This window comes from Paroedura picta, chromosome 2 (assembly GCF_049243985.1).
Source record: "Paroedura picta isolate Pp20150507F chromosome 2, Ppicta_v3.0, whole genome shotgun sequence".
NCBI lineage: Eukaryota > Metazoa > Chordata > Lepidosauria > Squamata > Gekkonidae > Paroedura > Paroedura picta.
The window spans coordinates 23468518-23540606 of record NC_135370.1 but is presented as its reverse complement, the minus strand read 5'-3'; the positions used below and the strand labels follow the sequence as shown (position 1 = coordinate 23540606).

The 72089-nt window shown below is 45.8% G+C and overlaps 1 protein-coding gene across 1 annotated transcript; it reads right to left on the bottom strand.

Annotated features, from left to right (window-relative positions):
- Positions 1-23317: 23317 nt before the first annotated feature.
- On the bottom strand, positions 23318-56806 carry WDR75 (WD repeat domain 75). Its single transcript, XM_077319447.1, has 21 exons — positions 56658-56806; positions 55209-55338; positions 52996-53061; positions 52571-52670; positions 48935-49059; positions 46840-46910; positions 45118-45234; positions 43825-43913; positions 42487-42645; positions 40603-40662; positions 40393-40508; positions 38250-38425; positions 35266-35429; positions 32259-32439; positions 28962-29056; positions 28152-28247; positions 27631-27800; positions 26946-27005; positions 26017-26157; positions 24358-24449; positions 23318-23714 (listed from the first exon to the last, which is right to left on the bottom strand). The coding sequence occupies exons 1-21, from the start codon at positions 56741-56743 to the stop codon at positions 23504-23506; spliced, it is 2505 nt and encodes an 834-aa protein (XP_077175562.1). The 5' UTR covers positions 56744-56806; the 3' UTR covers positions 23318-23503.
- Positions 56807-72089: the final 15283 nt, after the last annotated feature.

Here is a 72089-nt window from a genome sequence, read left to right as displayed (position 1 = left end):
GGTGGGTTGGCCAGTGGCCTGGGAACGGCTTTGGCCAATTAGCCGATTCTGCCCTTTCAGCACTCGGTTTTGCTGTGTGTGCATTTCGCCTCCTCTCAGCAGGAAACCAAATCATGAGTCTTGCAGTTTGTGGATGCCAGCTTGGGCACCCGTATTTCTAGAAAGCCGGCAGCTTCTTCACTTTCCTCGGTCAGCATTGTCTCCTCATGGAACAGCTTAAATCCAGGGGCATATTTAAGGCCAACAAAGTTACATTCAACGTATATGGTATATGGTTTTGTGTAAAGGTATCTGAAGACGTGGACATGCATACCAAAGCTTATATCTTGAAGAAGAAGAAGAAGAAGAAGAAAGAAGAGTTGGTTCTTATATGCCGCTTTTCTCTACCCAAAGGAGTCTCAAAGCGGCTTACAGTCTCCTTCCCTTTCCTCTCCCCACAACAGACACCCTGTGAGGTGGGTGAGGCTGATAGAGCCCTGATAGTACTGAAAAAGAAGAGTTGGTTCTTATATGCTGCTTTTCTCTACCCGAAGGAGTCTCAAAGCAATTTATAGTCCCCTTCCCGTTCCTCTCCCGACAACAGACACCCTGTGAGGGAGGCGAGGCTTGGAGAGCCCTGATATTACTGCTCGGTCAGAACAGATTTATCAGTGCTGAAGGTCACCCAGCCGAAGGTCACCCAGCTGGCTGCATATGGGGTAGTGCAGAATCAAACCCAGCTCGCCAGCTTAGAAGTCCACACTCGTAACCACTGCAACAAACTGAATAAATCTTTGTTGGTCTTAAAGGTACCTCTGGACTCAAATTTTGTTCTGTTGTTTCAGACCAACATGGCTACCCACCTGAAGATAAAGGAGGACCAACGGTGTTCATGAATACTAGGGATTATATAGTAACTAGTATCCAAGCCTGCTGTAATCAAAATACAGCTGTGCTCCCTTGTCGGCAGTTGCTCCCTTGTCGGCAGGGCGGGAATCGGCCGGGCCAATTAGCAGGCGCTTTGCGCCTGCTGATTGGCCCCGCGATGGTCTGTACGGAGGAAGGGGCCAATCGGCACCCTTCCTCATCCCGGACAGAGCCCGCCCTAACTCCTCCCACAAAGCCCTTACGGCTTTATTTAGTCTGCGGCTTCTGTGCCGCCGCGGGCAGGGGTTAAGATGGTTGAAAAACAATAAACTTACCAGGAATTGAATTATGATCCATCATCCATCGATGATCAATTGTAATTCTCTAGATTTATTTGTAGATCTGTTAGTGAAACGTATAGTATGGGATATATAGACAATAAAATCCAGAGGTTTTTTTTAATAATGGTTTTCCACATGTACCACTGTTATAGACAATATTTGCGCTTAAAATGCAACTCCACTAATGTGACTATGGAGAAGCTCCACAAGAGCTATCAAACAGACTTTTGGATATGGGATATCCAGCAGCATTGTTTCAAAACTCCAGGATTGGAGCAGAAGGACTTCCTACAAATGATCTATTGAAAAAGAGATCTAAGGAAGTATTGGATTGTGTGATTTGTGTTTGGAATGCAATTGGCATGCTGAGAGGATTGGTAAAATAATATGTTTTTTTAAAAAAAATGGCATATTTTTTCTTCAATTCCTGGCTGCAGTGTTCCCCCTTTAATTAGTTTTAGGCACACAAAGAATTTGAAACAAGTACTAGTGCATGCAGATCTCGATCTTTGGAATCTAACATGCCGCAAGTCATTTTTGGTGTGGTAAAAATAATAAAGTCTGCCAACTTGCCATTCAGATAGATGTTGTGAGTGTGAATGGAGTTGATATTAAGTTGAAACACTTTAGCGACTGCAATAGTAAGCAAGTAGCATACTTGATTTTTGGTCTATGTGGAAAAGCATAAATAAGCATTAGCATGCGCGATTTTGGAGCATTGCTCTAGAATTAAAAACTGTATTCAGGAGGCACCTGACTTAAAATTTGTGGTTATAAGGATATGGGAGCCTGCTCCTTTTAATATAGAAGACATACAAAGGAAACTTTTACAATATGAGTCTAGACAACTTTTTCAATTAAGAACCTTTGCAATTTTTGAACTAAACAACTGAATTGTTATATACGAGAACTCTGCCCCTTCAAGAATCTGTAGAGTGACTGTAAATGAGAGAAAAAATGAAGAGATTTAGGGCCATTCCACACCGGGATCCATGTTGCAAATTGTTTGCGGAACGAAGAATCGCCATTTTAAATAGTGGAATTCGTCGTTATGCATACCTGCCTTTGTAGTGGAATCCAGTTGCGTTTCTATCGTTTCCCACAGGTTTCCGGTCTCGGCAAAAATCGCTAGCCAGGAAGTGCTATTGCCGAGCTTGTCCCGCCCCTGGCCGTCAAGCAGCCAATGGGCGGCCGTTATCATGCTCCCAAACAGCCCCTTTCCCTTTAAGGAAGGTTTAAAAAAAAACACACACACCCGTTGCAACGAATCTGCGTTGATTCGTTGCAACGGAGAGACCCATCCAGCTAGCAGGTGGTATTTGAGTTGCCGTTTCATCGTTGCCACGCTCCCCCCCCAGTAAACCCCCCATCGCAGGTGCGATTTTCGGCCAAAAACAGTGTGAAAAATAAAGGGAAAATAAACCAGCAAACGGGCTTCTGTGTTGCTTGTGCTTGGTGACTTTAAACAGAGGGACTGCAGCCGGGGAAGCCTCACTGGGTAAACGAAGGCTTGCCGGTGCGTTGATCTCCGCTCGCCCTGAGAAAAAAATGGCGATCGCTTCGCCGGAAGATCAGAGGAGAGAGCCAGGGGGAGGAACTTTGCAGAAACCACAACAATGGTAACGTACAGAACTTTCCCGCTAGTGTTGCAGATTGGTTGCAGGAGTGTAGCTCTTTCCGGAGGGTGAATCCACTTTTGGGGATTTCCCTGAAAGCACTACAACGAAGCGCTTTTTGCGGATCGGTTTCAGGAGTGTTGCAGATTGTCAACGACGTTGTGCATAACGGCAAAACTGTAGCGAATTCAATTAGTAACCATTGTGCTATTTTGGACGAATGCGGAATGGCCCTTAATTAGATTGCACACATTTCCATGATTCAGAGAAATGGCCAGAGAAATAATACTATGGTTGACAAAGTACTATCAATGTTTCCATTGGAGTGTTTGTCTGTGTGTGTGTGTGTGTGTGTGTGTGTATGTATGGCACTTCCCAGCATGGCTGGCTTGGTGTGGTTTTCAACATTTTGCTGGTGGAACAACTCTGCCTTGCAGGCCCTCAGAAACTGTCCGGAGCCTTATCTGGAACCCTGTCTGTCTCATTAAGCTTTGTTATCAAACTGTCTTATCAAGACATTCCAAAGTCTGTACAACGGTCCAAGCATTACTGCAGTTAATATTGATTGTCTTCTTAAGCCAACATGGCATTTAGCTGGCAAAGATGATTTATTGTAAGGTGTACCAGCACTAGACAAATGTTTTGGAAGTATTAATTGCGCTTCATTGTAAGCTGAGCATGTTGCCAATTTGCTAGGCACTGTGCCAGCGAAAGACAAATGCACTGGAGGTTAACAACCCTATGCTCACTCACCCATAACTGCCTGTCTCTCCCTAGTCCAGCCTTTTTCAACCTTATGACCCTGGAGGAGCTCCTGAAGTATTTGTACAGGCTTTGACATCAGCTGGCCATGCCTCCCTGCAAGGCCCCCCAGGAGTGACCTGTCACCAGAAGTGACATCACCACCTGTGTTAAGAGGCAGGATCAAGGAGAAAAAGGGGGGGAGAGACAGGATGTTGTTTTAAGGTGGGAATAGGCATGCAGGCTCCGCCCCCTCCCAGGAACAGAAACCACGAGAGAACTCATGCTCGGGAGAAGGAGAGGGGGTGGAATGGAAGCGGCCAGTTTCCTAGCTTATGGCTGAGTCCATTAAGGCAGGACAGGAAAGTCCATGGACCCTCTTTGGAACATAGCGTAGTGGTTAGGAGTATGGACTTCCAATTTGGCTAGCCAGGTTTGATTCCCTGCTCCTCCTCCACATGCAACCTGCTGGGTGACCTTGGGCTCACCACAGCACTGTTAAAGCTGTTCTGATGAAGCAGTAATATCAGGGCTCTCTCAGCCTCATCTACCACACAGGGCGTTTGTTGTGGGGAGAGGAAAGGGAAGGTGACTGTAAGCCACTTTGAGACTCCTTCAGGTAGAGAAAAAGCAGCATATAAGAACTAACTCTCCTTCTTTCTCCTGCAGACCCCTGGTTTAGAATCGCTGTCCTAGTCATTCACAGCACCTGCCTGAGCACACTTACATAATTAAGAGTGTCAGATTAGTATCTGTGAGGCCTGGATTTGAATCCCCACTCTTGCAATGGAAGCTTGCCTTGATACCTTGGGCCAGTCACTTGCCCTCAGCCTAGCCTACCTCACAAAGTTGTTGTGGGCATAAAGCAGAGGAGAGGAGAATGATGTAAGCCACTTTGGGTCTTCACTGGGGAGAAAGGCAGAGTATAAATTAATTTAGTCAATAAATTTTCTGAGTTAATATGTCTCTCCCTTCTGCCTTTTGACTGCTCATGGAGGCATCTGTCAGCCCTGAAATTGAATTAAGAACCAAAAGGTTCAAAAATTCCAAATCCAAGGGTCAGTAATGCTATTTCTTAATATATAAAGAACGCATGATCCAATATAAGAAAATGCATGTACTTATTACTTATTTTTAAAAATACAATTATGTCCAGTATAGACCTAGCGTGACCCTGACCATTTGCATTTTGGCCAAGCAACCTTCTTCAGTGATCAAGTAGAGTGATTACACAATGGTTCTGGACACTGCAATATCAATACAGTGGTTTCTAAAACATGGACCAAGTTAAAACTGTTATAAACATTATCTATCACAAAAAGGCAGAGATACAGTTTCAGAAACCTCATATACATAAACTTCTGTCTTGGCTGAATACAAGTGTTTGGGACAAAATTCTGATACTGTACCTTCTTTTCCTGATCCAAAGAAATATAGCATGAAGAGCCAATATTATTATAGTGATGTGTGGGTGGGGGGGAGCAATGTGGTCAGTGGTGGTTGTCCCAAGGAGGAGTCGTTGGTCTCAGCAGCTGCCCCACCTTGCCAGCCTCTGCTGGCCCTGGACCCAAACATTCCTTATGATTATGATTGAGGCGGGCATGGATTTCAGTGTGATAAGTGATAGGGCAGGAAAGCAGTAACCAGCAGACTTTATTTGTGTGGGTGAGAGAGAGATGGGATCTTTTACCCATTTGCTTTTTCATGGTTACCCACCTGGCATAACTTTTAAAACATAATGTCCATCCTCATGTGGAATTTGTTAACCATCCATGTGTTTGCATTGGTACTTATAAATAGTATTACAGAAAGGTTTTGCCTTTCAACTGGAGTCCAGGAGAAACATACCCTTGTCTAAATTTCAGCCACGAGAGCAGTTCTGAAATTTCAAAAAACACACATCTGAAGAGGAAAAAAACCTGAGTCAACCTTTTCTCTGCTGTTTCAGACCTAGACGGCTAACCATCTGAATCACACATCTAAAATGTCATTCATCTTTGAGGTGAAGGTAGGTTGGCTGGATGGAAGGAAATCAGGGCTCTTATCCCTTTTTAAAAAATGGATGGAAGAAGAATCCAGTTTGCCAAGCAGAACTTTTTTTTAAGTTTCACTTGCTGAAAATTGAGCCTATCAAACCATTAAAAAGCCGGAAGCCTTTCACACCTTGGTATCTGACCCCCTTATACCAGGGATCCGAAACATTTTTGATCCTGTGGTCACCTTTAGAATTCTGAGACAAGGTGGCGAGTGGAAGCACTTACAAAATGGCCATGATGGGGGGTGGAGCCAACCACAAAATGGCTACCATGGGAGGTGGACCCACACACAAAAGAAGACTAATCTGACACTCTTAATTATGTAAGTGTGCTCAGGAAGGTGCTGTGAATGACCAGGACAGGAATTCCTTGGCAGAGTCTGCACTTACTTTGTTTATTCCATTGTCAATCCTGTTGAATTCAGATCGCTTTGAAGTCGGGTTTCCCTCCCCCCCCCATTGAAACAGGATAGTGTTCTGCACGTGGTTAGGGTAGTTCAGAGGGGGGGGGAGCCAAGCCCTTTTCTTTCTTTTCTTGAATGGGGGGGGGGAGAAGCCAAGCAGGGAGCCTCTTTCTTTTCTTGGAGGGGTGGGTGGGAGAGGATTGAAAAAGGCAGAGAAGGCGAGAAAAAAATCCAGGACCGACAGAAGTTGAGAGAAATTAGGGGCTTCTCCTTTAAGGCTAGTTTGTCACATGACCTCCTGTGGCCAATCACGGGTCCTCTACCATGGAGGAGAGCCCAGATTCAAAATAGACTTTAAATATTGAGCATTAAAAGCACTCTAAGATATCGCACAATAAAGGTAGGGTCACACCGGATCAATCCTTCTTGCTGCAGAAGGAAATTTTAAATCGCCCCAAATCCAAACGGAAATCGCATTCTGTGTAGAGGGCAGGGACTGAATCGATCTGGGGTTGGAATAAAAGCTCCGTGCAGTTTACACCCTTGTTTCCCTTTCACCCTCTCCCACCAAGAGGAAAAGAATGCAGTGAGCTGTCATGTCGGCAAGGCATTTCCACTGAAACCAAGGGAGCACTAGGCTTGGTTTACGAGGATACCAATCAAGCTTAATGGGTAATCATTGGAGTAGCCATGGAAACCAAAAGACAACCTTCCCAAGCCCTGTCTATGCCGGAAAAGAGATTTTTGCATGCTTCATACACTCAACAGGCATACACTCAACAGGGAGGAAACTCTGCCCCTGAAAAAGTCCACAAACATGCACAGATGGGTAAGGCCTGTATGTGGTCATGTGTTGTCATCGGAGTCGTGCCCATTGGAGCCTGGTTTGCAACCCATGAACTACCTAATTTTGTGGGTTCGTGGAGACCCGTGGGTTGGCTCGTGTCCATCTCTAGTGAACAGTACTCCCCTCCCCCATTGATTCGAAAGAAACAAATATAGGTACTTTCTTGAATCAAGATGGCGGTGGTGAGGAGATAACACAGCAGGTGATGCTCTCGGGGAAGTATTTTATCTTTTATTCGGGCAGTTAATGATTTACTCCTTTACTTCTCTTTCATGCTACTGTGATGGTCTTCTGGGAGTCTTAATTGGTGTGCGGTACTTGAGGGAATCTGCCAGCACATAAAAATCAGCAGACAGCTTGTGATTTCGCCTCCATCCCGCCCAGCTGTGGAACATAGCAACATCCCGACTCTCGTTAATTAGAACTCACAGACAAGAAGTTTCATCTTCAAGCCTTGTTTTGGTATACCTGAAACTAGGCACAATTATTGGGACATTGCATTTTGTTGTGGCTGCTTAGTAAAGTCGTCATTAAAATGATAAAGATGGGTGGAAACAAACGAAGAAGAAATGGCGACACCAAGGAGGAAGAGTTATTGCCAGCCAGTAAACAAAAGAAGATTGATGATTATTTTCCAAATAAAGACTCCCACCTTTGCAAAATACCAATATCAAATCACTATGCAGCTATGGCAGAGAGCCAGGAAAGCAATAGCAGGCAAGAGTCAGAAAGGGAAAAGGATAAATTAAACACGGAAGTAAGTGAACTAACCTATAAAGACAGCAGACTTAATGAGAGCAAAGTTTATTTACTAATAAAGTTTGTAGACCTGACAGCTAACACAGTTAGTACTTTCTTCAGGGCCTAGCCTAGGAGACAGTATTTTAGAAATCCAAGTGATTAAATTAGTTTTGTGGGGACTTTCCAGAATGACGGATTGCTGAGATAACCATGAGGTTTCACCATCTGTGTTGCCTGGTTGAGGAAAATACAGCTCCCGGAACAAAAGCCTTTTAATCCATGGGTGCTTTCCCCTTGCTTTCACTGTGCATGTCTGTTGTGCTTTCTTTGTCATTCTGCATTGTTTTTCCTCCCTTCAACACTCAGTTTGCTTTATGGTTCCAGTTTGCTTTAAGGATACGACTCACTTTATTAACATTATTGAACCATTGCAGGTGCTTGAACATGCGATTTTGGTAACTGTGGATGTGAATTCCTTATATAATAATATTCCTTTGGATGAGGCTAGCAACACAGTGGAGAAACATTTGGACTCCTGCTAGGTTAAGAATTCACATTCTCATTTTTTAAATAAAATCTTTTGTACTTGATTTTGGTGAATAATTATTTTGAGTTTCAAGAATTATTTTGGCAGATTCATAGAATTTCTATGGGTTCAGCCACAGCTCCCATGGTTGCCAATTTGTTCATGTTAAGAATCATAGAATCATAGAGTTGGAAGGGGCCATACAGGCCATCTAAGTCCAACCCCCTGCTCAACGCAGGATCAACCCTAAGCATCCTAAAGCATCCAAGAAAAGTGTGTATCCAACCTTTGCTTGAAGACTGCTAAATCTGGAAGTGGCTATATAACTCATTAATCCATTTAGTGTTTTTATTGTTTTTTTAATGTGCATCTTCTGGATGATATTTTTAAGTGTACATGGACAAAATATTTTGCACAACTTTGAGGAGTGAATTAACAGTTGGCACACCACAATTAAATTTTCTGTTCATTCCAATGAGGAGAAATTATCATTTTAGATACTATAGTGACTCTTAATAACCAGAGAAAGTTAAGGGAATTATTATACCAAAAGCCTACTGACAGAAATACTTGGTCGCACTATTCCAGTTTTTATCTCCTCCATCTTAAAGACAACCTCCCTCACAGCCAATTTCTCCAACATAAAAGGATTAATGCATCAGCAGAGAACTGCAAGGAGGCGAGCGATTACTTGGCAGGCTTGTTGAAAGAAAGGGGCTATCCAGATTCAATTATGGGTAGGGCACTCAATAGGGCTGCCTTGGTCAGAAGGGAGTATCTGTTAAAATATCATGAAAGGAAGTCCTTGGACACAACATGTTCATTTGAGCTCTCTCGCAATGCCAAATGTATAAAGAATATTATTTTTAAACATTGACATCCGGTGGTGGATATACAGGATTTCCAGGGAGGACCGCTATTTGATTGGAGAAGCCATAATATTAAGGAACTGGTGAATCTGAGGAGGAATGTCATAGAGAGATCTTTAAGGAATTTGCCTAGTGATAATTTTCAGTGCAGCTCATGTGCAATTTGTAGATTCATGTTACCTATTAAGACATTTGTCAAACCGGGAAATGGCTATATAATTAAGGTGAATGCATTCATAAATTAAGGTGAATTCATTCATAAATAGTAAATACTATTTACTGTGTAATCTCCCCTTGCCAAATGTTGTGCATTGGAATCTTGTCCAGACCGCTCAAGATCAGAATAATGGAACATCAATCCTGCCTCCACCATGATGGGGGGGATGCTCCATTGATTAATTATTTCACACTAAAGAATCACAGACCAGGGGAACTTCATTTTTTTGGTTTTGGACAATTAATGGTTGCTCCCCATCAACATATCAATGTTTCACATTGGCTGCTTCAGAGGGAGAGTTTTTACATCTTTGTTTTGGGAGCTCTACACCCAGGTGGTTTAAACACGTCATGCAATTTGACTTGATTTTTTAGGATGCTGCCCCTTTAAGCGGCTTTTTGTGGAATGTACCTGCCATTTATGGCTTACAGTGTTAAACTGGGTCTCATTGGGATGTTGGCTAGGATTGGCTAGGATCCTGGCAAAACTGTTGTTCAAGATCCTCACTACCATAGAAGAGCCTATTGCCGAGGTATACTACAAGGTTGAATAATAAAGGTAATAATAATGTGATTTAGAATTTAGGTATTAAGAACTATGGGGACTATTGTGTATATGCACATTATGACTGATGGTTTATTGTTTTTTATAGACATTCTGAAATATTGGAGTAACAAGAAGAAGAAGAAGTGTTGGTTCTTATATGCCTCTTTTCCCTACCCGAAGGAGGCTCAAAGCAGCTTATAGTCGCCTTCCCATTCCTCTCCTCGCAACAGACACCCTTTGAGGGAGGGGAGGCTGAGAGAGCCCTGATATTACTGAAGATGAAGAGTTGGTTCTTATATGCCACTTTTCTCTACCCGAAGGAGGCTCAAAGCAGCTTACAATTGCCTTCCCATTCCTCTCCCCACATCAGACACTCTGTGAGGTGGGTGAGGCTGAGAGAGCCCTGATATTCCTGCTCTGTCAGAACAGTTTTATCAGTGCCATGGCAAGCCCAAGGTCACCCAGCTGGTTGCATGTGGGGGAGCGCAGAATCGAACCCGGCATGCCAGATTAGAAGTCCGCACTCCTAACCACTACACCAAACTGGCTCTCCAGGTGTGATTGTTTGAAAAGCTCACAGAGAGGTGGGATTTCATTGATTTATATGTCTTTATTTTGATTGAGATTGCATGGCATGCGTGACGTTCATGAATAATGTCGTATGTTGATTATTATACGGGGGCAGGCCACTGAAGAAAAGCGTTGGCTTTGAAAAGGGGGGTGATTACCTAGATCCCTCTCTGGCTTGACCAAAAGGGATTTGGAATTAATAACCTGACTATGATTGGAACTACTGGCTATTGAGAGCCTTTTTATTTGGTTTGGTTGGTTTCTTCTTGGATTGGAACCTACTGCGCAGCTGCGATAAGTCAATTGCGTAATTTTAAAAAAAAGCTTTGGGCACCGCCTCCCACACGTCACAAGTGACATTGCACCCCAATTTAGAAAAGTGCATATTTCAAATTGTAGCTGCAGAATAAATACACCAGAGGAAAAAGAATGGTCCATAAGGTGGGCACAAAATCTGGAGTCAAGCTTACTGCTCTGAAAACCTGTAGGAAGAAGGGCAGGTGTGATGGGCCAAAGAGTGCCTGCCTTCAGGGCTGACCATGACTCCCAGGTCAACCTAAACGAGGACAAAGATACCCTACAGTCAAAGAGAGAATGCTTTCTGGGAGTGTCCATGAGAAGGCTCGTCGTCGTGATTAGATAATTGCTCAAGACGATTGAGTTTTGCAACGTCATGCATACTTTCCTGGAAGACATTCCCCTTGAAAAGAATAGAGTGAGTTCATATTGCCTGTATGGGTGTAGGTGGAAGTGTTGTCAATTCGCCTCTAACTCTTGCTGACCGCACAGTTCATGGAGCGTCTTCACTTTTCCTGTGTGTTGAACACCCGTCTCATGCAGACAAAACAAAGCGCCTTTTAGTCACACCCCAAGGGTCAAATCCAGAGAAGCTTAAGCAAAACTCTGTGGCGTATTCACATACACACAGAAAATGTTTAAAACATGAAGCAAAACTTGTCGGACGGGATGGACGAGAAAGACAACAGACTCAAAACTGAGCCGAAATTTGGAACGTCATCAAATGATGGGTAATCCTGAGGTAAACTTCTGACCAGAACATGCCCAGTCTTGAATTTGTAGTAAGGTGTCCCTTTGCTCTGTCCCGGAGAGCACAAACTCACCCAACCTCCTCAGAAACTAAGTACGGTTAAGTGTTTGGATGGGAGACCACCAGGGAAGTCTAGGTTCTCTGAACGTCCCTCGCCTTGGAAAACCCTACGGGGTTGGCCATAAATCGGCCCTGACTTAGCGGTATTTTCCACAGTCACCAAAGGGTTACTTTAGCACCAACCCTGGGGATAAATAGCTTTACAAATTCCTCAGAGTTCCAGTCAGAATGTTTTAGTACAAACTATATCATTACATAGTATTTAGAGATTACTGTGTGTACACATGCTGAGCTCCCCGCTGGTTTACAGAGCTCTTTCTTCATACAAAGTTATACATTGATAAAACACAATCTAGTTTAAAACATGACTTTTGGCTTTTGTAAGTATTAAAGGGGATTAGTGGCGTACAAATTCCAACTGGAATATTTTAAGACTGCCGTGCCGAAATCTCTTTGCCCGTTGCCTCAGGATATGGCGGCGGGGCAGACTTATTTGAGGGGAAAATTCAGAGCCATTTCGAATGACTATTTATAAAGCAACTCGGCAATGCTAAATGAAAAGGGCTCCATTTAAAGCCCTTGATTTATTAAGATTAAGAGAAGGAAAGGGAGGCTAAGAAACAATGGTGCAGGGGGATACATCATATAGCAGAAGCGGCCAAACTGTGGCTCTCCAGATGTCCATGGACTACAAATACCATGAGTCCCTGCCACAGCGAAAAGTCCCTGGACTGCGAAAAGGTAGAATTCATGACGTGCTTAGCACGCTTGAATTTGTGGTTGAGAATGATCAAGAAGATAAAAATTAGAGGGGAGAAAAGCTTTTAAATGGAAAACAGATGATGAGTCATAATGAACGGAGACTTAGAATTCCAGAGATTAAAGGATGCCTGAGAAAAATGCTAAACTCAAGGAGAAATGTACCCAGTTGTAGAAATACAATGGCCTAGACTAGTCCAAGTTCACCAGATATGGGAAACTAAACAGGAGCGCCCCTGAGGAAGTTGCTACGCAGAGGCAGGCAATGGCAAACAGCCTTTGAAGGTCTCTTGCCTTGACCTGGATGTCCCAAGGTAGACAGAAGGTCAGAGGCCGGCAATAGCCTCTGAATAGCCACTGGATCATCCCCATCGCTCTCCTCTGAATCTTCCCCATTTTGTCCATGTCCTTTTTGAAGCGAGGCCCTCAGAGCTGCACACAGGACTCCAGGTGGGGTCTGACTAATGCAGTATGCAGCAGGACTGGGACATCTTGTGATTTTGATGTGATGCCTCTGTTGATACAGCCCAAGACTGCATTTGTCTTCTTTACTGCCACATCACACTGCCTGCTCAATTAGCTTGCAGTCCACAAGTATCCCAAGATCACACACACTGCTACCCAGGAATGCATCTCCCGTCCAGCATGCAAGCTTCTCATTTTAGTGACCAGGATGCAGAACTCTGCACTTCTCCTTATTGAATGGCATCTTGTTTTCATTTGCCCACTTGAAGGTGTGAACCTTCAGCCAAAGTATGCCGCAGTACACTTTGGTTGGCTCCTACAGGACACTTCCTGGACACTGGAAGTGCTTAGCTTGACCAGGGCCTGCTTTTGAAACATCAGAGGCCTCAAATAATTTTATCTGGCCTTCTGGTTCACAGAACTGACTAAGGTCCATAGTGTCCTGAGTATATATAATATCACTTTATGTAAAGGAGCTAACTGTATATAACAAGTCTTGTATTCCTTGTATTTGGAGAGCTGCAGGAAAAAAGATTGAACAGGTTAGAATCATAGAATCATAGAGTTGGAAGGGGCCATACAGGCCATCTAGTCCAACCCCCTGCTCAACGCAGGATCAGCCCTAACCATCCTAAAGCATCCAAGAAAAGTGTGTATCCAACCTTTGCTTGAAGACTGCCACTATCCTTTGTAGGTTAAGTCCTTCAAATATCTGGGGCTTCTTTTTAATCATAACCTAAAATGGTCTACCCACCATAATACTAGTCTTTCCTTGGCCAAGAATAAATCACAGGCCATTTGTCGCTTCCACTTCCAGAAGGGCAACCAATATGCGCCTGTGGCTCTTCGGGTTTTTCAAGCCTCCGTGATCCCTCGACTGCTCTTTGGGATTCCTGTATGGATCCAGTCTCTGAATAAAGAAGCTGACTGTATGTCTGCGGCCTTTTGCCGCAGAATTTTAGGCTTACCGAATTCGGTAACCTGTTTGACTCTATGTGCCGAGCTGGGTCTACACACTATCGAATCACGTGCTTGGATTTTATCCATCAAATACTGGCTCCATCTTTTCTTTAGCCCTCCGCCAAACAGTCTCCTTGCACTTCTTCCATCTGACCATTATACTTCAAAATGGTCTCAGGCCATTGCCTCTAAAATTAAATCCATAGGCATTGACCGTGATTCTTTAGCTAACTCTGGAGAGGATCATATTATTCAAACTATCCAAAGAAGAATCCAGGATATTGACCTCCAGATAATTTATGCTGGTGCAGGGGGACCGTGCTCCCCACGAGCTTTCGGTCTATCCTATACCCCAAACACTATGGCACACTATTTCTCCAACCTTATAATACCTTCAAACCGCAGAGCGTTTATGTTAGCCAGACTAAACGTATTTCCTTCTGCAATGGTTGAAGGCAGGTATAGGAGAATTCCCCGCAATGAAAGAATTTGCAGGTATTGCCATACAGAACCAGACTCAGTTTGCCATATCATTCTGCGATGTGAGCTGTATAACAACAAACATTCTGACTTGATCTCCCCACTTCTACCCTCCCCTAATGTCTCAGATGGCAGGGCTCTTGAATCGCTGCTTATCGATACTTGCTTGGAGACCACTGAACGGGTAGCCAAGTTTTTATCTATAGTAATGTCCCACAGGGTAAAGAAGTAAATGTCACTGGCTTCATCTTTTTGTATTTGCTGCTCCCTTGCTTTTTGTAACTTCCCTCACAGTTTTTTAGACTTTTATTACAGAACCGATTGCATATTTTATATTGTGAATGCCATTAAATGTTTTGTATTGTGTGTGTGTGTGTGTGTGTGTATTTTATGTGTGCTGGTTTTAGAATCACAGAATCATAGAGTTGGAAAGGGCCACACAGGCCATCTAGTCCAACCCCTTGCTCTACGCAGGATCAGCCCTAAGCATCCTAAAGCATCCAAGAAAAGTGTGTATCCAACCTTTGCTTGAAGACTGCCAGTGAGGGGGAGCTCACCACCTCCTTAGGCAGCCTATTACACTGCTGAACTACTCTGACTGTGAAAATTTTCCCCCTGATATCTAGCCTATATCGTTGTACTTGTAGTTTAAACCCATTACTGTGTGTCCTCTCCTCTGCAGCCAACAGAAACAGCATCCTGCCCTCCTGCCTTCCTGCCCTTCCTGTTTTATTTGATGCTTGAAGGTAGTAACGCTGAAATGCGTCTGGTCAGTGGAAGCATTGGTATGCATGTGCGCACTAATTTTATAGAGGCTATGCTGTAAGCCTTGAGTTTTTAACTTCATTAAATATTAGTACTAAATTATATTAAAAAATTGAATTCTACCCTACAGAGGCTTTCATGTATCCAAAGAAGGGCAAAAACAAATAATCAGATTAAAGCTTTGTCAGTCTTAAAGGTCTGCATGGATGCAGAAGTGTATTCCCAGAATATAACTTTGTTGGTTTTAAAAGTGCCGCTGGTCTTGAACTATTCTGGGTATAAGCTTTTGTGTGCAGGCACACTACTTCAGACAGGGAGCCGTGTCAGTCTGAGTCCAGTGGCACCTTTAAGACCAACCCAGGTTTATTCAAGGCATACGCTTTTGTGTAAGTACATTTCTCCAGCTACAATGGAACAGGAATTACCTGTCCATATATATATAGGTAGAAGGTGAGAAGTAAATTAGCATATACCATACTATAGGTAAAGGTAAAGATCCCCTGTGCAAGCACTGGGTCATGTCTGACCCTTGGGGTGACGGCCTCAAGCGTTTTCATGGCAGACTCAATACGGGGTGGTTTGCCAGTGCCTTCCCCAGTCATTACCATTTACCTCCCAGCAAGCTGGGTACTCATTTTACCGACCTCGTAAGGATGGAAGGCTGAGTCAACCTTGAGCCGGCTGCTGGGATCGAACTCCCAGCCTCATGGGCAGACAGCTTCAGACTGCATTTCTGCCGCTTACCACTATAAATTAGCATATATTAGCACATCCCGCCTTGGATGACATCTTAATTGCATTGTATGCTAATTTCCTTCTCACTCTCTATCTCTATGGACTGGTGATTCCCATTTCATTGCATCCGAGGAAGTGCGCATGCACACATAAGCTTTAGGATGCTTAGGGCTGATCCTGCGTTGAGCAGGGGGTTGGACTAGATGGCCTGTATGGCCCCTTCCAACTCTATGATTCTATGATTCTTATATCTTGAATAAAACTTAGCTGGTCTTAAAGGTACCAATGGACATAGATTTTATTAAGATGCTTCTTGGTCACACTAAAATAAATTTTCTTCCCTCGGCTGACCCCCTACTCCTAACTCAAAGGCCAAATAAAAGTTTGGCTAAGCTGATGCTCCTTTCCAGAGCCACGAAATCCATATCCAAAAGAAAAAAAACACACACCATTTTCTTCCAAGCTTAAACCAAGACTATAGAATCATAGAGTTGGAAGGGACCTCCTGGGTCATCTAGTCCAACCCCCTGCACTATGCAGGACACTCACAACCTTATCGCTCTCCCACTGTAACCTGCCACCCCCTTGAACCTTCACAGAATCAGCCTCTCCGTCAGTTGGCTATCTAGCTTAGCCCCTCCCCTCAGTGGAGTTCCATGAGCTCTTATTGGCTGACAATCCCTTGGATTTGCATGAGGCCTAAAACCCAAGGATGGGCTCAGAGCCCTGGAGATGGAGCTTTTGACTGCCACCCCCCCTCCCCCCAATCTCCAGGAATTTCTCAACACGGGGCTGCCAACTCAGGAGAATCTTGATGAGGATTCTTCCCGCCATTAATTGCAGACACCCACGTGCATACTTGCACTAGTATTACGGTAGAAAACCAGCCCCAAAGCTCATGACAAGCTCATTGCTTTAGGATGCTTAGGGCTGATCCTGCGTTGAGCAGGGGGTTGGACTAGATGGCCTGTGTGGCCCCTTCCAACTCTATGATTCTATGAAAAACCCTGCAGTTTGGGGCGGGGGGGGAGGGGAGACGGGACAGCTTCCAAACAAAGCCTTCTACTGTGTGACGAAGTGATTGACGGGAGTGAGGCGTGTGCTGGAAAAACAAGTACAGATAATGAGGGCCATCCTGCAATTACCTCAAACACAACAGACCCCACCCAGTGCAATTTCCACCTGCAAACTTGCTAGACACTGCCAAGTCACTGGCGTGAGGCTGTTCCCTTAATTGCAATTCATGGTGACCGGCACCCATACAAGGAAACTGTGCTAGAGCCCAGTAGGATCCCCAAGTCCTTTGATGTTGCTGGTGGTGGGGGATGGGGGGGGGACGTTCAAGGAATGGGTAGCAGCACTGGGTTGTGTTGATGTCACTCAGAAGCGACATCGGAACATTGGAGGGTAATGCTATGCCTTTTGGGCCAAACTCTATGGTAGACTTTGCTTCAAACCATAGAGTTTTGCCCACAAGCTAGAGCTGCACTCCCAGCATGCCAACACTACTTCCAGATGATGCCAGCAAGTCACATGTTCTTCTGGGTTCAAGGGAGTTTGTGGGGAGTTCAGGGAGGCAAGGTGCATCCGGAAAGTGGAGGACCCCTGCCCTAACTGGGAGACCTGGCAACCCTAAACCCAGGATTTCTTGGGCATAATAATAATGCTGAATGAGCCTCTTGTGGCGCAGAGTGGTAAGGCAGCAGACATGTAGTCTGAAAGCTCTGCCCATGAGGCTGGGAGTTCGATCCCAGCAGCTGGCTCAAGGTCGACTCAGCCTTCCATCCTTCCGAGGTTGGTGAAATGAGTACCCAGCTTGCTGGGGGGTAAACGGTAATGACTAGGGAAGGCGCTGGCAAACCACCCCGTATTGAGTCTGCCATGAAAACGCTGGAGGGCGTCACCCCAAGGGTCAGACATAACCTGGTGCTTGCACAGGGGATATCTTTACCTTTACCTTTAATAATGCTGAAATAACCTCATATGTCCAGATTATTTTACTGGCTTATATTTCACAAGATCAGCATTGGAACAGCAAAGTTGCACGTATCCAAAACGATTGTTCATCATCTATGTTCTGGGCAGCAGAAGATAGCTGTCTCTAACTATATAAAGGTAGGCATGTTGAAGAGGGGGCCAATTTGATCACTGCAGATTCAGAGGCAAGGGGGCTTATCTGCACTGGGCTTGTTGGGGCTTGGTTTTAAAAAAAGCCATCTGTACCTGACACCTATTTCCACTCTGATGCTTCTTGGGCTTTTCTAAAAAGGCCGTAGAGCTGAGGATTGACTTTGCAGTCACACTACTTGTTCCTCAGCAGATTCAAGAGTGGATTTTCTCTGCTTCATTGAGGAAATGTGGGCCCACAGTATTTTATTCCAGATGCAGATACCTTTGGCTCTTTTGGAGTTTCTTTCCCTACCTTCAGCATGGACATTGTGCTGATGCCTCTACTGACTGGTTGGCTCCTGGCAGCAGCTGACCTTTCATTTCCAGTCCTGCATAAGCTGTTTAATGTACAAGCCCTCTTTAAATAATGCGAGAAGCACTCATACAAGAAAGGGTTAAAGATCACGGGCTTCACAAAGAGGGGGGAGGAGAAATGAGCTGCTCTCTCTTTTGAAGCCTGGCAATTTGTTTCTTAAATTGAGGAGGAGACATTGCCTGTTTTCCTGGCATAGAGACTTTGAATGCAGTATATGGTGGGTCAATATTAAAAGATCTGAAGTGTCCCCCCCCAAAAAAAATCATGTTTTAAAGAAAGTGTTAAGCATCCCCTCAAATTTAAGACAAGAAGTACTGAAATACAAAATGCAAAGCCCAGAAGAGAAAGCCTAGCCTCTGCCGGAAACCAATCAACACAGACCAATTAACAGCTCAAACAAATGGAAGGAGGGGGAGAAAAAAATCTTGGCAATCTGAGTGTTCTTATTAGCATGCAGATTTAAACACTGCAATTTGGAGGGAAATGTCCAAGAGAGAATGTAGGTGCAGAAGACAAGAAAACGGAGTACAGACAGGACAAAGGACTAGCAGCAACGAATTCAAATTACGGGAAAGGAGGTTCTATTTAAATATTAGAAAGCATTTTCTGATGGTGAGAGCTGGTGGAATATGTTGTCTCAGAGCATGGTGGAGTCTCCTTCGTTGGAAGTTTTTAGGACTGAATAAAGGTGTGAAGTCCTCAAGATGAAGTCCTCAAGAGCTGGACTGGATGGTCTTTTGTGGTCTCTTCCAAGATTTGTGTGTGATTCTGTAATTCATGAGCAGGCCTGACATCAGAGCTGTTTTTTACAGCTAAGAGCCCCCGGGGGGCACTGTGAGATGCTTGAATGGGCAAGGCAGTACTTTGTTTACTGTTCAAATAGGTGAGCATGCCTTGCCTACTGAATAGCTTGCTAGACTCACCATGTGGGATGGCACAGAAGATTGATGATGAAAACAAAGATGTACTTCTGTGCAGGCACACGTACCCACCCTCCTGCCCTGCTTTGGTGGTGGCTAAAGGTATCAAGAAGGGGGGGGGGGAGAGGTGCAACTGCATGGGAGCAGGTGGCTCCTGGGAGGAACTAACCTGTTTCTGCCATACAGCTCCCCCTGGTGGTTCTTAGCTGCAAAAACCTATCTGATAGCAGGTCTGCTCAGCCACTGTCCCCCCCCCCCCCACAGAAGACAACATTTGTCCATTTCCCTGCAAGAAATGGCAAGTTAATAACTATGCCAGGTCAAGTTTGAGGAGATCAAAAGTCCAACTGCAGTGTGGCACAGTGGTTAGTGTCAGACTAGGATCTGGAAGGCCTGAGTTCGAATTCCTGCTTTGCCATGGAAGCTTGTTGGGTGACCTTGGGCCAGTTGCATGCTCTCAGCCTAACCTACCTCAGAGGATTATTATAAGGACAAAATGGTGGCGGGGAGACATATGTAAACTGCTTTAAGTCCCCCTTGGGGAGACTTATTGGGTATAAATGAAGCACATAAATTTTTTTAAAAAATCAACGTGCTTCCTGCATAGAAGAGCAGGGTGGTCTAAGATCTGCAGCCCCTCCAACCATTTGCAAGGATCACAAAGAAGGGAGAGATCAAAGGTGTAGAACTGGGCTTGAGGCACATTGGCTTCCAGTTTTCAAAATATGTCATTATGGCATAGACAGCTGGCAGGGATCTGTATAAGTTGAAATAGCTGGCTGCAGCTCCTCCAGTGAAGCAGAGCACCAGGAAGGGGAATTACGCCAAGCATTTGCAGACTGGTGACAGAATGTTGAACTTGCAAAACCATCAGCAGTCTGTTTTTCCTGCTCTGGGGCTGCTGTGGGTTCTGAGGCCAAGCTGGCAGAGGCTACGGATCTTGGGTGCTCTTGGTAAACAGCCCCAAATTGCCCTTAGCGCAGACTTGGACTGGGTTACTGACATTTTCTCTCGGAGCTCATCCTGAATTTGGAAGCACTTAAAAGGAGCTGGTGACTATCCCGGACCCTGAGCTCCAAGCAGGGGAAACACCTGTGCTGTGCTCTGCTTGGAAAGTGCTTGTCAAAGGATGTCTGCTCTCCTCCTGAGCTTGCTGCCCTATCTGTGCTCAGTCGACTTCAATGGCTTCCAATGGTCTTTTCTGCCTTTCTTGTCCCTTCTCAGTATGAGCTGGTGCTAGGTGAACGAACTACTGCAATCCATGAGATTTCCTTAGCACACCATAATCTCTGTTGACTGCAAACAAGAACCCGGCTGGATAAGACCAACAGTACATTTAGTCCAGCATTCAGTCTTAGACACTGGCCAACCAATTCTTCTGGAGGGACAACAACAGGGCAGAGAGGCTGAGGCCTTCCTGAGAACATTAGAAGAGCCCTGCTGGATCAGACCAGTGGGCCATCCAGTCCAGCATCCTGCCTCACACAGGGGGCAACTGTGGAGTTGTGCTTCCCAAATTTTTTAGGGCCCCCACCCCCTTGACTCCCAAGGCCACATCCCAATGCCCCCCCCTGCTGCCACATACATACAAACGGACCTTCTCCTGTGATACTGTCTCCTGGCACTGGCATTCTCAGGTTTACTGCCTCTGAATGTGGAGGTTGCATTTAGGAACCTTGGCCTGCAGCCCCTAAGAGACTGTCCTCCATGAATCTGTCCAACCTCCTTTTAAAGTTGTCTTTGCCTGTGTCTATCCCTACAGATTGGAGACCGGATCAGGTTCAAAGTTCTGGTTCTGACTTTTGAATTCCTAAACAGGCTGGGACCCCCGTATCTACAGGACTGCCTGTTCCATTATGCCCCTCACCCAAAAGTGTTAGGACTGATCAACCAAAAATCTGCTCAGGGTCCCTGGCCCCAAAGAAGTTATACTGACCTTGAGCAGTTCTGGGGCTTTTTCAGCCCTAGCCCTGTGGAATGCTCTACATCAGGGATGGCCAAACTGTGGCTCTCCAAATGTCCATAGACTACATTCACCATGAGCCCCTGTCAGAGAGCCAAATTTTGGGCACACCTGCTCTTCATGGTGAGATCAGGGTCCTCCCATCCACCAATAAAATCCCTCCAAACTCTGACTAACCCGTCAGAAAAAGGTTAAATTATCAAGAGGTAGGTTTTTTTTTACGTTTTTAATACATTTATGTAAAATTGTTTTAAAACCTGTTGTGACCTGCTCTAAGACGACTAGGGAAGGGTGGATAAATGCAAATTTATTATTATTTTACAACGTGTGGCAGTGAATTCTACATTTTAATCACTCATGGTGTAAAGAGGTCCATCCTGAACCTACTGCCCATCAAATTCATTGGATGCCCCCACTTTCAGTATTCTGGGAGAGAAAGAAAAAGTTACCAACTCTCCACCCCCAGGCAACATCCTTAACACTACTTCGCTCCCTTATATATTTGGGAAACAGCCTCTTGGGAGGAGACTGTCCGGGGCCGGCCGTCCAGGTCAACCCTGATTGGCCCTCCACCTCCAGCTCCACCCTCCCTCATTGCCTGCTGGAAGCCTTGTAGCTGCGGCCTCCATTGTCGCCCACGAGGAGAGAGGCAGCGACAGGGCTTTGTGGTCCACAGGTATGCTCCTGCTGGAAGGGAGCCGGGGGGGGGGAGGGGAGGCTTTCCACTCCCTTTTGCCCAAGAAGCGCTTGCTGCAGCAAGAGTGCTTGCTGGGCCAAAGGGAGCCTCCCGCAGCAGCGCCACCAACGGGGAGGGGGGGCTTTCCACTTTGTGGGCCAAAGGGAGCCATGGTCACCCTCTCACGCCCTCCTGCCTGTCGCCCCTTTCAAAGCCCATTTTTAAAACGGGCTTTGATAACTAGTTTTACTATAAACCTAAAGCTAGACAGCACAACTGAATGTTTAGGCACTGCCAATACTCTGTGCATGCACAGAGGGGGATGTTCACCTTGGCACCAGATTTGTGGGCTCCTGGTTGCAACACCTTGTTTTATTGCTGTTCTCACAGCTGGCTCACGGCAATCCCTCGGGATTTAGAATTTTACATTCTAAAACAAGGAAACTGAGACTGCTTCGGCAGAGAGGGCAGTCAGTAAATTTAAACAAATAATTTTTAAAAAGCTATAATGCAAATTTTCCTGCGGGGGGGGGGGGAGGGTGCGTGCTTGCTCCTGTTCCTTTGCAAATGAGTAAGTCTAAGGACAGAGCATTGACTCTTTTAAGTCAGAATACTTTCTCCCACTGAAAAGCCACTGGTAGGAGACCAAAGTTATCAAGACCACAGGAAGAAGAATGTGAGAGAGGAGGTCAGCAGGAGGACAGGTTCTGATATGGCAGCATTTCTCCCAAGTTTGTTTCTACCTGTTTTCAACCACCAGTTGAGCAGCAGCTGCAAAGACATATTGTGGTTAATGCCCATCACAAAAGAACAAAAAAAAAACAAGCTCTAATCTGGCCTGCATAAAAACAAACAAAAAACCCCACTTCACGTGACTATCCCCCCTGCATGTGGAAGTGCACAGTTATATTTTGCTTCTATACCCAAAGAGTAATTCACATGTGGAATTCCCTGCCACAGGAAGTGGTGGTGGCGGCTACAGCCTCAAAAGGAGGTTGGGTAAACCTATGGAATGGGCACCCATCCGTGGATGTCAGCCACAATGTATAGATGGAACACTGCCTGGGGGAGTGATGCTGTGTATATTCTTGGTGCTTGGGGGGGGGGGGGGGGACAGTGGGCAGGCTTCTGGAGGATCCCCTCTGGTGGATCTCCTGGTGGCACCTGGGTTTTGGCCACTGGGTGACACAGAGTGCTGGACTGGATGGGCCATTTGTCTGATCCAGCATTGCTTCTCTTATGGTGCTATTCCACTCTGGAATCACTCCTGATTGGTTTTGAGCTAGCTGACGTTCCCGTTGCTTCTTCCAAGCCACCTCTTGCCTCCCGACCCACCTGACCTCAGCTGTCTGAATATAACAATGCAGACAGGTTTGAAGTCTCGCTTTTCAAATTCCGCCTCGAGCGTTCCTGGACATTTTCAGAATGCAGACATAGGGGTAAATGCATTAAGTTCCGTTGCCTTTCATCGCAGGTGCAGATCCCTCACACTGAAGTTTTAAACGGGTTCGGAAGAAAAACAAACCGGCTTCTAAAGATTGACGTTTTGAGATCTGCCCAACATTTTGAAGTCTTGAAATGAAGCCTCGTAATCTACACAAGACGACCTTGACGCAGGTAGACTCAAGTATCACCAAAAGAACTGGCCTTAGATCACTCTCTGCAGGAATACAGGTTAACTGGTAACAGAAGAGCACCGGTGTATCCTGGAAAACAGTTTTATTAACAACGAAATTGGATTCAAATCTTGGTCGCAAAGAAATCTGAAGTGCCTAGGAACATTGTCAGTCTAGAGCAGGGGTAGTCAAACCCCTGCGTTCGCTGGCAGGGGCTCATGGGAAATGTAGTCCATGGACATCTGGAGGGCTGCAGTTTCACTACCCCTGGTCTAGAGGGCTGATGCCCAGCTATAATCCAGTTTTCTTAATTTACGGAGCTCTTTTTCTTGGGCTTTGGTCAGCTTGGGGGCGACTTCGTCCAGACTCTCTGTGGCCTCCGGCACCTGGTCGTGAATCTCCTTAACCGGTCCCTCCTCTTCAGATTCGTTCTCTCCGCTGTCACTTTCCATTTCGGCTTCAGGGGGATGTTCGTCAGCATGGCTAAAAAAAAAAGGGGGGGGGGAAGGAGGAAGGAAACCATAAATAAAAATGCATTAGACAAAGTAACAGCCATTGATCGATCCTTGCCTCTAATAAAGGCTTTACTTGTATCCCAGACTGTAGACCAGGGGTAGTGAACCTGTGGTCCTCCAGATGTTCACGGACTACAATTCCCAGGAGCCCCTGCCAGCGTTTGCTGGCAGGGGCTCCTGGGAATTGTAGTCCATGGACATCTGGAGGGCCGCAGTTTGACTACCCCTGCTGTAGACAATGAGACGTTTGGGGTTGTATTAATTTGCAGGAATTCCCAAAGTCCTGCCTCACATTTCTGTAGCCTTTTTGGGTCTTCAAGAATGTCATAATTCATCCTCCACCTTCTCATGCCTGCTCTATGATAATTCCACCAGTACTGGATTATGATCAGCAAAGATGTTAGGTAAGATTTCTGTATTTACAATCTCCGAAACTATATCTGATGATTTTCGTGTTTTATGTGGAACATTCAAATCGTTATAAGGATGGATGAAGTCTAGCCGTACAAGTTCCACCTGACTGCCGTGCCAGTCCCCCGTCCCAAACACAACAGGACTCCGTCGCAAAACCAACACCCAACTTTTCAAGAACAACTCGTCTGCTTCCTTACCTCTTATTTGCTCTGGATATCAGCAGCGAATTGATGAAAATCGGGCACAGGAAAGAAGCTGATGGCAAGATGTGGGCAGGAGTATGAAGGAGCTAAGGGGAGGGAGGGAGAGAAAAAAGAGAGAAAAGGTTCAGTAAAAATAGAAACTTTGTCCAGGGGCCTCTGCCAGGTGATATACCCTTTTGGTCAGCGCCAACTGTGTCTCTCTGGGCCTGAGACGCCAAGACCGTTTATGCACTGGAGGTTTCATGCCGGGCTGCAGGCTGGAATTTTAGTCGTGGCAGGTTGCCATACCTGCACCCACATGGGGGAGCATTTGGCCCTGTGCACCTCATCCGCCCCCTATTTGTGCTCCTGCCTGGGAGCTGAGGCAGTGAAGTTCCCAGTGCGGAAACGGTCCAAGAGAGCTTTTCAGCCACTGAGGCCAGTTTCCTGGTTGCCCTTCACTGGAGAGGACAAATCGTGGCTGCAGTTATTAAAGGCAGCAGAAGCTGTTGAGGGCTGGTACAGAATAAAGGGCTTGGCTTGGCAACGTGGAACGTGCAAGGGCATCTTCACTGACCTCTAGGTGCTATTAGAAATAACTTTAACCTTGAAGGGTCTGGGCCCTGCATACACCAAGAGCCCCTTTTCTGCATAGGAATTTGGCTGTTCTTCCTTGGGGGCACAGCTCTGGATCTGGCCATTGTGGTGGTTATCTAGGTCAAGAACTTCCCTGCAATGGCCCCCCCCCATCCCCAGGGAATTGGCTCCACCTCCTTTGGTTTATTTGTCGCATTAGGAAACGGGTGTTTTTTTTTTTAATTACAATATTGATGTAAACCCCCCTCAGCCAGTATGGAAGGGCAGTATATGAATTAAATAATTAAATAAAACAAACAAACAAACAATGCTTTTTAGAGAAATAAGAACATCAGAAGTGTTTTGCTGGATCAGACTGGTGGTCCATCTAACTCAGGATCCCGTCTCACACAGAGGCCAACCAGTTCCTCCGGAGGGCCAACAACAGGGCAGAGAGGCCGAGGCCTTCCTAAGAACATCAGAAGAGCCCTGCTGGATCAGACCAGAGGCTCATGAAGACCAGCATCCTGTTTCACACAGTGGCCAACCAGTTCCTCTTGAAGGACCACAACAGGGCATCGAGGCTGAAGTCTTCCACTGATGTTGCCTGCTGGCTCTGGATTTCAATGGTTTAGTGCATCTGACTGTAAAGGTTCCCCTCGGGAGTCTCATCCACCATGAATCTTCTGCCAGGTATTTGGTTGAGGCCGGGCAGGCAGAAGATCTTGCCCCTCCTCTAGTGTCTCCCACTGGTAAAATCATCCCTGGAGGGCAAATCGTGGGAGGCAAGGTGTGTGTGTGTGTGTGTGTGTGTGTGTGGGAGGGTGTGGGAGGGTGTCTCAGTTTGCTGAGGTATTTGGGAATTGCAAGCTTTTATGTATTCTATTTTTAAAAATCTGTTGCATCATATTTTGTTGTTTTTAGCCACTGCGAGCAGACGGAATGGCAGCCTACAAGTAGAATAATAAATAAATCTATCTATCCAGAAGACAGATGAAGCTATCCACTTTGCTAATTTGTTGAGGCTGTAAGCTTATTCTTTTCTCTGCTTCAGCTATTTTTCTAAGCAAGCAAAAAACAGAAGGTTTGTTCTCTTACTTCTTTGATGGCTGGAGAATGCTGCGTCATGCTCTTTGGGACAGGTGCCTTGCCGCTGCCGTCAGCCTCTGTGGTCTGTCGCTGGTGCTTCCCCAGGAGCAGGTAAAATGGAGTCACGGGGAGGCTCTCCTCCACGGCCAGCTGAGAAGGGACAAACAAATGCCAGGAAGGAATGTAAATTCTTCAATATTTATTAAGCGGGAACTGATTATATGGCTGGACTACTTTGACTGTGAAAACTTATTCTGGATTATTATCTAGCTAGTACTGTTCTACACATAGTTTAAACCCATTACCATGGCTCCTATCTTCTGCTGCCAACAGGAACTTTTCCGTGCTCTCCTGTGACAGCCTTTCAAATACTTAAAGAGGGCTATCATGTCCCCTCTCAACCTCCTTTTCTCCAGGCTGAACATTCCCAAGTCCCTCAACCTATCTTCATAGGGCTTGGACCCTTGGCCCCAGATCATCCTCATCACTCTCCTCTGCAGCCTCTCAATTTTATCTACGTCCTTTTTGAAGTGAGGCCTCCAGAACTGCACACGGGACTCCAGATGGCCTCTGACCGATGTGGTATACAACAGGACTATGACAACTTGCGACTGAGATATGATGCCTCTGTTGATACAGCCCAAGACTTTCATATCACCCACTATCTGTTTCTTTCCCCCTAGAGATGTTGGGGATTGAAACTGGGACCTTCTGCATGCCAAGCAGAGGCTCTGCTCCCTCCCAAATCTCTGATCTCCTCCAACTGCAAGTTCCTGCACTGCATCACATGGAGAGTGAGAGTTCCCCACACCTCTACAGCAACTTTTAATTATTTTTAGATGTCCATGGTTCGAAATTGAAAGCAGCTCCCATTAAGCCTCACAAAAGGGAGTTCCCAGGTCTTTGGGACGTGCCCTCAGCTCTTCTCAGAGCCGTACCTGCCGGCTGGAAGGCGTCAGCTGCTCCGCTGGGGCCTTCGTGCTTAAGGTCATCAATTCCTAGACATTCAGAGTGAAGAAGACAGGATTACAGCACAACAGACCTCCCCTCAGATTTCAATAAACTTTTAAAACATGGCCTCCATACCAAAGTGTTTATTGCCAGGTCTAGTCCAGGTGGCCACTTCCTTGTGGTCGGGTGGTCATAAGGGCAATCATCAGGGCTGACATAAGAACGCAAGAGAAGCCATGTTGGATCAGGCCAATGGCCCATCTAGGCCAACACTCTGGGTCACACAGTGGCTAAAACCCAGGGGCCCCCACTGTTGCTCCTCGAGCACCAAGTATACAAAATATTCCTCCCCCCAACGTAAGACCATAAGAGAAGCCATGTTGGATCAGGCCAATGGGCCATCCAGTCCAACACTGTGTGACACAGTGGCCAAAACCCAGCGGCAATCAGAAGGTCCACCAGCAGGGCCAGAACTCCAGAAGACCTCCCACTGTAGCCCCGCCCCCAGCACCAAGAATGCACAGCATCACTGCCTCTGAATAGATGTCTGTTTCTTGTCCGAGCCTATTCCATCAAGGCTGTTGTGACCATAAAAGGGGGGGGGGATGACAGTCATCCTACAGATAGCCTACAAGCTTACAAACTTTTTCCAGTTTATTTGTTCTTACTTACATGCGTTTCTGTTAGAAAGTAGAACTGAGACAGGTTAAGCCACTGGTATTTTTCTGAGGTCTGGCACTCTGGCACATCTCTTGGTATGAAAACCGCCCACCGAGCCCTGCCTCTGCAGAGCTGTTTCCTGATACACAAAGGCCGCGGCTCGCTGGGTTTAAACACAAACACTAAGGAGAGAAGGGTATTTCAAAACAATTTATTAGACTGTAGATCTAAACAAGCCACCACTACGACCTCCCACTCAGTGGCAGATTTCAGGGGTGTGGGAGAAGTTGTGCTACGTAGGCAGAAATGCTCTGTGCCTTTTTCTGCAAAGGTCCTACGGGCAGGTGCCCAGTGGTGGGAAGAGCAAGGGAATTGGACTCAGAGGGCCTAGTTTCCATTTTCTATTTTTAAAAACAGCTGTTTCAGGTGGATTTCTGCCCTAAAGAAATGAAATATTTTCCTAGGCTGTAGTTTATGTATCTGCGTGTCAATCGTCTTTGGGGAAAATAAATGAAAGGGGCCTTTGTACTCACAGTCCGAGTATTCTGAGACATACGAAATTGCGGCGATGTTTTCAGAGACACAGTCAGGTTGCAGAACCAGGATATTTAACTGGGCGCTCCATTCCACTGCAGTGGGGAAAAAAACAAACAGAGATGAACAAGGAGACAGATGCTCAAGAAAGCATTTTACTAAGAAGACAGGCAAAGTACAGGAGACGTGCTCAGAAATCTAACTACAAGCCCAAGTCCAGCTATTCAGATGACTGACTTTAAAAGTGGAGTTAAACTAAAATATTCCAGGTCAGAGGTTCCCAACCTTTTTGAACCTATGAGCACTTTTGGCAGTCTGATACAGGATGGTGGGAGTAACTACAAAATGGCTACTGCAGGAGGTGGAGTCAACTACAAAATGGTTGCCACAGGAGATAGAGTCAACTACAATATGGCTGCTGCAGGAGGTCACTCCACAGAGAGGAAGTGGGGGAAAGAGTGATAATGTAAAAATTACACCGGGAAAGAGGAGAGAGACTAAAACCAACATTATAGTGGAAGCTGCCACTGAAACACTGCTGTTTTAATCTGCCCAGGCAATTAGATCTGTCTAACCAGAAATCCCACTGGCCTATCCACTTCCTAAAATTGCTTGGTTGGCAAACTACATAAAAACTTGCATTCAGTCACTGAGAATGCAGATGTTTAGCAGGCTTTTGTGTATAAACCAGCACCAAGATACTTTTCAATTTAATAATAAAAATGACATGCATTTGGAGTTATGCTAAAATACGACTAGTTTCTAGGAAAGAAAAAAGAACCAACATAAGGAAAGCTAAATGGCCTTACACGTGCAGCTCAGTAGGTTCCAACAGCACAAAAATCCATTACTGGTGGAGCCGAGAAGGTACTTGGAACAACTCAGTCTCCCAAAGCAGAGGTTTCTGAGGGGGGAAAAAAAGAACAGCAAAGAAATTACTTAAATTGCGCCTTCAGGAAGCATCCTTACAAAACCAGTGCCTGGATTACTTCTTGCATCCCAATGGCCACAGCAGGTCAAGTCTGCAGCGACCATTCTTCAGTGAGAGGTGTCTGTGGCTCAATGGCTGAGCATCTGCTTGGCGTGCAGAAGGTTCCAGGTTCAAACCCCGGCATCTACAGATGAAAGGACCAGGCAGGAGGTGATGGAAAAGAGCTCAGCCTGAGACGCTGGAGAGTTACTGCCAGCCTGAGTAGACAATACTGACCTTGACGGACCATGGGCCTGGTTTGGTACATGGAAGCTTTACATGAAAACCTATTTGTCCCATGCCACTAATGACTGGGAGGGAGTGTAGACCATGTGGGGCATTGGCCCCATTCCTCTTTACGCTGCCTCCAGCAGTCTGGGTGACCTAATCAGAGGACCAGCCTTGTTACAGCCATTAGCTGCTTTCAGGTGGAGCTGTGGCTCACTGGAAGGGCATCTGCCTAGCATGCAGAAGGTTCAAGTTCAATCTCTGGCATCTTTAGCTAAAAGGACCAGGAAGGAGGTACAATGAAAGGACTCAGCCTGAGACCCCAGAGAAACTCTTGTCAGTTAGTAGACAATATTGACACCGATTGACTCCATAAAAGGCAGCTTCAGGTGTTCAGGTGTCCCCTTTAAGGAGGCAACTATCATCCATTTCTCCCTTTCTGTATTGAATGACCAGAAACTTCATCCCAGATGTCTATATCATAGGGGCAGTTGCAAGACATTTAATACAGGCTGCCTTGCACACAAAAGCTTATACCTTGAATCAAACTCTGTCGCCCTCATGGGTGCCCCTGGACTGGTGTGTCAACCTGGTGACCGTGAATTCTTGACATCCATAATACAGACCAGCCTTTCTCATTCTTCAGGCTTTGGGACATCCAGAAGGGGTGTGATCGTGCAGAATATGGTTGGGAAGCAGAGCTGTACACTCACACCCAGTGCTCCTCCCCTCCCCACCCCCTCTAGATCCATCAGCCATATATGGTCATATCACCCAATAAATGTTGAACACATTTCAATTTTTTTTTAAAAAACATTATTTAAATCCCACCCATTTGGGAAACCCTTCCAGGAACCACAAAAAACTGCAGAGTTTTATGAAGCCCTGGTGGAGATTCCCGGTATAGACCCAGGATACTTGTTGGCACCTCATTACAATACAGACCTATATCTAACCTCCCTGGCTGTACAAAGCTTTTTTTTTTGTATATGGCTATTTTATTAATGTATGTGTGGGTTGATAACTGACCTCTGAAGAAGATCCAATGGGATCAAAATGCGTCAGGTCGTTCTGGTATCTGTGACGTATTTTTTAGCACTGTTCCCATTGCTCACATAGTTCTTACATATTTTCTACTATTGTTAATTGACCCTGGTTGGCGCTATGCAATAAAATGTGCATTTAATATATTTTCTTGTGTCACAGGCTGGGTTGGTTCCTTCTTCCATCCTTTTTTTGTTTTATATCATGACCTTGGTGTCCTTTGCAGGTCTCCCCTCCAAATACAAGCCCCTGCTTAGCTTCTGAGGTGATTGGGCTAATCTGGCCCCTCCAGGAAAACTGGAAATTCAAGAGTCAGGATAGAGAGACGTTCCTTTGTCCCACTGTGCGACTTTTGCCTTTCTTCTGCTTTCACGCTCACGAGCCCTCCCATGGGGGCCTTTGGGACAGGTTTCATTTTATGACTGTGAGTTCCCTGACTCAGTCATTCCTCCCCCACCCCCCCAAATCTCAGACAAATGTTTGTTCTACAAGTATGGGCTTAACCAGGATCAAGAGAGACGTCTCAAGAGACAAACCGAACAGCGATAGCTTCCTACCAAATTGCTCCGGCACAATCCGCTTACGGTAACTCTGGCAGGGTGCAGGTATGAAGAACCTTCCTGACGTCCTTTACCTTCCCAGGCAGGTAAATAAACTAGCAGCAACTGGCCTCAGCCGGGAGAACAAGGTGCCGGGAATCCCAGAAGAATAGGACAAGCCTTTTTCTCATGGGAGGCTGTTCGTTTACTTCTTGAATGTGTACTGTGTCGCAGAAGTGCGGCTGGCACCGGAAGACCAGAGGCACACAATTCCCTGAGACAGTTTGTGCACTCAACAGACACACGTGTAGCCTAGGTACATGTGTAAAAGTTCCAAAGCCACGGGGAAAGCAAGTCTGTTTCCCTCAGATGGGAAAGTTGTGGGAGGGGGAGGAGAGATGGAACTTTGGGGGGAAATGTGCAATCTCTTCCCCCCCCCCTGGAATTCCCGGCACCTTATGGCAGCCCTGTGGGGGTTTTCAAACAGGGACATTCAGGGGTGGCTCGCCATTGCCTGCCTCCGCGTCACAACTTCCATATTCTGTGGAAGTCTCCCACCCGTATTCTTTGGACGTCTCCCAGACAGCTCCGGAAGACAGGCCGACCCTGCTTAGCTTCCGTGATCCAATGAGTCTCTTTTTCTCACTGCTTCAAACCTCAGTTTTGCAGTTTTCAACACAACCACATTATTTGCACCTGTAAAATGGACACGTGCTGTTCACCTGGCTGCATGTAGTGGAGGAGCGGGGAATCAAACCGGAAGCCCCTGCTCCTAACCACTACACCAAGCTGGCTCTCAGCTGGGAAACTCTCACGAATCCCAATTCGGGTTTGCCAGATTCCGGGTAGGGCTTGGAGATCTTCCGAACTTACAGCCATGTCCGGAACACAGAAAACAGTTCCCCAGAAGAAAACAGCAGCCTTGCAGGCTGGACTCCACAACATCACGGTGAGTTAAGAGTGGTGGCTGTGGTCCAAGTGTTGGGCTAGGATATGAGAGGCTCTGGTTCAAATCCCTGCTCTGCCATGGGAGCTTGCTGGGTGCCCTTGGGCCAACCACACGCTCTCAGCCTCACCTGCCTCACAGGGTCGTTGTGAGAACATGCATAGGAGGATGAGTACGGGAGTCGCTCTGGGTCCCCACCAGGGAGGGAGGAAGTCAAGCTATAACTCACGTTAAGTAAATCGATAATCATACATCGATGACATCCCTTTCCTATCTCTCACCACACCCTCCGCAGGATACACCCCAAAATCCCCAGTCTGGAGTTGGCAACCCGACAGAGCAGCTGGGTACGAAAGAGGAAGCCCTTCTGGGGACCTACCGGATCGTTCCCGGAGGGTGGCAGAAAGTGCACTTCAGATCCCACGTTTCCGACTCCCACACGGTGACGATTTCTTTGAAGCCCACAGCGAGCACGGAGCCGTCTTCGGAGAAGCAGGCGTCTGTTGCCGGGTAGTTGTGGTAGCTTCCTACAAAATCGCAGGTCCAGCCCGCGCTTCGGCCTGTTGAGTCAAAAGCACTTGTTTAGGGAGAACTTCCTGACACAGTGGCTCCCCAGTGGAATAGGCTTCTTCCCTGGGAGATGATGGGCTCTCCTTTGGAGGTTTTCAGGTACAGCCCAGATCAGTGGTTCTCAACCTATGGCGCGACCCAAAGGGGATCGTAGGGTTGTGGGCTATGGCGCGCTGGTGATCACGAAAGCCCAAGGCGGCCAGTGCCATGGAGGGGTGGTGTCGGCACTGCCAGTGTCCCTCCCCTCTGCAGCGCTGGCCACCTTGGGCTTCCGTGATTGCAACCCTTGCGCCATTAGGAAGGTGGCGGCGACCCCTGGGAAAACGGTCGATCGACTTCCCCTAGGGGTTGTGACCCCCCCAGTTGAGAACCACTGGCCTAGATGGACATCTCGCAGTTGATGCAGTGAATTTGGGCAGATGGCAAGAGGATGGGAGGGAAAGGATGAGCCTGTGGTTGGCTCTTATGGCCCTTTCTTACAATACCCCTTTTAGGAAGGGGAGTAAGGAAGGGGATTTTATTATTGCGCTGCCATGCTGTGATGGTTTTTAAGTCTTTTAATGGGAGTTTTAATGGGGTTTTAAGGCACTGTAACCCGACACGAGCCATTTGGGAGTGGTGGGAAATAAATTGAAATAATAATAATAATAATAATAATAGTGCCAACCATCACTCTGGGGTCAGGAAGGAATTTTTTCTCCAGGTCAGACTGGCCCTAGGACCCCAGAGTTTGCTGCCCTTCTCTGGGTATAGAATAGGCAGCCGTGATATTCCTGCACTGTGGTTGGCCTAGATGAGCCTTGAGATTCCTTCCAGCTCTATGTTTCTATAAGACTTATTTGGAACAAGTTATCATCCTGTTCCTTAAATGGACTCCGGGGAATGGTAGAGGACAGGAAGGCCTGGAGGATCATTGTCCATGGGGTCGCGATGGGTCAGACCCGACTTCGCACATAACAACAACAACAATCATCCTGTTCATTAAGTCCCACGGCGCGCGCATGACTGTTTACATTGCGAGAAAAAGTATTCTTTCCATATTTCCTCTATCCCATGCATAATTTTATAAACCTCGTGTTGGAAGCGGAGGACTTTTGTGATGACTCCGGAGGGAACTATCAGAGAGTTAGAAAGATAGATAGGCAAGGACACAGAAGATCCTTCCTGTCTGCATTGCTATCTCTTTAATGTGCAGAATTCCAGTCTTAGGGAACAAACTTCCTTCCTTCTGTCCCATAGAATCATAGTTGGAAGGGGCCATACAGGCCATCTAGTCCAACCCCCTGCTCAATGCAGGATCAGCCCTAAGCATCCTAAAGCATCCAAGAAAAGTGTGTACCCAACCTTTGCTTGAAGACTGCCAGTGAGGGGGAGCTCACCACCTCATTAGGCAGCCTATTCCACTGCTGAACTACTCTGACTGTGACAATTATTTTCCTGATATCTAGCCTATATCGTTGTACTTGTAGTTTAAACCCATTACTGCGTGTCCTCTCCTCTGCAGCCAACAGAAACAGCATCCTGCCCTCCTCCAAGTGCCAACCTTTCAAATACTTAAAGAGGGCTATCATGTCCCCTCTCAACCTCCTTTTCTCCAGGCTGAACATTCCCAAGTCCCTCGAATTATCTTCATAGGGCTTGGTCCCTTGGCCCCAGATCATCTTCGTCGCTCTCCTCTGTACCCTTTCAATTTTATCTATGTCCTTCTTGCAGTCTCTCTCACACACGCTGCCAGTTACCATCTTTGCCAAGGTGAGGGCAGGACATGGATTCCTGCATCCCTCTCCATTCTGCTGAGCTAGAACTGTGGAATTTTATAAGCTGTGCATTTTTATGCATTGAAACCCGCCTTGAGTTTTCAGGTAAGGGCGGGCTAAAAATACAACAATAAATAACTAAATTGATTATTAGTGCTCTCTCCACTATCCTATCCTACAATAAAAAAGTCCATATTAGTTTTGGAAAAATAAAAGACACCTCCGTTTTTGTTTGCCGTTTTTTTCCCTGCATGTGCACCCACTGGCCACGTGGCATCTCCTGTTGCTTTGAGCCATCATGCGTTCTGCTAATGACAGGAGATGTAACCCAACAGTTACAACACCGCGATCGTGTAACCTCCAAGCTAAAAGGGCTCTAACTTCTTTACATACAGTTTTATTACGGTCATAGACCAGCATAAGAAACATCCATTAAAACCAGGAATTAAAACATCTTAAAATATAGAGAATACAAAAGGTAGAAAATACAAAAGGTAGATAGACACAGCTGTCCAGATTCATTTAAAACAGACCATTCTATTACGAATTTTGATCGCTGCTGCGCAGAACTTAGCAACTCTATAAGTTGTGTTGTTTTCTATATCTGCAAGCAGCAGAGAAATGTAAAATTCTCCTGAGTGCCCTGGGAATCTGCCTAGCAATGGAAGAATTAGACTAGTTCGAATCTCATTATAGAATCGACATTGAAAGAGAACATGTTCCATGGTTTCTACATGCCCAGAGCCACAGATGCATTTCCTTTCAGTATAGGGTATTTTCTTATATTTTCCTTCTAATACCGCTGAAGGGAAGGCATCGCAGCGTGCCAAAGTGAAGGCCCTCCTATGACTAGGTACTTCAAGCTTGGCCAGATATGTCATAGGGTAAGATGAATATCTATTGGGTTCACTAATAATGAAAGATGGGTTATTCGCTAGGTCCTGTTCTAACTTCTTTAAACCTGCCTTCAGAGGGAGGGTGCCCCATCCCCGTCATTGTTTCATTGGCTCTTTTCTGCACCAGAAATGGGATCCCAGAAAAACATGCCCACACGCTTACCTTCCTCGTCGTTCTCGGCCAGGAGTAACCAGACTTTAAACCGTCCATCTTTGCTGGCTGTGACCATGGTCAGGGGGGCACTGTCGGGCTCCTCCACCTCACGAAAACACAACGCCGTGATGTGGTCCTCATGGGGCATGTTTATTCGGGTGTTCAGTGTAAAGCTATGGCAAAGGGGGGGGGGGAAGTATGTTTGCATGAGATTAGGAGACTGGTAGTCGAAATACCAGGGCAGGGGGTTGGACTGTAAGGCTCCCTGGGACTCTAGGACTGGACAACTATAAGATCACTTTATTTTTCACTTCATCTTCAACATGCCTTTTGGTGTAGTGGTTAGGAGTGCGGACTTCTAATCTGGCATGCCGGGTTCGATTCTGGGTGACCTTCAGCTCACCACGGCGCTGATAAAGCTGTTTTGACCGAGCAGTGATATCAGGGCTCTCTCAGCCTCACCCACCTCACAGGGTTTCTGTTGTGGGGAGAGGAAAGGGAAGGCAACTGTAAGCTGCTTTGAGACTCCTTCGGGTAGAGAAAAGCGGCATATAAGAACCACTTCTTCTTCAGTAATATCTGGGCTCTCTCAGCCTCCCCTCCCTCACAGGGTGTCTGTTGTGGGGAGAGGAAAGGGAAGTCAACTGTAAGCTGCTTTGAGACTCCTTTGAGTAGAGAAAAGGAGCATATAAGAACCAACTCTTCTTCTTCTTCTTCCATGAAATGGGGAGTTACAGTCTACAACAATCACTGAATAGTACAGATTCATTACGTTGTACTGCCCAGGTTGTTCTGTCGCTGACCTAACAACGGCAGTCGTCCAACAGAGAAGCTCCAAGGGGAGATTACGACGTGAGGCTGCCGAGGTTCATTCACAAGTCCAGACCAATGGACCCTTTGGGGCTGAATACGGAGGCAGGATTCTTATTTTCTGGTCTCAAGTATTTCCCCTCTGCTCCACTCAAGCTTATTACCATGTACGCTGTACCTCTGCAACCCGAATTCCTTCTGTGCCAAACCCCACCCACCATCTGACTGGGATTTTGGGGCTCAGGGAGCCATTCCAACTCTTCTCTCACTGGTCTGGAAGGTGCTACTGGGCTTGAACAAATTTGGTCATCAAGTATTAAGCTGTGTTCTCCTAGAAGACCCATGGTAGGATGGAAACGGAACCAAGAAATAGTATCATTTGCTTATTGTGAATAGCGGACTGTGGGCACATATCTGGAAAATGTTGACTGATGGGACAGACTTGTACCAAAGAGTCTAGAGAGAGCTGCTAGTGGCTTGAAGAAGGAAGAAGAAGAAGAAGAAGAAGAAGGAAGAAGGAGAGAGAAGGAAAAGGAGAAGGAGAAGAAGAGTTGGTTCTTATATGCTGCTTTTCCCTACCCAAAGGAGGCTCAAAGCGGCTTCCAGTCACCTTTCCTTTCCTCTCCCCACAACAGACACCCTGTGAGGTGAGTGAGGCTGAGAGAGCCCTGATATCACTGCTCGATCAGAACAGCTTTATCAGTGCCGTGGCGAGCCCAAGGTCACCCAGCTGGCTGCATGTGGGGGAGTGCAGAATCGAACTCGGCTCGCCAGTTTAGAAGTCCACACTCCTAACCACGACATCAAACTGGATCTCAGGAACTGGCTCTAAGGAAGGCTTTTCAGAAGAAAAGATAGGTAACCAAAGCAAATCCTTTTTTCCCCCTTTAAAAAGCAAACGTTAAAGCGAAAAACAGAAGAAACGGTGTCAGTTGGTGTGGTATGTCATACCAATTCTCTTGGTAGAGTCCAGTAAAAGCTAGAGGCAGGTGGCCCTTCTTTATTTTTCTTCATGCAATGTGAAGAAGAGTTGGTTGTTCTACCCCGCTATCACTGCCTGAAGGAGTCTCAAAGTGGCTCACCAGGGCCTCCCCTTCCTCTCCTCACAACGGACACCCTGTGAGGGAGGTGGGGCTGACAACGCCCTGACAGGAATTTTTGGTCAGAACAGCATTATCAGGGCTGTGACAAGCCCAAGGTCACCCAGCTGGCTGCATGTGGAGGAGGAGCAGGGAATCAAGCTCGGCTGGCCAGATTAGAAGCTGCCGCTCCTAAAACTAAACCACACTGGTTCACTCCTCTTACCTCAGAGGATACCAGAGCAAAAAATACTCATTATCTGACAATAATTGGTCCACTTAACAAGAGATTCTGAGACCAGCTGGAATGGCTGCCCGTTGGTTACCCACCATCTTGGAGAGTATCATACCACGCTAACCTTGATGGACCTTTGGTCTGATTCAGTATGAGGCACCTTCAAGTATGTTCATGGAAATGCCCACCTAAGATGGAATACTAAACATACTACTGAAGAGACGATGCATTCAGAAGCCCTCACAAAGATCCCAACCACCAGGTGGAGTCCAAACACAGAGCCCAGAAAACCCACAAGAACCCATCAACTCTGTCCATGAAAACCCGCGAAGACGGCAGCAAGATTAGAATTGGCCAAGAAATGGAAAACGCAAGAACTACCTTCGATAGAAGACTGGTTGAACAAACTAGCTGACTTTGCCAAGATGGCCAAACTGACACTGATAGTCAATGGAAGAACAGAAGAGGCCTTTCAAGAACAATGGGGCCCTTATCTGAATTACTTGAGAAAATAATCTAAAAGGGGACTGAAACAGGGAATTAAGTGTATCAAATGAAGAGCATAACCTATTCTTTTCTGTATTAATAATGTAGATTATTTGTACTGTACCATCTTAATTTTGGAAAATAAAATAAAAATTTTGCTATTAAAAAAAACAAACAATGTCCATGAAAACCTTCAACAATCTACTTCGCTGGGTTACCATGAGGGCAACATGGAGGACAGGAAAACGCTTGAGGTCCTCTCGTTGGGGAGAAAGGCAAGGGTACAGACAAACTAAGTCCATAAATCCCTGAATGTCTACAGAAGCTTCTCGGAAAGGATCTCAGGATCAACTGGTGCCCTGATAGGACACAAGGATGAGTACCTTTGCTTTTGTTCATCGTAGGCCCAGAGCTTCATCTGCATTTCGAGCTCGCTGATCTTCTCCTTGCGCTGCTCCACGGTCGCGAGCCAGCTGCCCCGGGAGTCAAATGCCGCCTTCACCAACTCTACCTGGTTCAGACCGTGTTGATGAATGTACTCCTGTTGCACGATATCCAGCTGTGGGATTTTAAGGGGGAAAAAAATGAAGATGCTGAGCTCAGACGGGAGAACAATGTTACTTATCGAGGGCTAATCTTGAGAGGGCCACAGTGAGAAACTAAACAACAACCACGAGGGGGAGAAAAAAGAAGTCTCATGGCTTTAAAGGGATATAGAAGCAGAAGTTATTTTATTTATTTATTTATCATACTTATATACCTGCCCTCCCCAGAGGCTCAGGGCGGTTTAATAACAAGGAACAATACATAAAACGGTCTATAAAAACATTTGAATAACCTTATAATAATAACTAATAATTGTAACCAGATAACAGTGCAACAGCACAATATAACAATGCAGCAGTACAAACAGGTCCAGGGCTCATTGATGAAATTCTGAAGGGGGCGGGGGGGGGGGAGCAGGGCCCTTGGTCGCTGTTGATTACGTCTGGTCTCAGCCAAATGCCTGGCGGAAGAGCTCCTTTTTGCAGGCCCTGCGGAACTGTTTAAGCTCCATCAGGACCCTGATCTCCTCCGGGAGCTCGTTCCACCAGGTGTGGGCCAGAATAGAGAATGCTCTGGCCCTGGTCGAGACCAGACGGACTTCTTTAGGGCCAGGGATCCTTAGCTGGTTGGCGGCGGTGGAGCGCAGAGCTCTTATACCATTAAGTGAATGTGTCCAGCTTACTGGTTTAAATTTCTAACCCACCCCTTACAGTGGGGAGCCCCCCGATCTTATTGGTACTGCAGGCACCTTTTTGGAACTGCGGATGACTGAAAGCTGCTTTGAAACTCCCTCGGGTAGAGAAAAAAAGAATACAAGAGCCAACTCTTCTTCTTCTTCTTTTGAACTCTTACACAGCATGGTGTGCACCACCACTAAATGGCTGCCATTGCTTACCTTCCCTCAGATAGTGAAGATTCTAAAGCAAATCTGGAGCTTTGTCATTACTTTATGTTTCTGTTATTTTTCTTATATATAATAATGGAAAATAATAAAAAAAACCCAGCAATAATTGAGAGAGGATGCATGCATGGTCAGGTCTTAAAACCATGGCCTGAAAAATTTGCTTCTGGAGTTCTGGTCCCACTGGCGGGTCTCTCAATGGCACCATGGGGTTTGGCCACTGTGTGACACAAGATTGTTGGCCTGGATGGGCCATTGGCCTGATCCAACATGGCTTCTCTTATGGTCTTATGGTCCTACTTGTGCACCTCCTGATGGCTCCTGAGTTTTGGCCACTGAGTGACACAGAGTGTTGGCCTGGATGGGCCATTGGCACGATCCAACATAGCTTCTCCTATGGTCTTATGGCCCTGTTTGTGGACCTCCTGATGGCTCCAGGGGTTTTGGCCACTGAGTGACACAGAGTGTTGGCCTGGATGGGCGATTGGCCTTATCCAACACAGCTTCTCTTATCCAACACGGCTTCTTCTTCCAGCCTGAAGAATTCTAGTGAGCTCCAAGAATGACACAGATTTCATTCGTGTGTGGATAATAATTCTGCTAATTTCCGTACAATAGTTCCTCAGCCATTGTCTTGAGAGAACAGTACAGCATCTGCATGCATGACTCCAATGTCAATACTATTCTAGTTACCGAAACGTCACACTGCAATCCTCGGCCCTCTGTATCACTCCCTAGTTCTCTGGCTACGCGCCCAATTCTCTTTGCTAAGAAGAAGAAGAGTTGGTTCTTATATGCTGTTTTTCTCTCCCTGAAAGAGGCTCAAAGCGGCTTCCAGTCGCCTTCCCATTCCTCTCCCCACAACAGACACCCTGTGGGGTGGGTGAGGCTGAGAGAGCCCTGAGATTCTTGCTCGGTCAGAACAGCTTTATCAGTGCCGTGGTGAGCCCAAGGTCACCCAACTGGCTGCATGTGGGGGAGTGCAGAATCGAACCCGGCATGCCAGATTAGAAGTCCGCACTCCTAACCACTACACCAAGGTGGAACATGCTAGATCAAGTCCCGCTGGCCTAGCTTACGTTGTAGAGCTGCTTGTCGTTTTGCAGCGAATAGAACTGTAGATGACCTGGTTTGCCATTCAGAACCAAAGCGTTCGTTCTTGGGTCGACCATCAAACCAGTCTTGATGTCACTGCCTGGAAAGAGGAAGAGAATCCAAGATGGAATTTAATTGCTTCTGTCAAGACAACCCCCCCCCCCATTCTTAAAAATGTGTTTTTAAAACCATACCTTTGATTAATCCTTGAATTATTGCAGAGACTCTCAAACTGCTGTGTATGATTGTTATTTCTGCATGGATCAGAATAAAAGAAAAGTCAACTAGAATGAAAGCTTACAGAAGACAAAACCTACTTTAAAAGATTCAAGTGGGTAGATGTGTTGGTCTGAAGTAGCACAACATGGGGAGTGGCGGGAAATAAATCGAAATAATAACAATAACAATAACAATAACAACAACAACAACAACAGCACCTTTAAGACCAAGAAAGAACCTCGGGCTTCAGTGGTTGCTGAAGCAGCCGAGCTGAAGCACACATCCCTAGTTATGAGACTATCCAGTAAAAGCCAGAGAATAACTACAGTCAGCAAATTTCAGAGGGTGGCCCTCTTGATCTGAAGATAGATTGGAGTCCTGCAGTACCTTGGGAGACAGTGAGATTTTGAGGGACATGCGCTTTCAGGAATCAAACTCCTTTTGTTGGGTATCTGAAGGAAGGAGCTTTGATTCTCAAAAGCATAGACCTGGAAAATATTGTTGGTCACGGCTGCAATCAATGGCCAATGTGGCTGGAATCAGCCACAATAAAAGATATTTGCCATGATCATTGTATACGGCCACATAAAAATGTCCTCCTGGAATGCTCTGTCTTACTACAGCCCTAAGCTGCTGACCACAAAACACAAAGGGGAGACGTGATGGGAAGGACAGGAGAGCCACAGATCCTCTCGCGAGAGCGGAAAGCATTTCCTAATTTCTGTGAATGGAATCCAGCACGCACACTTCTGGATTGCCTGCAGAATCCCAGCCACTTTCTTATGAACATAAGAAGAGCCCTGCAGGATCAGATGGCTAGTCCATCTACTCCACCATCTTGTCTCACATGGACCCATTATGCACGGGGGTTTTAGCGCACATTCGGGGTGGAATGGCGGCGACTAAAATCACGGATAACGCACGGAGCCGGCTGCAACTGGCTGCAGCTTCGGTGCATGCCGCCGAAAAAGCCGCGTCAGTGAAACGCGGAAGAAAGCGCAGCTTCCGGGTGAGCGGGGCGCAACCAGAAGCGGCGCCCGGATCGGCGCGTGCATAATCGGTTACTCTGGGTTTTGCCGCCGTCGCGCCCCGCCCCGTGCATAACCGGTATGCGTCGCGTCTTCCCCCTCCGCGTTTTCCATGTGACCCGAAATCGCCGTTTCGGCAGCCGTGCATAATGGGCCATGGTGGCCAACCTGTTACTGCAGAGTGCCAACAACTGGGCACAGAGGCCAAGGCCTTCTCCTCTTTGCTGTCTCCTGACTCTGGGTTTCAGATGATTAGTGCCTCCGGATGCGGAAGTTCCCCTATGTTGCCATGGTTACTAATCACTGGTAGACTTATCCTCTGTGAATCTATTTAGTTTGCTTTTAAAGCCGTGTATTGCTGTAGCCATCACTACAACTTTTGCCAGCAAATTCCACCTTTGAATCACTTGCTGCATAAAGCAGAATTTCCTTTTCTCCATCCTGAACCTCCTGCCCATCAGGTTAATTGGATGCCCTGGAGTTCTAGTCTTCTGCGAGAGAAAAATTTCTTTGTCAACTCTCTCCACTTTATAAACTTCTATCATGTTCAAAAGTGTTCAGTTTCTCAAAGAATTCCAAAAGGTTGGTGAGGCAGGACTTCCCTTTGCAGAAGCCATGCTGGTTTTCCCTTGGCAGGCCTTGTTCTTCTATGTGCCTAACAATTTTATCTTTGATGTCAGTTTCTTTGCCAAGAGGAGCTACGTTTCCTTGGATACGTAGCACTACAAACCAGTTGGGTCAAGTGCGACAAAGCTTCATAAAAGCTCTGAAACTCATCTACAGAAGCCACAGATGATTTTCAGAAATGGTATAAAACAAAAGGCCCCTTACTGTTGTCTGAATGTGAGGTACAAAAAAATGTTCCATCAGGAGAGGCAGAAATGTTCTGGATGGTGGATCCCAAGCGAGGCAAGAACTCTTTCTTTGAGTCGGATCCGTTTCGCCACTGGACCAGTACTGACTCAACTCCACCACTCAGAAGGCTGGTTCCTGTCGACCCAAACGAAATATATGTGCCGTCAATCCAACTCATTACACAAAAACGTATTTTACATGTTCCTTAGCACACACATAATCATAGAATGATAGAGTTGGAAGAGACCTCCTGGGTCATCTAGTCCAACCCCCTGCTCAATGCAAGACACTCACATCCCTATCGCTCATCCACTGTGACCTGCCACCCCCTTGAGCCTTCACAGAATCAGCCTCTCCGTCAGATGGCTCTCCAGCCTCTGTTTAAAAATCTCCAAAGATGGGGAACCCACCACCTCCCGAGGAAGCCTGTTCCACTGAGAAACCGCTCTGACTGTCAGGAACTTTTTCCGGATGTTGAGACGGAATTTCTTTTGAATTAATTTCGTCCCATTGGTTCTGGTAAATTAATTTCATCCCATTGGTTCTGGTAGAATTAATTTCGTCCCACTTGTTCTGGTATGTTGGAGACTTGCAGTTATAAACAGCTATAAACATAGTTCTACAAAGGACGTAAGAGAAGCCATGCTAGATCAACTGGCCCATCCATTTCAACACTCTGTGCCATACAGTGCCATCCATCAGGAGGTCCACCAGCGGGGCCAGAACTCTAGAAGCCCTCCCACTGTTGCCCCCCAAGCCCCAAGAACACACTCCCCCTGGCAGATTTTCTACCTATTCCTTGTGGCTAACAACCACTCAAGCGTCTGTGCTCCAGATTTTTTTCCTCCAATCTCCTACTGAAGCTGTCTATGCTTGTAGCCACCAGCACTTCCTGCAGCACAGAACCCCATCTATAGAGAAGCACTTCCTCTGATCTGCTCTAAAACTACTGCTCATTAATTTCATTGAGTGCCCATAAATCCTAGTATAGCGTCAAAGTGGCTAAAGTTAATCTGGTGAACAGGGCTTGATGCCCTGCTCCTCCACATGCAGCCAACGGGATGACCTTGTGCCATTCCCAGAGAGCAGTTCCTTAAGAGCTCTCTCACCCCTACCTAACCTCACAGGGTGTCTTTTGTGGGGAGAGGTAGGGAAGGAGATTGTCAGCCACTTTGAGAGTCCTCCGGGGAGTGTATAACTCAACTGTGATTTGATGCACTTCACACACACACAAATAGCCCCGAGGACGCTAGGGGGCAGGGACTTGTCGAAAGCCACCAACGGAGGGGTGATTTGAACTCGGGTCCTCCTTACCTTCTACAGAGAAAGCCAGATCCATCACTTCATCATGATGCCAGTGCAGCGTGGAGAAGGTGTACTCTCTCTTATGATGGAAGTTCCTCCTGTTGGGATCCCCACCCAAAGAAAAATCATTTAAGGACGGAGCTTGCTCAGTTTCAGTCACAAATTCCCTCAGAAAACACCAGCTACAGTAACTCTTAGGTTATGAGCCTCATCTGGGCATGCAAAATGACTTAAACAAAAAATCTAAGCTATGCAAGCACCCTCATCCAGCAGAGGAGTAGGAATGTGAAAGGGCTTTATGCACACTTGTCACTCGAGGCATTCAAAGGGGCCTCCCTAGGTCCTCGCTGGACAAACCAAAATGCTTCGTTAAATATTACAATTGTTTATTCAATTTCTATGTTACTCTCCCGGAAACGTGATGCAGGGAGTGATGTGGAATCTGCTACCAGAGGATATAATGATGGCCACAGCAACAGCTTTCAAAGGGAACTAGATTACATGATCCTCAGACATAACAGACAGACAAGGATGATCCATCTTAGAGTTCAGCCAAGTGACACAAGAAATAGGTCAGTGCAGCAAGTTCAACAGCTCATTTGTCACTGGTGCAATGAAGGATTCTCATCACAAAGAAGCACTGCACACCCTCATAAAGCACAAGAAGAAGAAGAAGAAGAAGAAGAAGAAGAAGAAGAAGAAGAAGAAGAAGAAGAAGAAGAAGAGTTGGTTCTTATATGCCGCTTTTCTCTACCCGAAGGAGTCTCAAAGTGGCTTACAGTCGCCTTCCCTTTCCTCTCCCCACAACAGACACCCTGTGAGGGAGGTGAGGCTGAGAGAGCCCTGATATCACTGCCCAGTCAGAACAGTTTTATCAGTCTATCAGTGGCTACTAGCCACGGTGACTGAGAGGAACCTCCATGATGTTCGGAGGCACTAAACCTTGGACTCCCAGACTCGAGAGCATTTTCCACCACCAACCTCAACAAATGTGGTTCTAGATCATATCGAGCTTGAAATCCCCCTCAAAGCTAAAATGGCTAAACGGGGGTTGTGACTGGCTGGTGCTTTGCACTGCCAAGCTACTGTGGGCCCCAGCTGGAGAAAAATGGGAGGCAGAGTCTTAAACAAGCAAACAAACAAAGTGGCTCTACAAACTGATGGGCGATGATGCTCTGGCTGCAGCTTTGGACTCCAAGGAGTGTTTTGTGAGATGCTTCGGCAGTGCCGGCCTCGGTCCTGTGCTCCTTTACAGCAGCAGCATTTGATGGCAACAGAGCAGATGTCGGGGGACAGCCTTACCAAAGACGAATCTTGCCGTCTAGGTGGCCGCTGGCTATGCAGTCTTCCTTCGGGTGGCAGGCCACGCAAGTGAAGAAGTTGCTGGCCCCCTTGGTGCATTTCGCACTCAGAGGAAAGCTGCAGGGGAAGAATGGCGGATTTGGTTAGTTCGGCCCTCGGAGAAAGCGTGGCAAAGAGAGGTTCCTCTAAACCAGTGGTTCTCCACCCTCCTAATGCCGCGACCCTTTAATACAGTTCCTCATGTTGTGGTGACCCCCAACCATAAAACTAGGCAAGGGTTCTTTCACAGGAATTAAACCAAAACTGGCCAATGGCGTGAAGATCCATTGTTCATGATTGTATATAAATTGTTTTTTTTTCCGCAGGGTTTCTCAGTTCAGCTCTACCTCTTGTCCCACCATGCCGATCTCGCTCTTTTCCGCTGCTCCAGACCGACGAACGCTCTATCTCAATCTACCCCACAAGGCTGTTGTGTGGATGGGGCCCCCCGGCCAAGCTGCTTGCCCTGCCGCAACCCCTGTGAAAGGGTTGTTCGACCCCTAAAGGGGTGTCCGAACTCCAGGTTGAGAACCGCTGCTCTAAAGGGCACTAAATATAGAATTGGTACGCCAAACAGCTGATAATGACCACCACCTCCCTTCAAATCCCTTCTGTTTAAATCCCACTGCCATTCATGTTTTTATGCACTGCATTCTTGGTGCCGGAGGGGGGGGGCTTCTGTAGTTTTGGCCCCACTGGTGGACCTCCTGATGGCCCCTGGGATTTTAGGAGTGTGTCACCCACAGTGTTGGACGCCGGCTTGATCCAACGTGGCTCGCATTCTTACGCCACATCCATCTTAACTGGAGATGCCGGGGACTGAACCTGGGACTTTCAGCAGACCAGGCAGAGGCTCTACCATTGGACCTTCAAAGTCAGCATTGTCAACTCTGACTGGCAGTGACTTTCCAAGGTCTCAGGTCTTTCAATTAGAGATGGTGGGGATTGAACCGGGGACCTCCTTCATGTGGAGCGGATGCTCTACCACTGCTCCATCAAAGACAATATCGCCTACTCTGACTGGTGACAGCTCATCACGGTTTTCAGTCAAAGCCTTTCAACATCCCCTACTGCCAGGGCCATTTAAGTGGAGATGCTGGAGGTGGAGGCTGGGACCTTCTGCACTGAGCTATGGCCTCTCCAAACCTGCTGGTCAAGAACCTCCTGATGGGTCGTGATTTGAGCCCCTACGAAGCAGCCTTTTTTTCCTGACCTTTGGAAGGACCAGCTCCATAGAAGGCATAGAAGGCCCCATGCTTGCTTTGTCTCTCTGCCCTTGCGAGCAGAAGTGTGAGCTGAGGACCCTCATTATGGAGAGGTTTCCTCCATGACTATGATCCTTGGCCTGTTCTCCACAATAACACCCTTCCTAGTGGTTTTGTTTTGGGTTTCCTGTTTACATTTCTTTTGATCCAGACAGTGCCTAGGGTCCTGGCCTAGACAGGCCACAACTCTGGCTTCTCTCCTCCTTCCTGTCACCTGACCGTTACAAGATGTGATTTCCTGTCATGAGTTGGCGGTTTCGAAGGAACAAGGTCTCAAAGTATTGAAGAACCCCTGCCACGGAACTCTTTTCTCTGATTTTGTATGTGAAACACAAGAAAATGGTGCAGGCTGCTAATATTTCTGTAAACCCCAGCAACTTCCTGGCAACCATGACAGCCAATGAAATCCTTCTCTTACCTGTGGATCCTTTTCTTCTTGAAGAAATAAACAAAGAGGTGAAGCCCCCAGACAGATGCCACGTATTCGCCCTGTGAGAATGAAGGCACACGTTAACATTTAGAAGAATAGTTGTGCTTTTCCATTCCGCTTTCCACAACCCGAGAGTCCCAAAATGGCTGTCAAATACCTTACCCTTCCTCTTCCCACAACAGACATCCTGTGAGGTAGGTGGAGCTGAAGGAGCTCCAAGAGAACTGCTCTTCAAGAACAGCTCTTACAGAACCATGACTAGCCCAAGGCCACCCAGTTTGCTGCATACAGAGTGGTAATAAAACCTGGTTCTTCAGGTTAGAGTCTGCCCTCTTAGCCACCACACCATGCTAGTATCCACCAGTTTGTTTGACGAAACGCTTGTCTTGAAACATGTTGGGATAATGAAGATGGACACAGGATTGCCTTGCCGATCACAGAACTTTAAAAAATGTCATACGCATTATATTTAAACGGACTCAGTTTCATTTGCGCGTTTTTGGAAATGTCACGGTTAACAAATTTGGAGGGATGTTTAGAAGACTTGGTTTCTATAACCTGCTTTTTTTACAGAGCATTCAGTTTACCCATGAGACTCGCAGTTAGAAGAATAGTTGCTTCTTATTTGCCACTTTTCTCAACCCAAAGGAATCTCAAGGTGGCTTACATTTGCCTTTCCTTTCCTCTCCCCCCAACAGACACCCTGTGAGGTGGGTGAGGCTGAGAGAGCCCTGATATTACTGAAGGAGAGCTGGTTCTTATATGCCACTTTTCTCTACCAGGAGTCTCAAAGCGACTTTACAGTCTCCTTCCCTTTCCTCTCCCCACAACAGACACCCTGTGAGGTGGGTGAGGCTGAGAGAGCCCTGATATTACTGAAGAAGAAGAAGAGTTGGTTCTTCTATGTCGCTTTTCTCTACCTGAAGGAGGCTCAAAGTGGCTTACAGTCGCCTTCCCTTTCCTCTCCCCACAACAAACACCCTGTGAGGGAGGTGAGGCTGAGAGAGCCCTGATATTACTGAAGAAGAAGAGTTGGTTCTTATATGCCGCTTTTCTCTACCTGAAGGAGGCTCAAAGTGGCTTACAATCACCTTCCCTTTCCTCTCCCCACAACAAACACCCTGTGAGGGAGGTGAGGCTGAGAGAACCCTGATATTACTGAAGAAGAAGAGTTGGTTCTTATATGCCACTTTTCTCTACCAGAAGAAGTCTCAAAGCGGCTTACAGTCTCCTTCCCTTTCCTCTCCCCACCACAGACACCCTGTGAGCCTGATCCAACATGGCTTCTTTTATGTTCTTATGTCTGGGGCAGTGAAGCTGTCTTCTTGGTGCTGGGGGGCAACAGTGGGAGGCTCTTGAAGTTCTGGCCTTGCTGTTGGCCAGATGTTTTATTTAATAACTTTATAGTCTGTTTGTGAGGCTATCACTTAGGCCTAAGATGGTCTTTAATTACTTTGTAATGTATACATGGGGTTTTTTTGGTATGTTTAAAGTTTTGGTTCTTGAGTCAAATCTTTTTTGGGTTGTTATTTTTTCTCCTTTCTTTTTGCTTCCTCTCAGAAGTTCAGGGCACGGCACATGATTCCCCCCTCCCTTATTTTTAGACTCATAACAACTCTGTGAGGTACGTTCAGCCTACGAGAAAGGGAGACATGGGGTTCCCCTCCTGCTGCCCTTTAGCCCATCTCTTCTCCCCACCTGCTGAAATGTTTGCTGGGGCTGGGGAAGGATTTCTGCCAATTCCACCATCTACATGCGTCTGCCACATGGTCATAGAATCATAGAGTTGGAAGGGACCTCATGGGCCATCTAGTCCAACCCCCTGCACTATGCAGGACGCTCACATCCCTGTCGCTCATCCACTGTAACCTGCCATCCCCTTGAATCCTCACAGAATCAGCGTCTCGGTCAGATGGCTCTCCAGCCTCTGTTTAGAAATTTCCAAAGGACGCCCTGAAAATCAGCTGTGGCTTTTGGGTGGGTGAGAAATCGGCAACGGTCTCTTCCATAAACTTGCTTCATTAGCAAGTCCACTATGTAACATTATTACTGCAGTATGTAAAAATGGAGAAGGTAAGCATACTTCTCTTCCAAATGCGGTGCATTTGGGCGACTGGCCGATGCCCTCCAAAACCAATTCCTGCTCATCGGCGTTTATTTCCTGCCCGGGTGTCTTCGGCAGTTTCACTGAAAGTAGCTGAAAAGACCCTGGTGAGAGAAGGACCCCTTCGTTAATTAAACAAAAAGTTGCAGTCCATTTTATCTATATACATCATACGAACAACTAAACAATGGCGGTATTCTAAGAACACGGAGAGAGGTCATCATAGCAGAAGATTTCAGCTAAAACTCTCATCTTTTGGTACTCCTTTTATGCCAGTGGTTCTCAACCTGGAGGTCAAACAAGAAGAAGTTGGTTCTTATATGCCGCTTTTCCCTACCCGAAGGAGGCTCAAAGCGGCTTACAGTTGCCTTCCCTTTCCTCTCCCCACAACAGACACCCTGTGAGGTGGGTGAGGCTGAGAGAGCCCTGACATCACTGCCCGGTCAGAACAGCTTTATCAGTGCCGTGGCGAGCCCAAGGTCACCCAGCTGGTTGCGTGTGGGGGAGTGCAGAATCGAACCTGGCATGCCAGATTAGAAGTCCGCACTCCTAACCACTACACCAAACTGGCTTCCACAGGGGTCGCAGCAGGGCGAGCAGCTTGGGCGAAGGGGGGGTGCCACCACTGTTGCCGCTCCTCCTGAAGGCGCCCGCCAATTTATATACAATGTATAACCAATTTATATACAATCCTGAACAATGGATCTTGACGCCATTGGTCGATTTAATTTCTGTGAAAGAACCCTTGCATAGTATTATGGTTGGGGGGGTCACCACAACATGAGGAACTGTATTCAAGGGCTGCGGCATTAGGAAGGTTGAGAACCACTGATGTCCTCCACTCATCACCCTTGTTGCTGGAAGAGACTTGCGTAAACTCTGAAACATCGTGGTTCAGCTGCAGCAACTAGCAGAGCTTAAAATCAAGAGCATGCAATAAAGTTGATGGGCAGCAGGTTCGGGACGGACAAAGAGAAAAGCTACTGGATAAAGAGATTGAGTAAAATGTGGAATTTGCTGGCCGACAACATGAAATAGAGGCCGAGGCCTTCCCCTGATGTTCCTCCTGGCTCTGGGATTCAGAGGAATAGGGCCTCTGAATGTGGAAGTTCCTCCTAGCCACCAGGGCTGGTACCCGCTGATTGACCTCTCCTCCAGGTTTTCTAGAGTCTATACCCACCTTTCTCAACTTTTTAACAGTTGAGAACCCTCTGAAATGGCGAGAACGTGCAGAATATGCTTGGGAAACTTAGGTGTGTACACGCCCACCCAGGGCCCTTTCCCGGCCCCACCAGGCCCATCATTGGTCATGTGGGGAATTAATAAATGTTTAATCATAGAGTTGGAAGGGACCTCCTGGGTCATCTAGTCCAACCCCCTGCACTATGCAGGACACTCACATCCCTATCGCTCATCCATTGTCACCTGCCACCCCCTTGAGCCTTCACAGAACGAATTACCGCCTGTTCTGGAAACCCTTCCGGGGCCTTGAAGAAACCCCAGGGTTTCACTAAATCCTGGTTGAGAAATCCTGAGAGGTTGTTTTGATGCACCCATTGCTGCTGTCTACTCTTAACATTTTTCAATTAGGGCAACATTTGGCAGGACTGGGCTACAGATTGTGAATAACACGGTTACCTCCCCAGCAACATAGTTCCACTTATCTGTTCCATTTTATACACCCCAGCTTTCTCCTACGGGGAGCCAAGCCTGATTATTATGCTCTTCTTCCCTATTTAATACTCACAGCCCTCGCAGGCAGATAAGAGTGCGACTGGCCCAAAGCCGGCCAGCCACCTTCCATGGCAGAGCAGGGATTTGATCAATCAGGAACTCTAACCAGTAGGCGATGCTGTATTTCACAACAGCAAATTGAGTTAAAATACGCTTATCTTTAACACGCCCACGGCGCCATGGGCGCCGCGGACTTAATAATTCATTAAGCCCTTGGTGGGAGGGCTTTGTCCGTGATGAGGAAGGGGCCTGATTGGCCCCTTCCTCCGGACAGACCATTGGCCGGGCCAACTGGCAGGTGCGAAGCACCTGCTGACTGGCCCGGCCGATTCCCACCAAGCTGACAAGGAAGCAATTGTGAGCCGCGCTGAGCAGTTGCTCCCTTGATGGCCGCGTCAGGCCGCCCACAAAGGGAACCCCTGGCAGCCACGCGGAGCCCGCCCACAAAGGGAACCCCGCCTCCTGGGCCCGTCTGCCGGGGACGCCGCTTTCCCGGCCAAAGAACTGCTTCGGCCGCCGGGGCTGGGCTTCTCCTCCTCCTCCTTGGCCCCCGCCCCCCCAGCAACTGGGGTGGAAAAGCTGGGCCCGGCCTGGAGCCGCCTCACGCCCCCTTTCAGAAACCAAACACAAAACAGCCCCCTCGCCTGGACTAGGCACGGGGGGCGGGCGGGAAGGCCTGCCATTTTGCCCTGCCTTTCTGCGCCTGGGACAGCCGACGGACGAGAGACCCACCGCCCCAAGAACGCCGCCCGTGGGAGGCCCCGCCGCCCGATGGAGACCGCGCCATCAGGACGCCGCGACAAGCCACTAATGTAAGTTTCTAGCACCCCCTGTATTTGACATACAGCGGGCTTTATTATTAGTTTAATTATATTTTGATTTACAGACTGCCACTCATGGCGATTGCCATCTTGGGCCGGTTTACAATATAAAAGCAGTAAAAAAAGAATCACAATAAAACCCCACAATCCTCCAATAAAAGTTACAGAACTGTAAACAGAGCAATAAAAGGCAGCATGAACTACAAAAAAAGAATCTCTCAATCAGCTCTATTATTCCAGCCTTGGGGATCTAGGCAATAACCTAGACAGTATAAGCCTGGGGGTTGACCTCAACACATAGCCAGGGGGGACCTACAGCTGACAACCCCGGTCATCGGCCCAGCCTCAATCAAATGCTTGGCGGAACAGCTCTGTCTTGCAGGTCCTGCAGAATCTATATAGGGCCCTTTGCTCTTCCGGGAGCTCATTCCACCAGACTGGATCGAGTCCAGGAGAACATCCCAAGGGCCCAGGACAGCAAGCCAATTCATACCCACAGAACGAAGAGCTCTGCAAGGGACATAAGCAACTAAATGGTTCCTCAGGTAAGTGCGACCCAGGTCGCGTACAGCTTTGAAGGTCAAAACCTTTGAACTTGATCTAAAAGCTAACTGGTAACCAGTGCAGTTGACACAGCACCAGCTGAATATGGGCCCTCCAAGATGTCCAAGTGAGGACCTTCGCTGCTGCATTTTATACCAGTTGCAATTTCTGGGTCAAGGACAAGGGTAGGAAGTGACGGTTGCATGGATCACAGTGGCCAAGTGTTCTGAGGACAGGTAGGGCTAGTAGCTGTCCTTGTTGCAGGTGGAGAAACACCGTTAGGGCTACTTTCGTGATCTGAGCCACCATTGAAAGGGAGGCATCAAAAATCACCCTCAAACTCCTGGCAACCGATGCAGATGTTAACCGCACCCCGTCTAGGCAGGGGAGATGTTACACAAACTATCACACTATCCTTTTCACCTCCGTCTTCCAACAGATAGGATCCATTTCCCAGATCTTTTTTTTTTTTGAGATACATAACTCTGCAAAATTGAAAAAGGGAATTATGCCATACCAAGTCTTTCATCGTTGTCCTTTGGAATAATGACGAACACGGAGCCCTCAAAACTTGGGACGGCGTAGAAGGCAAAGAGTTTTTGTCCAACCACAAATGTCTGAAAGAGAACACGCATGCTTAACACCTCGTTAACTTCTTGATGGTAAGCCGTGGCTTCTTCAGGTAGTAAAGAGCTTTTTTCTTGCCAACTGGAAGCTGTGAATTGCGGTGACTCTTTTTATACGGAGGGGGAAAATCCACTGGTGATAACAAGGAAACTGAGATGGCATTATTCAGATGCAGCTTTTCATTCATTCATTCATTCATTCATTCATTCATTCATTCATTCATTCATTCATTCATTCATTCATTCATTCATTCATAATTGGATTTATATACCGCCGTTCGCCAAAAGGTCTCACGGCGGTTCACAATTAACTAACCTTAATAAGGATTCCATCCAGAAAATCCCACAGTTTAATGGTGCCATCTAGGGAGCAAGAGTACAGCTGCAGAGAAAAGAACACACACGTTAGGTGACGCATAACACTCGATTTTGTGGTTCAGAAGGCATTTTGAGTTTCAATATTGACGGCTGCAATTATACTTGATAGAACTAGTAACAATCACCTATCCTACAGCTTTGTCTATTTATTACAACACTACAGACACAGGGAAGCCAAACTGTGGCTCTCCAGAGTCCATGGGCTACAACTGGTTCATTTCCTAGGTCATGTTTGGCTTGACCTGTTTCATGGTTTGCCTGAAAGATGTTACCTTTGACCTGTCTTTAAAGGTAAAGGTATCCCCTGGGCAAGCACCAAGTCATGTCTGACCCTTGGGGTGACGCCCCTCTAGCGTTTTCATGGCAGACTCAATACGGGGTGGTTTGCCAGTGCCTTCCCCAGTCATTACTGTTTTACCCCCCAGCAAGCTGGGTACTCATTTTACCAACCTCGGAAGGATGGAAGGCTGAGTCAACCTTGAGCCAGCTGCTGGGATTGAACTCCCAGCCTCATGGGCAGAGCTTTCAGATGGCTGCCTTACCACTCTGTGCCACAAGAGGCTCATGACCTGTCTTTACCCTGTGCCTAATTAAGCAGTGCATCTCACAGCTCTCTTGCAGGTGTTTATCATCTTGACCTTGCAGGGCTGATCTGAGCCCTTGAGAATGCCAAGAAGTGTCTGGGAGTTAACGTGTGCTTTTGAGCTTGGGAAAACAAGAGCCTGGTATGTTAAGAGTACACCAAGATTTGAATTGGGGGAGAGGGGCTGCCAGAGGCATAGAAGTAAGTTTGTAGTTTGAGATTTCAATGCTGGCAAGGTGAAACCTTGCTCCTCTGTTTGCTATATATACAATAAAGGGAATCTTTTTCCACAATGAGTCTGATTATTGAGGTCTCAACAGGGACATCACAGGTATAGATGGAACAGAGGAATGGACTGAAAAAGAGAAGCGGAGCTCCCACGCATGTGCGTTAGCGCCCCTGGTGGTGAAAACGTGCATGCACTGAGCTGCCGCACGTGCTTGTTTTCACCATCAGGGGGCGCTAACGCACATGTGTGGCGCCTGGCCCGCCAGCTCTTCGCCATCCCCGGAGGCGGTTCTCAACCTTAAAAAGGTTGGGGACCGCTAACTTAAACATCCTCAACCGGGATTCTGAAAGGAGCCTGAAAACTTGTTTCACTTCAGTATAACAAAGTAAGAAACACCTGGGCTACAATTACTCTTGGGAGTACTCATTTAATCCAGGGTTAGGATAATACAGAGCCTCTTGTGGCGCAGGGTGGTAAAGCAGCCAACATGCTGTCTGAAGCTCAGACCAGGAGGCTGGGACCTCGATCCCAGCGGCCGGCTCAAGGTTGACTCAGCCTTCCATCCTTCCGAGGTCGGTAAAATGAGTACCCAGCTTGCTGGGGGGTAAACAGTAGTGACTGGGGAAGGCACTGGCAAACTACCCCGTATTGAGTCTGCCATGAAAACGCTAGAGGGCGTCACCCCAAGGATCAGACATGACCCGGTGCTTTCACAGGGGATACCTTTACCTTTAGGATAATACACAAGTGATGGCTAACTAATCACTAGTCCTACCTTCTCTCATATTCATCCCTGCATGGGAATTAAGACCACAGGGAGAGGCCCTACTGACTGTCCAATCCATCAGAGCAGCTCAATTAGTGGGGACATGAGAGAGGGCCTTTTCAGTGGCAGCCCCATGATTAAGGAGCAAGCTTGCCAAGGAGGTGTGCTTGGCTCTGCCAGTTTCAATCTTCAGGAGACAGCTGAAGACTGTTTTTACTGAAGGCTGCGTCTCATTAAAGCAGTCCTAAACTGTAATTTTAAATCTTGGGTTTATGTATTTTAATGTTTCTTATGTACTTGATTCAAATATCATAAGCTGCCTTGAGCTCCAAGTGGCAAAATGGTGACTAATAATGATCTTTTTATTTTAAATAAATAAAAACAAAAACACTTCACACTTTACGATTGGAACTGAGAATTACTCCAGTTATCACCTAATTTTTTTTTAATTAGACCTTAACAGTATTCTGGACTCTGTGCTAGCAGGTTATATTCAAGATTTTTAAAAAATAAATAAATCAAGGATTAGGTGTACAGTGGAAGAAGATAGCCATTATAAAAACTGTCATAAACCTGGAGATGATTTTGGGGATTCAACTGGACTCCTGTCACAAGGTTGCTGTGACCCTGCAGGACATGCAAACACTCTTCTGTAGCAGTACTGTAGACTTTTACGTAGTCACCGGAAGCACACAAAAGGTATCTGTGCAGCAATGAAACAAAGACATGAATTGTCATTAATTTTAAAAACACACACATTTTTAATACTCTATGCTGAACAAATCTAAATCCAGTGGCATCTTTCAGTTATAGTCTGGATATGAAATTTCACATAACACACTTCTTGAGATGCACACGAAAGCTCATGCCCCAAATTAAACTCTGTTGGCCTTGAAGGTGCCCCCAGACTCACTTTTTTCTGGTGTTTTAGACCAACACAGTGACCCCTCTGAATCTGTACTCTATTCTGACACAATAATGTGTCTAATCCCAAAAGTTAATCTGGCAAACTTTTGTCTTCACACAGAAAACAAAGGCAGACTCTTGTTCCCAAGGTACAAAAAGCAGCTCTGATGTGCAACAAATGCTTACCATTAACATCAATGCAAACCACAGCTTACTTCAATCTTTTTGGGACCAGAAACCCTGGGAGCAGCATGCGAAGGCTGCATCACAGTTGCACTCCAGGAAGTTGAGAGAACTAATGTTATGATGACCTCAGTGATGTCAAGGCAGGGGCAGAGGAGGAAATTAAGGCCTGCTGTCACTTAAAGGAATCAATTTTTCTTGCTGCTCCAGACAGAACTGGCTCAAGATAATTTGTATTTCTATTTGAATTGCACTCATTTTGCATAGCCCTAACCTGGATGGCGCAAGCTAGCTCAATTTCGTCAAATCTTGGAAACTAAGCTGAGTTGACCCTGGTTAGTATTTGGATGGCAATGGGCATTTCTGTTCTGTCCTTGCCTTGAAAGTCACCCATCACCTGTTACTTGAAGGCACTTTCTACCACCAGTTTACAGGTATGTAAATCAACATCTACATATGCGGTCCTCCATTTTCCTTTTCTGTAAGTGACCATCCGAGTCCCACTCCAGTAAAACCTAATTCAATCTATACCTACCCTAAAGGATTAGGTGCATCCTCTTATATGGGGATCACAAGACCTTCTGCACCCTGAAATGTCCAGGAATTCCCTGGGGTCAGCAGCTTTACCAGTGGCAATTAATGATATTGAGCCAGGATGCGAAAAGCAAGCATAGATACGTGTCCAAAGCCTAGGGGAGGAATAGCAGTTGCAGACCCGTGTCCGGAGCCAGGGCAAGAACAGCAAGCCCAGACACGTGTCCAGAGCCTAGGCAAGAATAGCAAGACCGGATAGGTGTCCAGATCCTGGGCAAGAAAAGCAAGACCAGACACGTGTCCAGAGCTTGGGTAAGAATAGCAAGCCCAGACACGTGTTTCTCCACCCCCATGACGGCAGCCAAGGGATCCCACGCAGAGGCCAGCCCCGCCACTCACTTTCCGTCGGTCGAGAAAACGGCGCGGCTCTGGCTGAGCGCACTTCCCCCGCAGCGGACCACGCGCAGCTGCTCCGGCGCCACCATCGTCCCGCCGGCCCCGCCTCCAGCCGCCGAAAGCGCCGCTCTGGCCACCCACTTCCGCCATCTCTCTAGCCGACTTCCGGTCTCCCTCCTCAGCCCTCCCTCCTCGCCGTAGAGGTGAGGGGAGAAATGGCTCTGAGTCTTAGACACTTCCGGGTTACTACCGCATTGCTCTCCCCCTGCGAATCGAAGTCCGAGTCCAGGGGTCCCCTTTAAGACCAGCGAAGTCTTATCCCGAGCATGAGCTTTCTGGAGAAGCGCGCATGCGCACGGCCCAAGTTTTATGCAAGCTTTCCTGCGCGTGCATGATAAGTTTATACCAATAGTTAAACTTCGCCGGCCTATTCCCAATGCAAAATTATAGCAGGAGATTTCCCGCAAAAGCAGAGGCTCTGAGCCACTCAGAAATACCGCACAGAGTGCAACAGCCGTTCCAGTTGCATTAGCACCTTTGCAATACAGCCCCAAGACGCTGGGTTTGAAGCTGGGTCCAAAGTTTGTTCTAGGCTTATTTGCACCTCCGTCTGCATTGGCGGCCCGAAGACCCCGGCCACTCAAGGTCCCAATCTACCCCAGGGGATCCTCCTCTCCTGTCGTGCCTTCTGCGCCTTAACCCGCAGGTCAACGTCGTCGAATAGAATCCGGAAGAGGTGGCACATATAAGATCATTCTCTATCTCTATGGCGCCGAGCCCGGCGTGCGCGAGAGGGGCACGTGACAGGCGGAGCTGGGCTAGGCCTTTATAAGGCGAGGCTGCGTCGGCGTCTGTTGGATTTGCGTGCAGGGGGAGAAAGAAGGTGGTGGCTGTGTGGTTGTTTTGTCTTTGGTGTTCTGCGAAATAGAGGCCAATGTATTTGGTGCTGGGTTTAAGAAAACACCAAAAAGGGCTCTGCGTGGCTGGGGAAATGTTTCCCAGCGGGTTCTGCTGCTGGTCAGTTCATATGGGTGCATGTTCCCATAAGCTGCACTGGCAGAATGACTTAAAACAGGGTATCCCCTTATTTGGCCAAGCTTTGTCTCCTTTTTTGTTTTGAAGTAAACCCCACACAATGAGGAAGGGCCATGCAGAAAGTTAATGCAGAGATGGAATTTGGAGGTAAACAGGATAACCTCCCTGTTTAGGAAGGGGGCATCATTTTATATTTTTTATTATTTAGTACATTTATTTAGTACATTTATTTATTTCTTTATTGCATTTATTTCTTTAGTACATTAATTTAATTTCTTTATTACATTTGTATACTGCTCTCCCCTGAGGCTCAGGGCAGTTTTACTTGTATGAGACAACTTAGGAATGTTTAAACAAGGTAATTTTACTTTTGAATACACACAGTGATAAGATTATGCAGAACCTGTGACTGAATATGCATCTTTTCCCCTCATGTGAACCACGAAAGGCATATGTTGCCCTACCTCCTTTGTGTAAGACCCTGAGATCTGGGCAAGGTATGGCTACAGCAGCATGCCTTGCTATTCTCAAATTCAAACCACGGATGGACATTTTGAAGAACAAGATTTTGATGTCCTCCCTCCTGTGGTACTTTATGACAGATTTTTCTGTACCCATAAAAATCTGAGATGCTGTCTCCATAATGACAAAGGTGGAGACAATTTCTCATAATTTATTACACTGCTTTATATAAGGAACAGAGAAAAAAGTTAATTACACCTTTCCTTATGTATTTTAATCCTCTTTAAAGTTTTTTGATTTGCGCAGAAGCTTGAAATATCCACTGGATAGGTATAATTTGGTTTTACATGCAGTATCAAAGTTTGTGACGCATAAACAGAAATCATCGCTTTTAAATAACATGAGTAGCTAATGACTAATCACATTTTAAAATTAATTTTTATTAATACAGAAAAAAGTTACGTAGAAATTACAGAACAGCAAATACATATAAGAGAAATAGTAACAGAAAAAAGAAAAATAAGTATGTCATTTAAAAAAGACTTCTAACTGTACTTACAAAGAAAAAAATAGAACCTTTTTTCCAAACAAATTGCCAGTCATCATATTGAATCTCATGTCCTACAATCTTGGCCAAAGTTAACATAAAATCCTTAATAATTTCAGTCTGAGAATCCAAACTCAGACATTCTTCATATACTCTACTTATCAGATGTTCATTACTTTTCGTTAGCTGATTTAACAATAGGTTTACTTTCAAATCCAAATTCTTTATTGTCTCTAATGAATCTGTCTCTTAATTGAGCAAAAAGCCACCAGTCTTTTAATTTACCTTCCTTGCGTAATTGATCTAATGATTTTAGTTTAAATTCAGTCTTTCCATCTGCTATCTGTTCATTTAATAGTTCTTTGTATGTGAGCCATACTTCCTCGGAGCCAACCTGTCTCCTGGATAATGCTTCGAGCACTGATAGCCATAAAGGAATTTTGTCTAATAACTTCCCTGTTTGTTTATTTTTCCTTTTCCATATCACATATAGGCATGCCAACCGTAAATGGTCCCTTCTTCTAGTGTCAACAATCTATGTTTTTTTTTTTAGTAATAACCATTCTTTCACCCAGGTGAGGGCCACTGCTTCAAAATAAAGTTTTAAATTAGGAACTTTTAGACCTCCTCTCTCTCTAGAGTCACATAAAGTTTTCATTTTAATTCTTGCTTTTCATGCCTGCCAGATATATTCTGCTAATTGCTTTTGCCAACAATTCAATACTTCGTCTGAACTTATAATGGGTATATTTTGGAAAAGAAACATAATTCTGGGCAAGTTATTGGCTTTAATTACTGAGATCCTAGCAGAGATAAATTTAGATGCTTCCACCTATTTATATCCTTTATTTTTTTCAAACCTTCTCATAATTATTTTGAAAAAGTGTTAAATTAGAGTTAGTTATTGTAACTCCTAAGTGTTTTACTTTGCTGACTATTTGAAAACCTGATTTTTTCCTCCAAGAGTTTTTGATCTTTTAACAGGATATTTTTTTACAATGATTTTAGATTTACCCTTGTTAACTTTTAAGCCTGATACTCTACCAAATTCTCCTAATTTTGCATTTAAGTACTGAATGCTATCTTCTGGGTCTTCTAAAATAATCCATAAATCATCTGCATATGGCTTAACCTTGTATTCCTCTTTTCTAATCCTAAATCCTCCTATCTTTTTTTCTTCTCTTATATCATTAATAATCAGTATTTCCAATACCAGAATAAAAAGTAGTGGGGAAAGAGGACATCCCTGCCTTGTTCCTCTGCTTATTTTATGGGTAGGAGTTATTTCTCCATTAATTATTAAACTAGCATGCTGATATATTTTTTAATGCAACCAATAAAATTCTTCCCACAGTCCATCATTTTCAGCACTTCCAACATCATATTCCCATCCAAAGAACCAAAGGCTTTTTCTATATCCAAAAAAAGTAAAGCTAATTGTTTATCTGGATGAATTTGATAATATTCAATTACATTTGTTAATGTTCTCTTATTTTCTTTTATCTATCTATTTGGGAGAAACCCTGCTTGATCTTCATGAATAAAATCTTTTAGGATTAATTTTAGTCTTTGTGCAATCATTGAAGTGAATATTTTATAATCTACATTAAGGAGTGAGATAGGTCTAAAATCCCTAATATTTGGTACTATACTGTCAGTTTTAGGAATTAAAACAATATTTGCCTCCTTCCATGAATCTGGTATTCCATTGTCTTTTATATTATTCATGAGATGAACTAATGGGTGGGACAATTCTTTGAAAAAACATTTATAATATATTTAGCAGTAATACTGTCTGAGCTCGGGGCCTTCCCTGGCTTTAATGCTTTAACCACTGCCTTTAATTCCTCTAATGTAAGTTCTCTATTCAAATTTTTTGTTGTGCTTCACTAAATTTACCAATCTTATTTTAAGTAATAATTTTGTGCCTTTCCTTTTATTGAAAGTTTCATGTATAATTTTGAGTAATATTCCTGAAGTTGTTTCTTTATTTCCTCACTGTTTTCAAAAACCTCAGAGCCATCTTTGATTTTACCGATCCATTTCTGTTGATGTTGTTTCTTTAACTTCCAAGCTAACCATTTCCCTGGTTTGTTTGCTGATTCAAAATATTTCTTATGATCTAGCTTTTATACTTATGTTGCATTGGGTATTTTATTTTTGTTCTTACAATTATGTAGTTTAGAAGATATGTTATGTACTTTACATGTAACTAGCAGGGAAGTCCGTTGTATTTCTGAATACAACAGGCACTAGGCCAACCCCCCCCCCCGGCCCCGGGCAAGCCTGGAGATCGCTCCCCTTCCACCCCCCAAAAAAGCCTATGGAGGCCTGGGTGGGCCTTTTCAGGGCAGGGGAGAGGTGCTGGGGGCAGTCTGTCCCCTTTCTCCTTTGCCTCTGTCTGAGTGGCCAGGGACTTCAACGAAGTAGAAGAACTGTGAAGAGACAGTTAGGGGCAGGGGTTCTGATTTGATTAGGCAGCCACTTGGTGGATGGCTAATCAGAGGCATATAGGCACCAATGTGCGAACTGATTGGCCCATATTTGTTAACACCAAACTCCTCCCAGGAACCCTTACTGCTTTTATGTATATCCTCATGGTTGCAGAAATAAAAATATGATGTGCATGGAATTTACCTAGAGGGGTGGCATGCCAGAATTTTAATTTGCTTTTTAAACATTTTTACTGGAATCTTACTTATTAATGACTGTATTAATGAAGTGCGTCTGCACATGAGTATATTATTTATTCATCTCTGTTCAGAAATGGGTAACATTATTTTGGCTGGGGTGGAATACTTTGCATTTAAATCTCCCTGTCCAGAGTTGGGTTAGAATTAGGGTGTATTATTTCTTTTGAGATGTTTAAACCAAAGAAGAAGCTATAGAACCTAAATATAAGGAAATAAATTGTTGAGATGCTTTCTGTAATTTTTGAGTAGATGGGGTACCCAGTCATCTCATTTAAGGTATTAAATGAGTGTTTAGAAAACATTTAATCTGAGTCTAAAGTAGCAGCCCTAAATGTTAAAGAAATACTTCAGTTAGAATAATAGAATTATAGAGCTGGAAGGGGTTATCCAGGGTCATCTAATCCAAACCCCTGCACAATGCAGGAACTACCTGCCCATCCCCAGTGACTGCAATTCCATGACCAAGTGATTCCGCCCACCAAAAAAATTTCCAGAATCCACCCTGGCCAGGTGGGAATTCACCTACCATCCCACAGTGGTGGTCAGCAATTTGCTGGGTATGCAAGAAAGGGCCACAAGAGACAATCACTGGCACATCCCTTCCTGCATACTCACAATCTGCCTAACGTCATAAAATTAGCATTTATCTCAGATGACTATCTAGCCACTGCTTAAAAACCTCCAGAGAAGGAGAACCCACAACCACCTGAAGAGACCTGTTACACTGAGAAACTGTTCTGTTGGGACTTCTTCTGAATGTTTAGTTGAAAATTCTTTTGAATTAATTTCATCCCATTTGTTCTGGTCTAACCCTCTGGGGCCAACAGAAAACAGCTCTCCTCCATCTTCTATCCAGGCTAAACAGGCTCCCTCCATCTGCCCTCATATGATTTGGTCTCTAAACCCTTCACCATCTTCATAGCCCTCCTCTGGACACACTCCAGTTCTGTACATCTCATTTTAGTTGTACATCTTACTTTAGTTTTAGATAAGAGGCGGCGGCGGTAGCTGGCCCAGGGCCCACCAGCCCTGAGGCCGACCTGTGCTCCCCCCAGCCTTGGGGGGGTGCCAGCCCTCTCCCACCCTCGACATCGCCGTACCCCCAACCACTGTCCTGTTAGCACCCACTGCATTTCAACCCACAGCAGGCTTTCTCCTAGTGCCATTTATAAATACGTTGAGCAACACAGGCCCCAGGACAGAACCCTAAAGCACTCTTGAGTCCTCCAAGATGACAAACCATATATAAGCACCCCTTGGGTGTTATCTGGCAATCAGTCTTGATCCACCTAACAGTAATAGGATCCATGCTGCATTTTACCAAATTGTCAATAATATCATGTGATCAAAGGCGATCACTGCGCGAGCCGAGAGCTCCCCACCCGGATTGCTTGCTGGCAAAGCCGCTTCTAGCAAGCCGTGCATGACCAGCCACTGGGATCCTACAGGCAGCGCTTCCAGCATGGTCTGCACGGCCGCCCACTGCGGCTCTGCCCAGCCGGAGTATGACAGGGTCTGCGTCCTCCAGGAGCGGCAGCTGCCACGGCAGCGACCCCAACAACAGCACCGCCTCCACCCCAGGAGGTAACCTCCTGGGGTGGAGGTGCGTGCAGGCTTGACAGACCTGAAAAGCCCACGTAGTGGTGATCCAGTGCCCTGACGGGGGGAGGGAGGACCAGAAGCCACGGCCCTAACCCTGCACTTCTGGCTCTCCTTTGCAGCCCGCCCACTGCGTGGTCAGAGAGCTCGCCTTAATACAGACAAGAAATGGGTGGTGAGGAGAAAGGTGCTTCAGCTAGGTCCGGATTGGGTGCCCTGATGGCTGGTTCTCTTTCACCCTTGCAGGCGAGGGGGCTCCATTCTGTTGCGAGACTCTCTGCACGTTGAAAGCAAGTGGTTCCATATGCCCAGGCAAAATATCTCTCCCCTTTCTGCTTTCTGCCAGGGACTGCTGCCCACGTCCTGCTGCATGACATGTCAGTGCCTCCCACCAGGACCCAGGGGGTATGTCGCTACTGCGTAGCCGCACCCAGACTGCCCGAGGGTTCCGACGCCACCTGGAGGATGCATGCCCTAGCCTCCTGAGCTCTCTGGGTCCACTCCGAAATGACCATCCGTCCCTCATGCTCAATACAGCCCCTCTCCACCCTTCGAGAGCTCTGCCTCCCCCCAAACCCCGTCCCACTAGCTCCCGCAGCTAGCTCCCGCAGCCTCCGAAGAGGGCGGTATATAAATATAATAAATAAATTATCCTTGTCGCAGGCTTTCGCCTAGTATGAAATAAAACCAGAGTTTTCTTCCAAACATCAGTCTTAACATCTTCATTCAAAAGATTAATTTTTATAACAATATATGATATGATTTAAGGAGGTGGGGACTCTAGAATCAGAAGATGGGAAAAAATAACCCCTGAAACCTGTTCTAATTTTCCAAGTTTACCCTGCTTATATTCTGAGGTTTCCAAATGTTTGTGCAGGGAAAAGCATGATGAATAACAGAGAAAGGAGACATAGTACCCCCAAATTATATTACATTGGAAGACCTCTGTTTTTAATTAATGTCATTATGTTTACATGTTGTATGTACAGTGTCCTGAGCCAGTTTGCTGGGAGGGCAGTATAGAAATCAAAAGTATTAACAAAATATTACAGGACTACAGTATTAGCAACCTGATGTCCCTCGGCTAATGTGGGGCGTTTGGGGGGGTTTAGTGGGGTTAGTTAGTGCTCGCCTGTTGCCTAACGTTGATAACGTTAATAGTATGGATTGGTTTTAACTAAGGGTTTTGTAATTTTTATCTTGTAAACCGCCGTGAGCCTAAGGGAACGGTGGTATAAAAGTTTAATAAATAAATAAAAACAACAATATTGTTATCTGGGCAAGAGAAGCAGTTTGCCATTGTCTTCTCTGCATAGCAACCCTGAACTCATATGGTGGTCTCCCATCTAGATACTAACCAAGTGCTGACCCAGCTTAGCTTCCAGGAACTGACAAGATTGGATTAGCCTGGGTTATCTAGGCCAAGCCAGCTGGCAATAATTGTGCAGGGTCTGTTTTTTAATTTATTATAATTTTTTATTTTTATATAGATATAGGGAAGAACAAGGAAATAATGTTGGATTACAATATCACCCCTTCCTCTACCCCCAAAGTCCCCATTTGTTTGAAATTTTGTTTTGCCAGATATTCCAAATATCTGTTGCCTGTAAACATAAAAACAAAGCAACAACAAAAAAGCCCACTTTTACATAACATTTCCAACACTTACAATAAAATATTCATTGGGTATTACAAAAATTAAACTTGGGCCAAGGCCTATCCTTAAGCTAGGAAATCAACTGGCTCCTGCACTTGTTCACAATAACATATTTTTATGTACTTAACATTAAATGTGTCTTATAAAACAATATGAACTTTAACCCAGTATTTATAAAAAAAAAAGAAATGAAAAAAGGAAAAACCCACTTTATTATGACATTTCCAGCTCCTGAATTCTTCAATTCAGATCATTTTTATATTTTAACCAAGTATTTATTTTTAAAAAAGGAAAAGCCCACTCTTTCTCCAAGATGATGTCTTGACCTTAGCCCAAAATTTATAAATTTTCTCACATAAGAATTCCAGTGCTTGAGATTCTTCAGCTAATTTTTTTGTTGGCTATAGATGTAACCTTGTTGCAGTGATTGCATAGAAAATTAGTTTTTTAACACAAAGAGCCTTCCTGACAGATATTCAACACCATATTTACAGGTTTAAATTAGATACTTCATGAACACTGTGAACTTTGGCCCTATAACTATACACTAATAAAAAAAAAGAGAAGGGAACCCCCCCCACACACACACTTTATCATGACATTTCCAGCACTCACAATTACATTGCCTTAAAATTGTACAGAAAAAAATAAAGAAAAGATTTCAAACACGTTGTTCCCCCTTCCCTTTGCTTCTCCTTTCCCTTCCCCAAACTTCTTAAGGGGGTCTCATATCAAGGCTTGCTGCACCTTGTTGTTCCCATAGACTTATTTTCTGTCTAGTTAGACTTCGGCGTAGAAAGTACAGTTGTACTCTTTTCCGCAGAATATTGACCGATGGATCTTGAAATAGTTGCACCTTCTGGACTCTAGTCCACAATGTATCAGTACTATTTTCCCCCTAAGAAGCTCCTTTAAATTGGTTACTTTCAAAACAGATCCATTTATCTTTTGGTTGATTCTTGTGTACTGTTGTTTTGAAATAGCTGTATGCCTTTTAAAAAAGGGTGTCCTTATCTGGGGAGTCATGTTTTCTGAGGGGCTCCAACATCCCCTTTTCCATCTCCAAAATTTCAGATTTCTCTTCTGCTGATTTCCATCCTTGTTTAGTGCTGTCATCAACCACTGTTTTTGGTCCATCAATCCTATTAAAAACTTCTTCCTTGCCGTCTTGGATCTCCTTGAAAATATTCTTAAGCAAACCTTCTGTAAACGCTTTGAAATCTTGGGTTTGTTTCTCTATTAGATGGGCCATTCTTTTTAACATAGACATGTTTTAGGCTTATAAGTCACCAGCCAAGCTCAGACAATATTGCAAACAGCCAGGAGAGGTCCTCCCTCAAAGGGTTTTTATGACGTTGCTTAGAAAGTCACGGAGCTTCAGGAAAGGTATCGCGTGAATGCCTTATCAAGGAAGCAATCTCCATGAAATGATCAACAGACTGGTTTAATGCTTTCTTATTTTTCAGTGTTATTAGTATATCTCACCTTCCGCCTGAAGTTAAAAGAGGAAAAAAAGAACTGGCAGGAAAGACTTTGTAGGAGGTAACTTCACTTGATAACAGAGCAGGGGGAAGTGTGCAAAAACAATTTAAAGTCACTGGAGAATTACTCACTCTTAGACGTTTGTAGTCAGAGATTAATCTCCGTGAAAATTCTGAAGACTCTTCCAGGCAGCTCAGGGAGTGATAGAAGAAAAACAGTCTTTAAAAAAATAATATGAGAAGATAAAAAAAGTTCAAACATGGCGAATGGCTTCTTCGTGGCCCGGAACACAAACAGCTTGATATCCAGGGAGATAAATCTCCCTAAGGATCAGAGCTGGCCCCACGAGTTCCCAAGAACTTCATGAGTAGAAAATTGGGGAGGTTTGCACACCTCGCCCCTTTCTGCCGATTGCAGCTGCAAATCGACCCCTGTTAGGTTCCAGAGTTCACTGGATAGTGAACTGCTTAAGAAGCCATATTTCCTACAGGGTCTGTTTTCTGAGGGCCCACTCCCAGTTGCTGTTTCTGCCAATAAGAAAGGAGTCTCCCACTCTCATCCCACCTCCCCAGCTTTGCAAATGTGGCTGTGAGTCCTCCCCCCACCCCCAGCTTCCCCTTTGCAGTTTGTTTGGTGCACAAAGCTCTTGCAGACTCCAAAGCATGTGGCCCAGTCCTGTTAGCTCGTGCCTGGCGCCGCTGCCGCAGACTCCATGGAGGCTCTATTCACCCCAACCCGTTTTTTAACGCACAGGACATCTGCATGGAGGCTGCTGCTGAAGAGTCCCAAGGAGGCTCCATTCAACCCACCCTGTTTTTAGCACACAGGACATCGGCGAGGAGGCTCCCGCCACAAACTCCATGGAGTCTCCATTCACCCTACCCCGTTTTTGAACACAAACTGGTATTCGCCGCCCTGACCTCAGAACTGCGAAGTTGCCTCTGCCCGCGGAACTCCTCGGCCAACAAACCTCGCCCGCCCGCCTTTCCAATTGCGCGGGAGCCTTCCCCTGCCGTGCACGTGATTGACTGGTTGAGAACTTTTTCTTTCTTTTATAATTCGTTTAGCTTCAAATGCTAACAGAAGCCATAATTTTTTCAAATCAGTTTTTTAAATTGCCACTGAGAGCAACAGACTTTTGAAATAAAGTTTCCTACCCCGCCCCTTCTGTTTTGTTATCCCATTCCTCCTGCTGCCCCTGCCGCTCCCTCCACCATTTGCAAGGAGGTGCGGAGGCTGCCGCTGCAGAGTCCAGAGTTCACACCACCCCTTTTTTTAAAACAAGCCACCTCTCTGGGTAGTTGCCACTCTGACCTCAGAACAGCAAAACTACCTCTGCCTGCTTAACTCGGCCAACAAATCTTAATTATTTTTTTTAAAAATAAAATGATCAATATACTGTTGTCATTTCCTAAGGATCTTATCATGAATATGCCATAAATAAAGACCATAATTTAGGAACAATATACATTTTTGCCAACATATTCCTTGTAAAATTCCATTATTTTGTTTATATTTGTTTTTCCTTTTCTGCCGTCAGACAAAAGAAAATGCCTTGAAAGGGACCAGGTTTGTAGATCAGGGGGGAGGAGAAACGAGGTGGGAAAAGAAGACTGCCCGAACTCAGTCATGGCGTCTCTGCCATGACCCCCGTTGGACTTGGGGCCCGCCTCTGTGCTTCTCCCTGGCAATGCTGGAACTAGCCGGGACAGCTGCAGACCGCGAGCCCAAGGCTGTTTCTCGTTATCTGGCTGCTGGCTCTCCCCTCTTGCTCTCGCTCTTACTCTCCCGTCTCTCCAGACTTTCCATTCCTCATCCCTCTGATCCAACCAGGTTAAGAAGGGGGTAAAGGTAGACCTAATCCCCCTAATAGCTGAAGAATAAGGGGACTTTCCAGGCTACCCGTATTCATGAGACTGGGCAAAGCCCTAGTCTACAGCGTCTGAACTAACCACTGCCATCTTTCTAATGTTCATTGGGATTTTTTTGAGATGGTTCTTCATCAGATGGAATGTAGAAAACATTTCTTAGACTGGATAAGAAAAATTTATTCAAGTCCAGGAGGTCAGCGTTTTCATATATGGAATGATCTCTCAAGGGAAGATCAATACAACCAAGGGAACAAGGCAAGGATGCGTGCTGTCACTACTATTGTTCAATTTGGTGCTAGAGATGTAAAATAAGGGCAGCTCCAAACAGTTTTGAATTGCACCTGGAGTAAAATCTAGACAGCATCACAAAAAGAAGAGACATCACCCTGCCAACGAAAGTGCGTCTAGTCAAGGCTATGGTCTTCCCAGTTGCCATGTATGGCTGCGAAAGTTGGATCATAAGGAAGGCCGAGCGTCAAAGAATTGAGGCTTTTGAACTCTGGTGCTGAACTCCTTTGGACTGCAAGGAGATCAAACTGGTCAGTCCTAGAGGAGATCAGCCCGGACTGCTCCTTAGAAGGCCAGATCCTGAAGATGAAACTCTGGCCAGCCAATCGTCTTCCGTCCCCTACCCCTGACCACCCCCTTCTCCTTCCACTCCTCGAAGGCTGCAGATCCCTGCCATGTGAGAGCTGCCCCTGTCGGTGAGTTGCCTAACAGCTGCCTGCAGCCTTTCCAAGTCCTGGGGGGAGGAGAAGGCTGTCCGCAGAGTTCTTCCACTCCACTCCACTCCACCCCCCCAATCTAGCATCCATTGTTTTCCTGAATGCAGTGGGCTTGACCCCTGTTGCCAATAAATTGAAAATGCAAATACATCTTATCGTAGGGCAGCATGAATTCGGTTTTCTAAAGGCCCAATTCTCTTTAGCTGGAAAGAAAATCACTCAAAAGGTTTCTACAAAAGAGAGATGGCATTTCCTTTAAGTTCACGATACTGCCTTAAAAAAAATGATGTTCCAAATTTCCATAAACAGAACGAGATCACTTTTTCCCAGACACTTGTATTAGTTCATTGCAGTTATCTAATTCCCCCACCAGATGTTTTTCCATTAAATAATCAGCCACTGGCAAACATGTCACCAGCAGTTATAAAACCACCCAAACTCCAGTAAACTAAACAGGAAATGGAGGAATTCACAGGCAAAACAGTAAAGGATAGTTCACTTCTTAAATCATTCTTTTTTATATACTTAAAATTGTAAACTTAGCTACTGCCAGAGACAGGGTAGTGTTTCTTGAAGTACATTTGTTCTGGCTTTCTGTGGGAATTCCTTCATCTACGGTGCTGATAGCTTCTTACTCACCGTGCAATCCCACATAGTTAGCAGATGGGAGAGGCTTCCACATAAGGAATGAAAGGTATGAACAAAGCAGTGGACTTTCTAAGGCAGGGGTAGTCAAACTGCGGCCCTCCAGATGTCCATGGACTACAATTCCCAGGAGCCCCTGCCAGCATTTGCTGGCAGGGGCTCGTGGGAATTGTAGTCCATGGACATCTGTTGGCATTCGCTGGCAGGGGCTCGTGGGAATTATAGTCCATGGACATCTGGAGGGCCGCAGTTTGACTACCTCTGTTCTAAGGTGTTCCTTATATTACTTATTAATTAGGGTGATTAGTCACCACTCACCCAAAGGGTCTCTTGATAATTTGCATTAAAACAAATAAGGTAAAAATGATATTTTTGACTGACAGAATTCCTTGCTCGGCATGATCCAGTTTTTAAGATATTGGCACAAACAGACCCAAAATCATGAACAATCCCAGTGCATGTCAGTAAAGTAATCCTTTTTTGGACAAAGATTCCATTATTTAGATTGTGCCACCAAGCAGGTTGCCACCTGTTCTGTAACCTTGAGTTTTGACCAGCTAGCAATTTAGAGATCAATATGGGATTATTTGGACAGGGTGTTGGAACTATAGTTTCTATAAGATGCTTTTGTAAGTTATTGCAAAGGAGGCAACCCAAAAGAGTGTGTGACCGAGTCGGGACAACCTGCTCTGCATCTACGTAACCTTTCTTGATAATGTATTCTCTGGAATCTTCCATATAAGATCACTGAGGGCAAGGACTTAGTTCTTACTTGCAGGAAGGCTTTCCTGAGCTTGGGATCATCTAAAGCAGTGGTTCTCAACCTTCTTAATGCCGCGATTCTTTCATACAGTTCCTCATGTTGTGGTGACTCCCAACCATAAAATTATGCAAGTGTTCTTCCACAGAAATTAAACCAAAACTGAGTTTCAGGTGACTCTGCTCAAAGCATTCAGCCACAGCTTCCAAACATCCGGCAAATGGTTCCGGGGGAGAATCTGGGCGGCCGTCCATAATGAGATAGAGCTGACTGTCATAGGCATATTGATGCAAAAATAATGAACTGGGAGGGTCGGGTCCCAGTGAAGATACAAATATAGAACAATACAGACGCACTGGGAAACCAGTTTGGCAATAAAATATCCAAATCGGACTTATATAAAGTCGTCTCTCTTCAATAATTCTTTTATTCTTATTTCACACAAGTCCCGACGTGTTTTGCCTTATAGCTTTTTCAAGGGACGGTTCTTGGAAAATACAAAGGTTGTTCAACATTGATATTAACAAATTAACAAGCAATGGTCGTGAATACATACTTTAAATTTAAGGACCAACTTCAACTTATTAAGGAAACTCTTGATAGAGTACCTAAAATAAAAATACAATATTCAAATTATTCTGAAAACAGGAGTAAAGATATTTTACAATGATTGTAAATATAACAAGCTGATATTGTTATTCTATAGCATTAAACTTGTAAAAAAAGATGAAACAGAGACTTACAAGGTCATACAATAGATAAACTTAGCTTGCGGCGCTTCAGACGCATCTGAATCAGGGAGAAAATTGACCAAATGTAAGGTTCTTCTTGATGTGCTGGGGATGATAGGATTGGTAAGAGAGCAAGGAATTACAATCTGTAAGTTTTCTAAACAAAGATATCTGTAGTCCACCTATATTATTGAAAGAGACTAACGTGTGTAAAAAGGAAACACTAATATTACTATATGGTCTCTCAAATTTGATAGAAGGGTGTAAGCTGTTCATCCATTCAAAAAATCCAGAAATACAAGCCTCATCATTAAGCACAAGAAAGATGTCATCAATAAAGCGCCCCATAAATATTAGGTTGGGATTACTATCAACATTCAGAAAGGTACTCTTTTCAAAATGTGCCATATATAGAATAGCTACAGTGGGCGCCACTGTACTACCCAAGAATGTCCCTTGAAAAAAGCTATAAGGCGAAATGCAACTAAAGAGAGTCATCTGAAGCCATAAAATGCCACCTCCAAAGGTGGCCAACAGGCCTCCAGTTCATTCACTGTATTAAACGTGGCGGGAAGGTTGTGGCAGAGCAACAAGACTTTATCCACAAAATAGCTTGCTAATGCCTCACTGCCAAGTCCCAGTTGACTAGAAATTTGGTGCCCCACCTCGAGGGCGGTAAGAGACTTAACTACCCTTAAAAATTGGGGCGCGTGAGAGCTTGCGGATGCGATTTCTGTGGCAAAAAACTCATGTTTTGCCACTTTCACCGCCAACTTATACGCCCTCATAAGCGTGCGATAAGATGTTCTTGCTGCTTCATCGCAAGTCTTCCGCCACACTCGCTGTAGTCCTCTCTTCCCTTTTCTTCTCCTGAAGCACCTCTGTACACCAGGGGGCCCGTTTGAATCCAGGGCAGAGAGAACATTTAGGAGCGATCTCATCTATAGTGGCCATTAGGCGGGACGGCCAGTTTGCCATCAAGGCCGCAAGTGAGATGCCAGGAGCGATCAGGTCCCACAAAGCATTCCGGAAGTCAAGTGAATCCATAAGTCTCTGGGCGGTCAAAAATACGCCCGCTGCCGAATTGGGGAGGTTATAGTATCCTGAGCTGGGCCCACAGGATATAGTGGTTTGATCACAACACAGCCAAAGCTGCATCCAGATCCACCTCTATCCCTGCGCTGAAGATCAGTTTGAGTGTGTGGCTGGCGTGATGGCTGAGCCAAGC

What these genes read in the sequence shown, in the direction of transcription:
- WDR75 (XM_077319447.1), bottom strand. Translation starts at nt 56,743, where the DNA reads ATGGTGGCGCCGGAGCAGCTGCGCGTGGTCCGCTGCGGGGGAAGTGCG. An exon ending in TACCTCACATTCAGACAACA is followed by an intron (nt 40,663 to 42,486) that starts GTAAGGGGCCTT and finishes TGATCCATGCAG; the next exon opens with AAATAACAATCATACACAGC. An exon ending in GAACCTACTGAGCTGCACGT is followed by an intron (nt 28,248 to 28,961) that starts GTAAGGCCATTT and finishes TCCCCACTGCAG; the next exon opens with TGGAATGGAGCGCCCAGTTA.